At 40.8% G+C, this 72,089-nt stretch overlaps 1 protein-coding gene across 3 annotated transcripts; it reads right to left on the bottom strand.

Annotated features, from left to right (window-relative positions):
• Positions 1-39,866: 39,866 nt before the first annotated feature.
• Positions 39,867-69,503, bottom strand: GPAM (glycerol-3-phosphate acyltransferase, mitochondrial). 3 transcript variants are annotated; one of them, XM_063163196.1, is made up of 21 exons: positions 69,391-69,503; positions 67,875-68,005; positions 65,808-65,930; positions 62,757-62,830; positions 59,762-59,875; positions 58,387-58,536; positions 57,648-57,744; positions 56,496-56,632; positions 55,085-55,184; positions 54,219-54,431; positions 53,730-53,843; positions 51,654-51,739; positions 50,602-50,717; positions 49,761-49,831; positions 48,377-48,641; positions 47,731-47,873; positions 46,320-46,397; positions 45,432-45,572; positions 44,520-44,709; positions 44,352-44,410; positions 39,867-43,172 (listed from the first exon to the last, which is right to left on the bottom strand). In XM_063163196.1, exons 2-21 carry the CDS (start codon positions 67,974-67,976, stop codon positions 43,056-43,058), a joined length of 2,490 nt encoding a protein of 829 aa, XP_063019266.1. In that variant the 5' UTR covers positions 67,977-68,005; positions 69,391-69,503; the 3' UTR covers positions 39,867-43,055. The 3 variants fall into 3 exon arrangements, with proteins under 3 accessions (XP_063019266.1, XP_063019268.1, XP_063019267.1); XM_063163198.1 differs by having other exon boundaries at positions 67,898-68,005; positions 69,391-69,501; XM_063163197.1 differs by having other exon boundaries at positions 45,432-45,569; positions 69,391-69,500.
• Between the last annotated feature and the right edge of the window lie 2,586 nt (positions 69,504-72,089).

Below are 72,089 nucleotides of genomic sequence, written 5' to 3'. Positions count from 1 at the left end.
ACCCAGCTAAAGCCACAATACATTTTTCTAGAAATAAGTTTGCTCTGTACTCACTTTTAAACATACCAAAAGATTGAAGGAGCTCTGAGCAAAGTGGTAATTTTAGTACAGCCACTCAAGACCACTACAATTAAATTAAATGCCCTTGACATAAATTTTTCTTTCATCCACATGAAAGCAGCAACTTATGTCTATGTTACTACCATTAATTTCATATCACCTCCTGTTGCTGGTCACAATTTCTACTTAGCAGCAAGGCCACAGTGTTAGTACAAGAAAAATGGGGCACCAGGAGGCACAGCAAGTCCTCAGTAAACATCTTCTGGTGAGGCACATCTGCCCTGGGGTTTTGCATCAGTATGCTCCTCACAAGGGCAACTCCAGAACTTGCTTTTCTGTGAGTTGTACAAGCTGTTTGCTGTCAGAACTGTCCCCTAATAAAACACAACAAACATTCCAGTGGTTAGACCAAATCTCAGCACAAGCCTCAGGAGCAACCACTTGCTAACATCTTCATCCCAATCCCCAAATCAGAGATGCAAAGACACTTGAATCCTTTCAGGGGCATACTTGCCAGAGAAGGAAGCACTTGCAGGTATATAAAGATTTTTATGTGGTTTTTTTATGCCTCTGCACCTCACAAGGCAACAGCACCAAGTAGGAAGATTCACATTCATAGACCATGAGTGAAATATGTGATCAAATGCTCAGAAAAACTGACTTGCAGCAGTCAGTAATTCTGACTCACATTTTCAGCTCTTTCAATTCAATTTACTTTATAAAAAACTTCACCAAAACTACTGCATTTAGAAGCTGAAATTCTGATTAGGCCATATGCTAGAAGCCAAAAGCAAAAATCCATCCTGGAATCAATGACCCTTCTCAATGTCCTTGCCACCATAGCTTAAATTCCAAAAGCATTTTGTTTCTAAGGACACTGGTGTGTATTGTTAAGGATTTCCACAGGAAAATCTGTATTCTTCATCTGTGCAGTCACAAAATCTCACCTTTTAGATATTTTAATCTTCCTAGAAAGTTGTTTGAATCATTACTGCAAAAAAAAATCATGCCTTATTCTCAAGTCTGATAAATAAGTGATCTGTAAAGTGTAAGCTAAAGGCACAGTGTTGGCAAACAAGACAGGCTGTTAATTTTCACCTTTTCTTTTTCACACACTAAATGATGCCACTTCAGAGAGGAAACACTGAGCAGAAATATTACTAGGTTGGAACTTTTTAACATAAGAGTTCACTTCAAATGGAGACCAGCACAAGTGTGGCTGCTGCTTTCAGCTGAAGGAGCACTAGAATATGTCCTGGCTGTTTTCAGTAGATATAGAGGAAATCAGCATTAAGCTATGAGAATGCAAACTGCTGATAAAATGGATTAACTTGTAAAAGGCTCATTTCTGCAAAATCCTGTTGCTTGTCACTGAACTCCTCCTGTGTCTGCAAGTCTAGTCTCACCTTCAGAACCAACACTTCAGGCTTTTCCTCCCTGCAGCAAACAAAGTTTTGGCCTTATGTTATTCACTTCTTGCATCTATTGCTGTGCCAACTACAGATGTATTCCTTGTCTTTTTACTGCAGTCTCAAAGCACACCACAGCTACTGAGAATGCACCATTTCACCAAAACAACCACAGAACTGACTGCATGGTTATAAGTTGCAGGAACTAGAAACTGAATCCAGATACCCTAGATTTTGCTTCTAATAATACCTCTGTTTTCTTCTACATCTGAGGTTTTTTTTTTTTCTCACCATGACTAGTACTGCAGTCTTTCCACCTTCTCTTTACAGCTGCCATATGTGAGAGAGGAGGTTCCAGGACCAGGAATATCCTTTAACAGTCCAGGGAGGCCTGCAAATATTCTTTTCAGCCACCTCAGGGCACAGGTTAGAGGTTAGAGTCCAGAAGAGCAATAGAGTTGAGGCAACACAAACATTTTGGAATAAAGTCTCGACAGCTCAACATCTTAAAGCTGCTGTACAGTGGTTGCTGCATCCCACATCAACCAAGAAATGCAGCATGGGCTGACAGCTTCAAGTAAGAGGATGGAACACTAAACACTTCATCTGCTTCCCTAAAAGGCTGCAGTAGGACTTTAACTTGAAATTCTCCAGCTTCAAAAATATCCTTCAAGGCCCATACATCACATGCCTTCTGGGGACTACTGCTAGAATTAAGAGCTTGAGCTCACGGTCAAAGGCACAAAATGTTCCAGATCTAGAGAGGCTGAACAAAGTCCATAAGGCCTGAGCATATTCCACTTCAGAGCTCCAACATCAGCACAGAAAGTGAAGTCGGTGATCCTGATGCCACCTGCTTTTGTCAGTTTTGAGACCTTTGATGTTCTGCAAGTTAACCAGTTTTGTTCAAAAATCTGACTTTTTTCTGCTGCTACAATGCCTAAAAAGAATGTTCCCCTGAAACACTTCTGATAGAACAGACATTTCACAATTGTTTCCAGTTTGGGGGTAAAACTGATTGAAGAGATCCATTGCCATTTTCTTCCTGCAAAAACTGATGGGAAATGACTCATTCAGTGTTGCTCTGCCCCTATTCCAGATCACACTCCTGTGACCCATATCTGGCACATCAAGTAGTGATGCTTTCTATAGTTGTGAACATTTGAACTGAGTGTGGACGTGTGTGGCCAAAGTGAGGGGAAAAAAACGAACCCCAAGGGTGCCATAACCTTTAGCTCATTATTATTAGAACACCATGAAAATGAGTAGTGGAAGACCCACAAGAGAGGTGGAGCTTCCAAATAAAGATTCACTGATGCAGGGAAGCCAAGGCTGACTCCAGCTGACCTGGACCCAGCATGGGAAGCAGCAGGCAGCCCTGCAGCCTGTCACCAGCACATGGACATCCTCTCACCACTGCCAGAGAAGCAATTTGGCAGGCTACCCTCACCACGCATTTGTTATCATCTGCCACCTGCAGATCATCCCTCCCTTCCATTTATGACACGCTGATGCTCACTAAAAGTTTTCCTAATCCTGAACAAAGCAGCTGCTAGCAGGGGTTTGAGCTAAATTATCTCTTTGCTCTATTCATCCTTCACTGAGAGTCCTACCAGCTGTGGTGATGGTAGTTGCTCCAAGACCACTGGTAGGGATGAGTTAAGTTTGAATTATTGAGGAAAAAATCTCCCTTACATGCTGCAGAATAAGGAAGTTGCAGAGCTTTGAGTAGTTAGCAATCATTTATTCTGTTTTTAATATCACAACTCATATCTCCTCTTCTAATACACCCAATTAATTTGGCTTCCAATGAAACACAATTCTCTTAAGGGTCCTCATTGCACCTCCTGGCTTTATTAGACTTAATCCTTATATGAAAATCATGAGCCTTTCTGATAAAACTTTTCCAAAGGGTGGTGATTTTGAGTGCCAAGCTCCAGCTAACTCAAATTATTCATTTGTACATCACAGGCTAAACATTAAAAATCCTACCAAATCCTCTCCAGTAGGCTTACTACTGTCAATAAAATGAGAGTAGTGGGACCCATGATTCAAAACTGCATAGTAAAAAGGTTCAGAAAGAAAGCTAGATCAAAACAAAGCTTACCATCCATACAAACCTTGTAGGAAATGAACGAGCAGTCAACTAAACTGTGCTAGAGCAAAATTCCAATAGTAAGTATGAAAGCTCTATGACAGAGAGGTCTCAGCTGCAGGAAAACAGCTTTGATAGGTTATTCCCTGCTTTTATCACAGTCATCTTCAGGAGGGCTGGCAGCTCTGCTCTTCATCCACTTGCACAGTGGTTTAAACTTTCGCCCACCTCAAAGATTCTACAGGAAGGTTGGGCGCCTTTTGTGTTAAGCTTGGACTTCATACAGCCTCCAACTAGACTGGAAACTTTTTAATATAGCCAGTATTCTTTTGGCAGCTGTAACATATGGATACATAGAAGCCGTTTGCATTTTACATTGAGGAAGTTCATACGAGCCACTTGGGCAGAAAGAAGAAAGAAGGTAACATTGGTTAAAGCCACCACCCTGCTTCCCAGCTCCATCACAGCTCTCAAATTAATTTCTTCCACTCATCCCCTCACCACTTCCTTAAGTCTTAGAGGACATTTTGTCCCCCCTGGTCACTACCATTTATTTGCACTGGGGTTCAAGCATGTCTTTAAACCCTCACAAACCAATCTTTAAAGAGCCTTGAAGACAGAATCACCTTTTCTTCAGCCTCTCTCTGCCCAGCTGTGAGGAGCATCATGTATTTTGAATCCTGAAGGCGCAAATCCCACCCCTGGAAGAGGGGACAACATAACAGTGTGAAACAGGCACTGAAATCCTGATTTCCTCTTACTGCCCACTTTTACCTTATGGTGAAGTCATACAAGAAACAAACTTCTTCACTTGGGTGCCAGAGCCTTCCCAAATAGTAGATCAAAGGTTTAGATCAAAGCTAGATTCATGGTTTTCCATAAACAGCAAGATGACACATTCTAGGAAGCAATCTGTGGTAAATACAAGCCTTTGGAAAGCCAGGGATTTCAAATCATAAGATGAGATTTTGTTCAGTGAGAACATTGTCACTGTCCTCTGAGGAATGATTCCATTTCTAGGTCACCTGTGAGAAGCAGCTGTGAACACGAGAAAAAAGTTCTCTCAAAGCACTTTTGGGTTCTCTTTATCCATTGGTTCCAAGAGAGTGGTCACAGTCATCTTCCTGACATGTTCTTATAGCACAACTTTTCTACAATTGTGGCTTCCCAGGCACATTTCAAATATCACGAAGACAACAAAACTAGAATACCCCCGTGTCTACAACAGAGACTCTCAATTATCTATAAACATTCATGGCACAATTCTGGTAATTAGTTTGAAAAAGTTACAACATAGCAGTAGATGTTCCAGGAAGAGATGTAGGGAGCCAGAACTGCCAGATGGATTATTTTCTACAAGTTATTTATTCAGCATACCATCGCAGAAAATGCAGATAGAATGTAACACAATAGGACAGTGTAACAGTTATTCTAAATCTCTGTGTAGTTTAGAAGGAATTACTTCCCTTTTGTAGCTCTACTGAGCCACCAGCATGCTCCTATAACTGAAATATGGTTAAATTTACTTGTTACTTCTGTAGCAAATTCTATCAGACAGTTCTTTTCAGAACAAAGTAGAAAAAAAGTTTCAGAACTTTAAGGCTTATTCAGTCCTCAGATTTTATTTAAGGAGCTAGAAAGAAAGACACATTATGTTTTCATTCTATGTACAAATTTAAAAAAACCAAACAAACTGGCCTTTACCTACTAAGCAAATGAGATGGAAAAGAGGTTTTACAGCCACATGATACATCCAAATCTATGAGTGAAAATTACATCAAATTCATCAGTTCCCAAAATGAATAGACATTTTTAATCCAGTGTAGTGCCTTGTACCTCCAGACAGAAGTCCTGGAGCAAATTTTCCACTTCAAAGAGAGAAAAGCAGTACTAGACACCAATGCCTTTCAAGAATCATAGTCCTAACATAAAGGAAACTTCCTGTAAGGGAGGCAGATCAAAAGAATTTGGTCACATAAGTAATTCCTTTGGTCATTCATACATTGAGCACATACAGAGGGTCAGCATAAGCAAGTGAAGTCCTACCCTGCAGTTGGAGTGGTCTAACATTGCACATTATCAGTAACAATCTCATGCTCCAATCATCACAAATGCAGTGTTGTGTGCCATGTAAATGGCCAGAGTGCAGTGGTACCCTCAGCTTCATCAGCTATCCAAGGGCACTGCTGGACCAGGGGGTAGGGACACCACATCCCTCCTGTAGTTATACCTCTCACACTGTTAACAGGAGTCCTTTTTGAAAAAAAAAATAAGATTTTATAGTCTATGTCCAGCCTGCAATACCTGAAATTACGTTGATATCAAAACTCAGGCCAATCACCAGTTTCCAGCAGCATGGCAATGCAGGGTGGTGTCATTCAAGGCACCAAACATTTGCAAAAAATATAATGCAAAATCATTATTAATTTTAAGTAAAAATTATCATTATTCCCCCCATCCCCACAAAGTTACAATACATTTTTAAGGGTCTAGGAAAAAAAATGAAGTTTTTGAAAAAAGCCAAGTGCAAACTTAAAGTACTGTATGGTGGATTAGGTGATATACCTTGGGGTGACAGTAAAAGATTACATCAGTGACTCCTTTTAGTGTGGTTTATGTCTAGTATTTTACAGGGTGCCAACAGTCAATCTCCTACCTTGACTTGCCCTTAGATAAAAGGACAGAATTGCCTTATTTGTGTTGAACAGATCTGTAGTTACAAATTTCAGAGGGAATTCCACCATAACAGAGCTGAATCCCAGACTGCTTCCACTGGAAGCTCCCGTAACCCAAATCCAAGCATGCTGACTCTTACAGCAGCAGGAACAGCTGGAAAGGCTACAAAGCCCTTCAGGATTCAATTCCTCTTCCTATGTTAATTTGTTATCTAAATTAAATAATCGAGATTCTTTCCATAATCTATGGAAATAGAAAACACATTTTGAGAGATTTGTTCCACTCCAAGTCTGTCTGGAGGTGTCACTTGGCCTCCATTGACTACAGAGGGAGCTTGGGCACTATGTCCAAATAAAGTCAACCTCAACATTCGAAGTTTCTTGGTATTTCATTAGTGATGCAAACACTAAAGTTAATTTTATCATCCAGTATGAAAGTAGTTTGCTTGGCATACACAGGTAATTTGTATAAAAATGATTTTATTCATATGACTGTTAGTAGGTATATTAATAATAGATATCCAAAGAGGGGGGAAAATATCCCACCTCTATAAAAAAAAAATAAAGTGTTATTACACTCTAAAAATCATCTATTCCATGTCTCTGAAGGTTGACATTAGATTGCTTCCTTACAGTTTTCCTGTTTGCATCCTGCTAATGAGAAATCACACAACATTTCTTTTGCTGGGCTTCTAATGAACCTGATTTGTTTCAGTCTGCAGCCTCAATACCATTTTATCCCAAACATTGAATGTCAAGTGCCACTCCCATCCCTCACCTGTGTTCCTAAGAACCTAGTCAACTCATCCTCTGGGAGAAAGGAAAATGCTAACAACTAAAATTACAAATACTTCATTGTCTTATTACAATATGCTTATTTACATAAATGCCCTCTATTCATCTTATTGGATCAGCCTGACAAAAACAGAATTTGCATTTAAATAGTATGACTATAATTGACATCAAGTACCTGCAATTATTTTCACACTCTTATATCCACATATAAGAGGCAGGGAAAAGCTTTTTCTACTCAGAGAACAAAAGATGAGGATGAGATAATAAGCAGAGCAATTTCTCAAATTGTATTTTTTAAATTCTCCATGGACCCTGCACTCTCCCCCTCTATAAATTGTGATAGCGGAAGAAGCAGCAGAGAAAAATCAGACTCGATCTAGTCAAGGAGAAATTGAATCAGCTTGGATGATCTAACAAAGAAGAGTCACTTCTAGATAGCATCTCTGGGTAGAAAGATCCCAGGCAAAAGGTATAGCAAATGGAGAACACCAGCCACTGCTTGTGTTTGTGGGGCTTGCATTTCTTTCTAATCAGGACAACTATCAATTCATACACTGGAAAGCAGAAGAAGTCAAAGTAAAAATGCTTTATTATATTTATTTAGTGTGGAAGGAAAGATTGTCACTTTGGAACTCAAAAGGAAAGCTGCAGAAAGTCCTTGGGAATTGTTTTGGTAGCACTCTGCTGCAGGAAGGGCACCTGAGAGACAAGGTGGAAAAGTGGTGGTCCTGTTCTCCACAGAGGACATGGAGAGCAGGAAAAGTCTAAATGCCACCAGCTGCAAGAACTGGGGCAGGATCATAGAGCAGGTTGTCACCTTCAGGCAGTAATGCCCCCTCTGAGCAGCACCTGAAACCATGCCATAGACACACACAGCAATTAGAAACTGCTTTCTCATCCCCAAAAACCAGAATGAATTATTGAAAGCTTCATTTCCTGATGTTCTGGAATAAAACACAATCATTGCTGGGATGAAGGAGTACAGTAATTATGGGACACTGATTATGGTTTTATTGGGAGTTGTTGACACTGTGGTTCTCTTCTCAACTGCATTTCTCCTCCATAAAGCCACAGAGGTGTCTCATTGCCACATGACAAAGCTCCTAAATGAAACATTTAAATGAGGTGATTTGTTCAATCCAAGAAAGGGGGAAAAATTGTAGCAACAGTCAGAGGATAAAAGCTTGCAGTAGGGTTATAGGAACTGAGCTGAACTGCTCCAGCTAGAGCAGCATTCCCAAGGCAAGGGCCAGACAGCAACAGAAAGCTCACACAGGACATCCCACTTCAGGCAGACTCTTTTCCCCTAAAGATGTGATTTTCCAGCGACGGGCTGCAAAAGTTTCACAAGACAGGGAAAGGTTAGTTACTCCTAACTGCCCCTATTGTGCCTCTAAATAGATTTTAAACATTTCCCAGGTCTTTGGGGTAGAAAAGCAGTCTCAGAGTAGAGAGAGTTCACAGGGGCTGACACAGATAGACTGATGCTTATGGCCTTTACAAACCCTCCTTTGTGTCAGCCTCAGTGCCACATCAGCACAGGTTTGTTGAGCTGAGTTAGTGTGATTTATTTGCTCAAATATTTTGTGGCTCAAGGACAGAAAGAGTCTCTGTGACATTTAAATAGATGCAGCTCACTCCTTGCAATATCAGCAGCATGTATTTTTGTTTGATTCCTCCATTTTTAAAATCCCAATAATTAAGAGAAAGAACATTTTTGGAAAAGAACAGCAAGAAAAATATACACAACTAAACCACAGGCAGAAAAAACTATTTCCAAATATCCTCCAAAGCTAATAATTCTATTTTTTTTTGCAAGGCATTTTTAAATTAAACAAATTCAGACAAATAAAATACTTGCAAGACTTGGCCCTCAAATTAACATCTTTCAGCTGCTTTGTCAAGCCAAACAGCATCCTTTTCCCCCAGCATATCTGCAGCATTTGTCTAGAGCACTCTGAAACTTATATCAGTATCTCCCAAAAACCTCAGGCATTCCCAAATTTCACCTGACCATGACCAAAGATGTACAAATACCAATTAGTTAACTCTATTTTCAGATTCTTGACTCTAGAATCTGACATACAGGCATTATCCCGAGTATTTCAACAAAGGCATGGTTTGCTACACCAACCAATTTAATGAGTCCTTCTCAATGCTACTGGTAATTAATCTTATACCTCATGAGAAGAAGAAATAGCACCCAAAACTCCAGTAAGAGTGTCTCAGACTGAAAGTGCAGTATTAAAAAGTTAGTGGCAGAACACAATTAACTGAAATTTAAAGTCTAGTAAAATTGCCAACATTTCCTTTTTCTTATGCATGGCTAGCATCTATTGCAATCATCCCAAGACTTTTCCAAGAACTTAAGACAAAAAATCACCTTGGTTCAAAAAAACCTTCAGTAAATGCTTCAGGTCTTTTATCAATACTCTGATTTGTCAGGCACTTTGTCTTAAAGGTATCTAGTCACTTAAATTCATGAAAATTCTGCCAGAGTCAAAATGGCATTTTCCATTGCCTAAAAACTGAAGTCAGTCCAATGACCTACTAAAAATTATGACCAAAGAAAAAATTCTCCTTTCCTGTACATGATTTGAGTTTTCACTTCTTTTACAAAGCTTTTGTATAATCCAGCTGAGCTATTGATGGGATCTGGAAAAAATTTTGCCTTGTTCCCTACATTTTTGCAGAAAAACATACTTGTCAGCTCTGACAGAAGAGATTTGGGGGTTTTTCTGCCAAAATATGTCATCCAGTTACAAGATGAACTGTTACGTTTTTTCAGATTAATTCTTCATGTTCAGAGTAGTCAGAATAAAGTGATCCACTCAACTATTTGAGATTACAGGTAGCAGAGTGTTCTATAAATGAACCTTTCAGGAGTCAAAAGTCAACGCAAGTATTCTAACAAGTTAAAGTTTTTCACCACTTCCAGCAGAGAACTCATGTTCTCTACAGACAGATTATTCCGTGCACTTGAGGACCCCTACATGGCATCCTATTCTAGGCAGCAATCTGGTGCCCAAGCCACATTTCTGTGATCCCTTTTTATCCCTGCACGTCCTGATCTGCTTGTAAGGTGGGTCCTCACTCTTCTTCATTCTGGAAATGTCCCAAGAACTTTCAGGCAAGTGTGACTGCCTATCTCCACCCCAGGGATATCAGGACACAGTTCTGCTCATCTCTTCTACAAAACACATCAGTTTCAACCTGATGAAGGTCAAACCCCAACTTCCACTTGTTAATGCCACAAAAGTGAATAGCTTTGACCTCCTAAAGTAAGGCAATTGAGGTATATCTAAATTTCATAGAGAAACACTTCCTGGTCTTTATGACCCCATGACTTTTGAATATGTATAACTACAAATTAAACCATTTTATCGCAGTATCTTATAGCACTTAACTCACTCTTTTCTCAGTCTCCTTCCTTCTGCTTTCTTTTTGCATCCTTAATGTCTAAAAGCCATATTTAGTTCCCAGGGAGTAGCAGATTCTTAATGTTACTTTTATTGCATTTGCAAATCATCTTGTTCTTTTTCCCCCTTCACCTTGTGTATCATCATCAATTTTCTTTTTTCTTGATCACCATCAATCACCATCAAGTATCTTTTTTCTTGTATTCAACTAAGAAATTTCTGTTCTTTGGTACCCTTCCAGTCCTCTTTTTTCACTCTCCCACCCACTACTTGTGGGTTTTGTTATCCCAGCATCTGTTTCTTCCTGATGTTGTTTCGCTGCAGTCTCACACATCAATCACTTATTTTAGAACATTATTTTTATTTGGCTCTGTCATCACTGCAATATCCCAGGAGGTTCTCACTAGGCACCCAGAAGTGCTGCTTAATTACTTGCCTTCAGCACTGCAAGCTGCTCACATGATCAGAGGCAGGAGCTCCAGAAGTCACAGGAAGAAGCAATTTTCTGACATTTTGGTTGAAATTTAAAGAACAATAACATGTAGGACAGCTACAGAAGTGAGCTGTGCTGACTAACTCAGAGGCCATTTCACAAGCTCAGGAGGGTTTGCAGGATAAGGGTGATAATTATGTTTTGTACAGTTTCTCCTAATTTCTACTCCAGATATTTTTAACCTCTATGCCAATTTCTGCGGCTGTATGTGCATACAGGAACAGCAGGCTAGAAGATACCACAGGGTCCTCTCTGCAAGCAAGAGACTGCTTGGTTATTTTCCTCCTTCCCCTTTAATTTAAAGGGTCAGAAAGCAAAAGAATCCTCCCAGCAGGCCTGGAGAAGCAGTCCCAGCTAAGCCAAGAGGAATGGAATTGGTACAGATAGAATTGGTACATTGGCCAGTCTGCAAAGCCATTCTCCACTTTAGAATGTCTAGAGAAGCCAGAACTATGGGGCAACATGGCAAAGCCCTACAAAGATTATTGAGGAGACTCACACCAGTTTGCAATTACATATTTTCTGTCTAAGGGGCAGAACTGCATCCCTCAGCAAGGCAGCAAGAGGAGCAGTGCTGCAGCTCAGGCTGCCTCAGTCACTCTTTTTTACTGTTCAGGTTGTCCCTGCCTGTGCCCAGCTGTCTGATTTGGGCAGCTGTTTGTCAACCCACTCACCCGGGCCCTCATTCAGCCCAATACCAAATTGCACAATTCCTGCTATTTTAGGGCCAAGCACAATGCCCATGATGGACTGCATCTGTACCTAGCATCAGAAATGCTTTAGATTAAATCAGGCAAACACACAATGCTGATCAAACATCTGCACACACTCAGGCTTCTCTGTTCCCTAAACATCAAATTCACCAGGACCAATCAATTTTTCTCCCAGTACAGCCCAGTCCCTGAGCCCACATTGCTCCTGACACTCCCAGCCTGCAGCACATTCTAAAGGCATTAGTCTCTGCCTGTTGTCCTCCCTGCTGCCACTAACACCAGGGAAGAAATTAACTTTAGCAGACAGAGCAGCCAGGACAATTATTGTTTCAGTCAGGGAAAGCACAGTATTATGTTTTCCAACCCTATTATGAAGGAACTCTAAAGCCTTAGAAAAGTCATTATTGATGGACCTGAATAAGTTTGTAAATCTGTTATACTGCATATCACCTAGACAACTTGTTTTCTCAGATTCTGACTTGCATAATCAGTGAAAAACTGGGGCAGGGTGAGGGGATCTGGAGGGAGAAAAAGCCTTTTCTGCCTACTAATTAAATCATAAATAATAGCAGAGAACACAAGTTATCCATTTCTGTATAGAATCAAATCCCCAGGGGCTGACTGCCTCCCTCACTAACCCATCAAACTTCACACAGGCAGAGCAGAGTTTCTCATTAACTGTTTTGGGTTTTTTGATGAAAGAAAATCTTTGAAAACAATATATTTAAATGAAGCAGCATTAAGATTACTTGTTTTGATAATGTTTGACTAATAAAATTGTTTTAAAATATTTATTTCAAGCTTCATGATTAATTTGCCCACAAAGAGAAATGACAGTGTTTCAAATTCAGTGATTTAATTATTCCATCTTACAAACTAAAGATTTTTTTAATAACACTGCCTTATTCCACCTCATGATGGATATGGCAATTCAGGAGAGGTACATTTTACACACACACAAATAATAATAGTAATAATAATAAATCTGAATTTTCCCCCCATGAGCATGGCTGTGACTAGAACTCAGTCCAGGGTTTGAGTGGCAGATAATGACTTTTCCTCCCCACATTTTGTTGGGAAAAAGTGACAGCTACTGAGCCTCACAAATCTCTCTTGGACAGGGCAGTGCATTATCCCATAAGACAATAGCAATTCTCCACAAAGCTCAGACAGAGACTGATGCACTGCTGGTTTATCTTATTCCTTAATTTTTCTGTCTTTTCCTTTATTTGAGAAACTGATATAATACCACTTAATATGGATTCTACATCAACTTTTACTGAGTCTCCCTGCTAAGGCATTTCCTCCTCACTCATCGCAAACTCAAACATCTCTCCACAAACAATTCTATTTTCAGGGGACCAAGAGATGGGAGGGAGGGAGGGAGGGAGGGAAAAAGAGGAGACAGGAGGAAGAGATGCTTGCAGTCATCTCCAAAATCAATTTGAGCAGCCCTTCATCTGCCCTCCATTCCCACTGTGCTGCATCCCAAGCATCTCACTTAAACTGTAACTAATGAGCAAACCCAAGGAGTGAGCCGTGAGGCAGCACCTGCAGCAGAGCCCCTGCTGTGCTACCAGGTGGCAGAGTGCAGCAGTCCCCATGGCCATCCCCACAGCTCCACAAGAAACCTCAACCTCCCTTTCCAATTTATTTCCTGCCAGTCAAAGCCTAAGGCCTGCATTAAAATGCTGCACTCCAGATTTCCACACACAGGAAATCCCATCAGCTCCAGAGGCAGCTGCTTCACTTCAAGTTGAGTGAAAAGAAGCATGGCAGCAGCTGACAAATGATTAGTCCATTCTCAGCTGGAAGGAAAAGGCCTCTGACTAAATCAAGCTACACAAAACACAGAGGCAGGTCAGCTAAGTGAAAAAAGTGGGTTTGATGGGAAAAACTCAACTGATTCTGTCACTAAGAGACAGGGAATTTTCCTGATGACAAAGTACTGCCAAAGGGATCACCAGAGCTTGGTTCAAATCCTGGGTGCATCTTCTCAACATAAGGGCATCTCCAAATCCTCATCATGGAAGCTTCATCACAATGTACACAACTTTTCTTAGCCTGGCTCAGATCTTGGTGGATCTGAGAGTCTGGAGGAAACTCCAAAGCAGAGCAGGAAATATTGCCCTAGTACAGAAACAGCCCAAAGTTACACTATGTTACAACTAAAGCAACATGGAAACCAATAGGCTTCAATATTTATTTATAAATAGAAAATATGTTGACCAAGTTCATGTTTATTTTCACATTATTAGAGCACTAAATGTACATCAAGACACTCTTACAAGCATAATGCATGCAGCCACATCTCCTGTTTTTACCAACAAGTTTCCTGCTTGGAACCCATAGAACTCAGTCCAAAAGCCCACAAGAAAGCATTTTGTAAGAGTGCTAGATAATAAGCAAAGTGTAAGAATCACCTAAGCCTTCCTTGGAATGAGAACACTTCAGAGTAGTTAAAAGTAAACCAGATTAGAAAAATCAATCCCTGTGCTGGGCCTAGAAAAATGTAGTATTTAAGAGAAAAAAAATATCCCTGAATATTTATGCCTCCAAGATAGAGGATGAAAGGAAAAAGCTCCCCAGTTATTTTCTCTGCTTTGATTTAGAAAGTCTTAGACAATCAGGCTCCACCTGAAGTGGTCTGTTACTTGTCATTTCCATCAGGTTACACATGTCGTCAACCCAGTGCTTCTGATGACAATTCTGCTCTTCCACTCAGAAGAAAAGCCAAAGCACCAAAACAACCAGACATTCTATTACTGTCAAAAAGTGCTGCAGCTCAGGAAGAAAGCAAATATTCAAACGTGGTCCTCAATCCTCCGCCCCAATAACAATTTTACTGAGGATGGAGAAAAAAAGAAATATTTTTTCCTATTAAATAGGAAAACAAGTAATAGAAATAACTTCTTAAAAGCACACTTTTACATTTCTTCAACTTTTTAGCTTTGCTCAGAATCCCACCAGTAGTTCAAGGAAAGACCTGTGTGTTCCTACAGTGAGCCACAGTGCTGAGTGAGACCAAAACAGACCCGAAGAGCTCTGCAGCACTAACCCAAGCACATTCTGCTCATTCCCCCTGGAGGAGGGAGGTGTCCTTGCCTACCTTGTGGGTGATACTGAACAACTGTGCAGATTCCTGCAGTGAGCTGATACTTGCACAGAAGAGAAAAAGAGCGGAGGGACAGCTCAGTGGCCCAGGAGACTCCTGTGGCTCTGTCTGGGCTGTTCAGGAGCCCAGCAGCCTCCTGAGAGCAGCCTGGGCGAACAAGAGGAGCAAAACAAGGGAGCAGATGGAGCCTTGGAAGCTGGAAAACAAGCACACAAAACGTGCAAAGTAGAAACCACTGGGCTGCAGGACGCAGGAACAACGCTGCATCAGCAGAGCCAAGCGCAGGTCCCTCAGTGTGCTGAGAGAGCAGTGCCACCCATCACAGCAACAGGCACATGCTAAGGAGCAAGATTCAGATGTCTGCAGGGGTGTTCTGGCACTGCACAGCACTGCCTTGACACCAGAACTTTGTATCAGCTCACACAGCAAGATTGACTTCTTGCTCTTATTTTAAGAGAGTCTGCTGTACCACACCCAACTCAATTTTTCCCCAGACAGTTTCTTTACCTTCAAAACCGACATGTCTTAATCAAGAAACACCTTGCATCAGTATCACTTTTGGTTTTTCCAGTGCTCTCTGTGCAAACATGTGTCAGTCCCTGTGTCTCCTGCCTGGGGAAGGGGGATGTGCTCTCCCAGACCTGGCCCAAGGCCTGGCCACAACCTTCCTTATCTGTGTCTGACAGCTCCAGTTCAATAGGAGTTTTATGTCAGGAAAATGGAAAGAACCTGGGAAGACACTCAGCCTCTATGACCTCTGCTCTACAGACTCCCAGAATATTCCACCATGAAAAGAAATACTCTTCTACCATGATTTTACTCAATAGCCACAACAGCAGGTTACCTTTGCAGAAATAGGGGCCTCAGGACTTGGATGATCTGTTTATCTTTCAACTCTGTAGTTTTTGTTGCAACAGGATAAGGATTTAAAAAAATTGTATTTAATAAACAAATTAATTTGACCTAACAAGCTAAGAGCTGTTCAGGTTTAGGGTGCAAGATATTCCTTCTTGGAAAAAATATGCTGAAGTTACCAAGTGTCCCTAGAAATTATGTCAAGAGGATTTTACTGATTAATATAGAAAGAAATCATTCCCAGCTCAGGAAATTCTCTGGGCTGAAAAACAGAGGAGAGGGGGACACCCAAGGCAATTCATTCCTCTTCCCTAAGCATTCAGTCAGCCCTTTGCCAGAGTCAGGATGCAGTGCTAGAGGGACCCTTAAAATGCCATTATTGATCAGGGCCTGGCATGACAGATCCAATGCAGCTCAGAGAAGTTAACTTCAGTTTTTCTACTTGAAAAGTCCTGTAACATGGACAAAAATAAATGCCACCTTAGAAGCTGACATTAGAGATGAGCTTCCAGAAAGAAGACTACTTTCCCATGAAAAGCTAAGGGGCCTCATGTTCAGGGGATTTCAGTGAAGCCAAAAAAGCCACTGTCCTTTCTCTCCACTGGTCACTGCAGAGTCCTACTGCTCAGACAGCTCAAAGTGAGGGATCCCCATGGAGTGGAATTTTAATGCAGACACCACCTATCCTGCCCTCCCTTCCATACAGCAGCTCCTTTGGAACCCAGGCTGGGATCAGAAACTGCCTGGTAGCATCAGGGAGAGCCAGAGCACACCAAGAAGCCCAAAGTTATTTTCCAGACAAAGGAAATTCAGCAGCCCAGTGATCCCATTAGAAACCCACGAGGATGAGCCAAGCAACTCTCCCCAGGAATTCCTGCAAACTGAAGGGAGTTCTTGCCTCAAGAAGGGTAGGAGACTCAAGAGTGCATCTTGGGGTTGTAAAAAACTTGCTATGGAGCATTCAGGTGTGAACAACTCCAAAATCTACCCAGAGCGAAGAGGATACAAGCAACTTATTAGATATCAGAGAGCCATAGAAAAGAACCCCAGGCTGCTCTGGGATCAGCAGAGCTTACCTTAGGCTCTATCAGTCAGAAAATTCTAGCAGAAAAATATAGTCTGAAATTTTGCCTGGAAAGTAGTCAAATTGGAGAGAGCAAATAAAAGCATCAAGTGCCACAGCCTGACCTAAAACACTGAGGGCATGAAAATATTTGTTTTGTAGAAGAACTACTGTACACTTTAATCAAGGTTTTCAGTGTTATTTACCCCAAATCCCTTCTTTACATGTACTCAATAACTAAATCTCAGTACTGTGTGGAAAAATGCAGGTGCCGTACAATTTTATGTGTGCATTATTACAATTATTTCTAGACCAAAATGGCAGCTGTGAATATGAATGCAATGTTTCAGCACTAAGTTTAATATCAGCAGGCAGGAGAGTAATTAGTTAATGGGCATGCAGTGTTTTGCTAAAAGGATGAAAGCATTAATTATTATTTCTTATATTTTAAATTGCTCTAATAGGCAGAGTCCTCCCAGAGTACATCTAAAGATTTATTTCTATTCAGGTATTGTTTTATACACTGAAATGCAGGCTTGAAATTAGATGTTGCCCAGGGAATTGGCAATTACTATTACTCCTATTTTTTTTCTTGAGAAGTAAATCCCGTACCCTAAAGAAGTAACTCACAAAAGGCATTAATGATTCTGCACTACAGTTGTCAACAAATGCACAAATTTGCCTAATTCAGCAGTGATTTCCAAAGTAAGTTTTTATTAAAATGCCCCTGACCACCACATAAGTATAAACATTGTGCTTATTGCAAACAACAGGAATTTTCTTTTGGTGCCAGCAATTTACAGGGCTGACAAAATTCAGAGGAAGGTTACTCCAAAACTTAGTTTCATGCAGGGACAGAGCACAGAGATTGGGAGCACAGTTTCAGAGTGACAACAAGGGAGTTGTATGCTTTTCAATGTCAGAAGACATTTTCTGTTTGGGACGCTTTCATCAACACCACACAGGGAGCAGAAATTAAATAGTGACAATCCAAGGCCAGCAGGAAATGGTTTTTCCCCGAGAAACAAAGCAGGAAACTCTCCCATGAGGCTTGATGGCTTCACATCACTTCAGGTGAAAGCAGAGCTGCTGGTGTTCAGGTTTTGGGGTTATTCTAAACGTCCTCATGTAAGGATGGGCCCAAATGCTGAGCCTCAGGGGCATTTGTCAGGAGCAGGTCTGTCCTTCTCATCCAGCGTCACCTTGCAGCTCACAGCAGAGCTCACCCAAGCTCTGGAGCCTCCAGGCTGAGCCCAGCACTCCACAGGGGCTCTGCTGCTCACACAGCAAGGGTTGGAGCCAGAGCCAAAGCTCTGCCCTCACCAGAGCCTCTGCTCCCACAAGGCATTCCCAGAGAGGAGCCCGAGATCCGCCACCCCTGCCAAGCACAGAGATTTTCTGGGAACAGCCCAGGTGACCCTGCCAGGAAATTCAAGCTCCCCCTCTGGCCCCAGGTGACCTTCTACCAGAAAACAATGCTGATCTCCAGAACCACAGCTGCCCTTGGAGAACAAACTGTTTTCCATGGATAGCTGCAGCATCCAAAGGGGGAAGGTACAGCAGTTATGCTCACTATCCAGCTGCCAGAAAGAAGTATTCCCACCAGCAGAGCAAGAAAGGAGTTGTTCAAGACAAGGTGCTACATCCATTATTTTACATTTTGCATCACCACCAGGCTTATTAGTACATATATACAAACTGAAGGGCTTTTTTATCCTCTTTCAGAGGTTATTAAATATTCCCTATGCTATTTCCCATGTGATCCTAGTAAGGTATATAAACAGATACTGATTCATTCTTGATGAAGACTTCACCATTGTTACCTAATTTTTGTTTGTACTAATTAAAATACTGAATGCAGATAATGTCAACACTAAATGACAGCAGATTGAAAGCATCTAAGCAATTCATCATGTCACTAAAATATGCAGGCATGTTTCTCAGCACTAGAACATCTCCTTTCTAATTTAGAGGTGAATTAGGCACTGCTGCAAGTTTGTGACTCAAAGATAATTGCAAGACACTTTTCCTGGCTTCTTCAAACTATTCAATTTGTGATTACTGCAAGAAGTTTAATAACAGCTGTAATTCTCTGCGCTGCCCCAGAAGTCCCCAGGGGGCAGGCCACAATGCCAGTTTCTGAGAAGTAACCCATTACACTTGCTTGCTAAAGATCAGAATGTAAAATAAATTTGAAATAGAATGTAATTAAGAACTCCTTTGCCAAGAACCATTTCCCTTCAGGACATTATTCAGAAAGTCTGAGTGTTTTGATGAAAACAAGTAAAGACCAATCCCCTGGCCAAGCAGCAAGGGCTACCTCTCATGACAATTGTTTTCTTAAAAATTAAGAAGCCCCATCAGTTTTCTACTCACTGTAGGCTAGGCTGAAACACAATGTTTTCTAAGTTGCTTAATGTTGAGTCACATTGCTTAGCTCACAAGAGACAAGTACCTAAATTCCTCATGAGGCAGGTTAAAATGAGCAAAGACAAATAGGCTTTTCAGAACATAGTCCATTGGCCAATTTCTCATACTGAAGGGTAGAAAATAAAATGAAGGAGTTTGCCTTTTTTTTTCCCCAAGTTCTACCTATAGTGGTAAATAGACTTGAGCAGGTGCTTCCAGTCACTTCAGGAGGCAGAAGGGAAAAAAAGTCCTCTCTTCAGTGATATGATAGAGACCAGTCAGAGAACAGCAGAAACAAGACTGCAAACAAGATACTGGTGCTGTGTTGTTGAACATCTGTCACAAACCCATACAACCAGGGTCAAAACCAAGGCAGTCAGCATGAGAAAATTCTACCAGAACTCCCTCAGCCCAGACTCAGAAGTTCTTATTACAACTTCTTACTGAACACCCAGACCATGAGCTTTAATGCCATTTAAATGTGGGGAGCACACCCACACAACCCCTGAACATGCCCCACACTGAATCCCCTCAGCTTTTTAGCAAGCCAACACAAAAAGTGTTGAAGTACCTGGGAAGGGATCTGTCCCCCTGCCTGCACACCCTACTGAGACTTGGGCAGGAGCCAGGGCTGACCCAGACACATCCAGACTGTTGCAGAGGCAATCACCTCTCCTCAGACACAGAGCTGCATTGTCAGGAGTAGTCAAAGCACTTTAAACATCATCCCTGACCTTCACAGCAAAATCCCATGTGCTCAATGCTGCCTGGTATTAGGACAGAATTCCTGATCCCCTTCCAAAAAGTGCTTCAGTGACCCTTCATCTTATTCCTTCCCACAGAGGCACCAGACCAGCCTGAAGTTCTTTAACTTCTTTAAAGTGCATAACTCCCCTAAACACACAGTAAGGTTTTGTCATACATTAAAAACCACATGCCCCAGGGCCCTGCCTTCAGAGTGTCTCAATAACAGTGGATCACTTGTGAATCAGATGAAAGAGACTAAAAAATGAACAAGCAAAAGCTGCTCTCAAAGTCAAGCAAACACATTTTTAGGGCATGAAAACAACAAAAGGGAGGACAGAGTCTCCAGCAGAGGGCTACAACAGAATTTGTATCAAACACCCCATCAGTGCAGGCAGATCACAAACCTCACTGCCAGCATCACACTCTGCCTCAGCTCCAATCAAAGCCCCTGAAGCACACTTGTGTTCAAGCAGATTTTGTATCTCCTCAAAACACAATCAACTGCAAGAAATCTTAAGGGTCCCAAAGACACACAAATCTGAACTGTAAATCTGAAGCTTGGTGTTGCATAAGAGAAATTCCAGATGAGAAACAGAATAGCGCAGACTCAAAAAAACAAGGAAAGGAAATTAATAGGGTAGGCTGATTTGAAATAAAATAAAAAACATCACAGAGCACAATGATTTATTTTCACATTTCTTCATCCCAGCAGGTCAGAGCAGAGCTCTCATGAGTCACTTCATGGGCTTTGTGTGACAGGGTACATGATGCCTCCTTAACACAGTACCTTTTACAAAGGGAAAGAAATCCATAATAGTTCTCTTGCAAAGGGCTCCAACAGCTTGCAGGCAACTGTCACATCTGCTTTCAGTATAGGCATCTCCCACAATGAAAATGACTGCTCAAGATAAAAATAATCCTATAGAGCAATGCTGCACTTTGGAATTCAAAAAGAACAGAGAGAACAGATATTTCTTACCACCAAAGCCATAAAGCCAACTTGGGTGTTTGTATTGTCCCAGTCAGACTTTCAAGGCATCACTTGCCTTTGGAATGGCCTGATTGCCTACAGGAATACATAGCACCCTAAGGAGAAATTTTTTTGTGAGCACTGAGGACAGTTTTTAAACACTGGTGTTTAACAACGGATATCTGGACATGCCTGAGCAGAATTGGTGCCCAGAATTCCACAGCCACTTTGGGGGCGCTCATTTGAGCCTGCAGTCTCAAGAAGCACGCGCAGGGTGGATACCAGTAAGTCACCATTGTGTTGGAGCTTGAGCTGTCTAAATGCATTGGAACAGAGACTCACATTTGAACCAAGAGCCAACACTACATTTGGAGATACTTTTACAGATTGTGTCTTCTCCTGTTCAGCCAGGCTTTGTGGGTCACCACCAGTAAGTTTTTCATATGCCAGTTGGTGCCTTACACTCCTTAGAAAAGGATCATTAAAATAGTTCAAAATGCTTTAGCCTGTATTTTAAAAGTAAAATATGGAGTATTCCACTGGAAAGGAAAAAAAACTTCCATTCTTCCCTCTTTGTGAAAGAGCATGAAGATTATCAGATGGAAGCAGCTACACAGATTCCATGTAGATAAACCAGAATACAGACCCACAGTGTGAGATGTTGTCAACTTATTTCAAAAGTTCCATACCTTCTCAGCGATTTCTCATGTGCAGCTCCTCATAGCACTGACTCCAGCATCTTCACAGCACAGCCAACAAACTCCAACTCCCTTCACAGCACAGCCAACCCACTCTTTTGTAGCACTCATCCTTATTGGACACAGCTGTGGCCCATTAAGGGCAGGTCTGTTCCTAATCTTTGGTGATCAGCACAGCTGCAACTCCTCAGGTGTGAGATTACCTTCTGCATTATCTTCTTACATTCTATCCCTCCACAGTGGGCAGGACTGTGTGCAGATAGAATGTAAGAAAATAAAGTTAGTGCAGAAGTTGCAGTGAGAGCCTTTACAGAGATCTGGGAGGAAGTGTCCCCCAGCAGCTCTGCAAGCCCCCTCTATTCACATGTGAATATCTGCCAAGCTTCCTGTGCAGGTCCAACAGCCACCCACATTGACTTCTCCCTGCAGCACACTTGTTTATAGGCATTGCTGAGCATTTACCAGTTTGCTCAACTTCTCAAAGCTGGGTTGCTGAATAAGGTCTTCATCCAGTGAAAGACCATTATTCACACAGCAGTGTTTGTTAGAAACCAAAACAATATATTACTCATACAGTTATTCCATTCAGTCAACCTCACCCTTCCAACACCTCATTTTTCCTACTTAGTCTAGCACAGCATTTTCCTGAAATTGGGCATAAGGCTGAGATTTTTGATTTATTTTTTGAGGCCGCTTGCTGTGTACTAGACTAAAAGCAGCATTACCACATAGACACACAAAAAAGCCTTATTTCCCCTCCACTCTCACTGCGTCATCCTTCAACTCTTTGAGGAAGACCCACTCCCTGCTGAGTAATACACTCCATTTATCACCACCTGCAGAGAACACTGCATCAGGCTCTGTGCTGCAGCAACCCACTGTCTGCTCTGAAGGTTACAGAGGAGTGAAAAATGCATGTATTGTACCCACTATTTAACATATCACCTTTCATCTGTAAATTGTCTGAAAATTCAAATTGGGCCAATATGAAAGATGTCTATTACAGCTCCCTAAACTAAAACTTGGGTACAAGTCTTGGTTCCTCATACTTCAGTTGAACAAAAACCTCTGGCTGCTACTATAACCAGCATGCCAGTAAAACAGATGTTTAAGTTGGTTATGAATTCTTGATTCAGAAACACCTCGACAAGAAAGCAAAGTGTCATTTAACATATAAGAGAAACACAATTAACAGCACAAAATACAAAATCTGTACCTGTAGCACACTACAGACTTCCAATCACTGAATAGTCCATCAGTTATTAAGCAGTCTTCACTAAATGAATTCCACCTTCTTGAAAAGAAGTTTGATATATTCTTTGCTCATGTCCTATAAAGCTTAACTTGGTTTGTTTTACAGCCCTTACTCTGAAACCAGAATCAGTTTCAGCCTGCCAAGTTCAGCATGTGACAAGGAACTGTGTTAATCTCCAGGTCAGAATTCACCCTACATCTTCCAGCATCTTTTGTCTTCCAAGCAAACATTTCAATCACAATTGAAGTACAAATCCAGCAGTTGCACCAAGGTATAGAGAAAGTGAGGCTTACACCTCTGGATAGAATTTCTGCAGCTCCTATCACAAACCTCAGGCACAAAGAAAAGGATATGGGAGAGCAAGAATTTCCTATGACATTCCTGCCATGTGCTTTGCAGATAAATAATTTTCTTCATTACTCTTATTAAAAATCCAACATTTCTTTCCAGAAGCCCTGATACACCCTCCTAAAAGGAGGACTCAAACATCTAATCCTGGATGACAGCCTGCACAGTTTTGGGTAAAGCACATGATCTCCTCCACAGTTTCACTTTACTAAAAGACTCAGAACTACTTCAGAGAATCTTAGTATAAACATTCTTACTAGAATTAGTTGGGTTTTTTCCCAGAGAAAAGCCTTGAGTCACTGCAGGTTTTAATCATTATTTGGAACAGTGCAGGGAAGCAGGCAGTAATGTAACAAGAAAATGCTTGCATTAAATAGACCATGAAGAGCACCTGGAGACAAATAGATTTTAGTTACAGAATCTCTTCCACATTAAGAAACAAACAAAAAGCAATGCTCCAAGTCTCTGCCACATTTGCCTAGAGCCCTGTTACAGGCATCAACACCTCCTGCAAGAGGATTAGCCTCCACTAAATAATGTGATCTAAAGCAATACCACACCTTCTGCAGAAGTTACTGTTTTAAGGAAAGAAGTGAATAGATCTCCTCTATTCAGCAGGGTAGGAAGCCTACACCCATATCTGGAGTTCTGCTGATTACTATTTTGACACAGAATATAAAGAACTCCCAAACCAGCCCTTTAAAGGGATCCCATAGTAAGAGCTTGTACCCAATTTTCCTCAAGGCTAATGATGAATTAGCCGTAGTTCACTACTATCACCTAATCAAGGCACAATACTTTTATATATGTACACATATGTGCCATTCAACCAAACAGCTTCAACATTTTCAGAAAGCAGCAGATGCTAAGAGTAATCTGACACATACCTGATCTTCAGACACATGACAACTTCAGCCAACTTCAGATTTCTCTTCTCTTGCCCCAGCAGGCCCCTGAAAATACCTTTAACAATCTCATCAAGAGGACACCTTCTTCCCAAAGACAGACCAGAACCACTCTCAACTTACCCTCTTCCTTCAGGTTTTATCTTCTTCAGGGAACTGGCTAATTCAGCCAGCAACCAGCTTCACCTGCAGCAAATGGAGAAGGTCTCATATTGCAGGTGTGAGGAATGAACCACACAAATTGTGTAACATTGGTAAAACATGAGCCTTTTTACAGTACTGAGGACAAAAATGCATTGGAAGGAGATCTTAGTAGAAAAGGACTGGGTCAGCCATTGTTAATATCTGCAGCACTTCAGATGCATGAGTTAGGAATGGATGTGCCCTTCCTAAGAGGTATTGGATTAACTGAATTTTACTAAAGGGAAAGAAGTTCCCAGAGCAGCTGATCACTCAAAAAATGGCACAAGAAATCTTTGTATGTTTTTTTCTCTGCAGGAAAGATGTTCTTTTGGTGCAGTTAGCAGCTAAATCAGAGCAATGTGACAAAACTGGCTGATCAGATGGAATTTACAAGCTCAATAAGAAGAGCTGGATGACAGAGCTCAGGTTAGGTGCTCTGATGACATTTTTGACATTAAGGCCCAGGCATAAAAGACAGGAGACAGGCAGTGGGTTGGCTGTGATTCACTCCTGTAAATCATTATTCTCCAGGTTCATTTCCAACAGCTGGCTATTCACAGTTAATTGCATGCTTTCTTTTTATATGCCATGAACAGGTTGTGTAAGAAGAAATATTTTGGGTGTCCTTCTGAAAGAGAAAACACAAGCATTTTCACAGACTTCACTGGACCTTAGTCCAGAATAAACCAGGAGGATTTCTGAGCTCTCTTTAACTCTCCTTGAAACCTTTTGATCTCCAAGTATTAAGCACAGAAGATCTCACCATAGCAATAGAACCGTAAAGTCCCCACTCTCCCCAAACTATAGTTACCAATTTTGCTCCTCTAGACTCAGCCCACACACTTCTCTTTTTCAGCTAACTTCAACTTTAAATTTTCCCTGTGCTTCCCCCTACTTTCACTCAGCTTCATGTGTCTTTTGGTTGAGGTTATCTAATGGGGTAGTTAAATGTTTCATCTTTGTTCCTTAGCCAGAATTACCTCTGTTCCACACAGAGCCTTTTCTTTGGTTAATTAAAAGGCAGGAGGAAGCTATACAGTAATTTTATTGCTGTTTGTGTTCTGGATATTATCTGACAAATGAGCAGAACCAAAAAACAGAATTGATAATAAATATAAACCTGTTAGTATTGCTGCAATACTAACACCAGTGTTATCTAATAGGAAAGTCATGACACACAATGTATCACCCAAGGAATTTGGCTTTTATTTTTGTTTTGTTGTTACTGCTGTTGAATTAAAACAGGATGCACTGTTTTGACCACATAACAGTAATACCTCACACACATGTTCCTCTAAGTATCATGGACAAACCTTCAGTCACAATTCCTGTCCACACTATTTTCTAATGGCCACTAAAAAAATTGGTTTTTTATTTTTCCAGTAAAGTGCAAAATTGTTTTCAAAACTAATTAGCACATTGTGCAACACGTAAGAATTAGTGCAGCAATTGTCATCACAAAACCCCTACAAGTCCACAAGAGAATGGATTTTGAAACAAATCACCAAAATCTTCATAAGGTCTTGAGCCTGAAGAGGCAGAGAAAATTACCACAGAGATTTAGTGTGAGCTCCCATTAAAGCATTGTGGGAATATACTGTAATTAAATAAAAAGTAAACAGGATCTTTCTTTGCTTTGCAATGATAATAAATAGCCTGTGGTCACAAAGCTGCAGAGTCTAAATCTCCTGCACCTGTAGTTTTCTCCTTAGAAAATAAGAGGAAGCTCAGAGATGTTTCCAACAGCTGCAGGCAAACAAAAAAACATTTTATTTCTCCACCCTGCCAATACAGATGTTATCATTTGGGATTGGACCAAAGTGAAGCTCTCCAACTTCCCAGAAAATCCATGGAAGCAACCGTGCAAGGAGATGCATTGTTAGACACGCTTGGGCATTAAATCTGCCATAGAGGAAAAAACTGTATTTTTGATATGCAATCTTTCACTAAAAATTAAATTGAGTTTTAGTGTGAAAAACAAGCAAATAAACAAAAACCCCAAATATATTTCCCTTCCTCTGTCTTTTGTCCAGTTTTGGAGGGGGATTTTGGGTTTGGTTTTTTTTTGTTGTTGTTGTTGTTGTTTTGGGTGGGTTTTGTTGTTGTTGTTTTGGGGTGGTTTTTTTGTTTGGGGTTTTTTGGTGTAGAACTCTTTAACTAGCTTGCTACTCCTCTGGTTCGTCACTAAAATGCTTGTTTGATTATTTCCTTTTCTTTCCCTAAGATACTTTGTTCTTCCCAGGTACTGTAGGTGTCTCCAGTAAAGAAGCATTTGCCTGACTTTCCAGTCCCTGTAATTGAAGAGTTCTCCACTGGCCCAAAGGAGCTTCCCAGAGCCCAGCTGGAAATTCAAACACTGCCAAACATTTGGTGAGATCCCACACAGAAGCAGTTTCATCAAAGCACCCACATTTCACCCCACACAAGAACAGGAGAACACAAATTACTTGGTCAGAGCAAGTAATGCTGTGGGGTGTCAGGATTTCCCCTGAGGGGTGCAGGAGGTGGCCAGGTGGGTTCTTCTTTGGCTAAGAATGTTCAGCAACTGATTTATTTCCCCAGAGTTTGTAAACTTTGAGAATATCCTTTTTCTTTAATCCTGATTCTCAGCTGATTCACTGTTTCCCATTCCATAACAAACCAGCAGGTTTGTGGTCTGAGTGTTGGTTGCTGCCTTTCCTTGCACAGAACTCAGGAGCATTTGCTCCACAGCATCGTAGCCCAAAAAGTGAAGAATGGGCAGAAGCAGTCAACCATCCAAGAAAACACTGGAGAAACTGTTTAGTGGGTGACTTCTACATCTGGGATATGACAGCAAAGGGCATTTCAGAGACTGGACTGGAGATAAAGCTATGAGATGTGTCCAAGGGATTAACCTGGGGCCAGAGCTGCTCACAGAGCAGGTCCAGGGTCAGTCACAGCCCTGCTGGGCTGGTGTGGCTCTCCTGGACCAGCTGGGCAGGGACACACAGGGCCATAAACACCCTCCAGGGCTGACCCATCCTGCATAGGAAGGATTACATTTGCAAATGTTAACTCCAGCATAAAAACCGAGAAAAAATAAAACTTGCATTTTATGATCTCAGCAGCTTTCTGGGCTCTCCTACAACTACATGAACACTTGCTGGGATTAAACTCTTTTTTCAGTTTGTTTTTTTCAAAGATGTTGCTTGGCAATTATCTTCAGTAGCAGATTAGGTGATCCAGCTAACAACTCTCAAATGCTGGAATTCTTCCTTGCTCATCATTAGCACTCAGTCCACCAGCTGACTGAATTATTGCCTGTAAGTACTTTTGGATGAGTTATATCTTGTGCAGTATTTTGAGCTGTTTGAATCATTGTACATCAATTTCTTGATCTTAAATCATAAAACATCAGAGAGTTGGATCTACAGAAATGCTTTATTCAACCCTATTTTATACAATTTGCATAATTTACATGGCTTCTTACAACCCTGAGCTCGACTGAAATGCATATTCCAAATTAACTGTGTCCCATCACACAGGTAAATAAGGCACAATTAGATCCCTGACACCTTTAAAGTTTTCTCTCAGAACTGGAAGGTCAAGCCAAACTATGCTGATTTTCTTTTTCCTTTTCCTACATCAGGGTTCTTAGCCAAAAACTTCTTTAAGATTCACAAATATTTCCTGAGAGTTGGCAGAGCTGTATGAGCCAGGGGTTAGAAGATGGATTTCATTCTTTGCCTCTGACTTTCCAGGCTTCCTCAGGCCTCTCTAGCATCTCTCAAACCCCTGACTTCATTTGCCAGTCCCATGGGGTGCCATCTGCCACTCACCTTCATTTCCCATCACTTGGGAAAAAGATATTTATCAACATTTTGCAAGGACGTGACAATCCTATAGAACATATTTCAAACCTAACATGAGGTACACAAATGAAAGGGGAATATTATTATTCAGTTCTAATGTCCTTTTCCACTGCAGATCACAAAGTTGTCAGCTGGAGGAATGATTTTGTACAGTTCATCACAGTCTGTTTTTTTCAAATTGTTCATCAGTGTTTGGATGGAGAAAATTTCTGGCTATCACTGTGGGATTAATACGGTAAGATTTCCTAAAAGAGAGCAGCACCAAAGAAAATTCTCTGTGGTATGAGCAGATAAATTTCATGCAAACTCACTTTTTTAGACCTCCTGTTTTGAGACTGCCATTGGTGGCATGATCTGTCCCAGGACTATTGAATTTTTCTGCTCCTGGATTTCTGGAAGTAGAAAATCTTTATATTTTAGAACTAGCAAAAAGAAACAATTCTATTTTAAAACCCTCAAATGACAGAAGATCAATATGAAATCTGCAGAAGTACATTCTTTCACAATTTTAAAACAAGCCTTTTTTTAAGAAGGAGTTCAAAGTGCACTTCCCAAAGCAGATATTAAAACAAACACACTTCAGCTTGGAGATTAAAGTCCATGATTTTTGCCAAATTTTCCCAGGATTGATTCTGCAGTTTGCATTGTGCAAGGAGCGATCCTGGGCATCACATTTCTCGTTGCAGCAGCCCCCAGCAGTGGGAACCAGACAAGACACAATCTGTTCAGTCACATCTTAAACCTGCAACATTCCCACCTCACATGGAACCAGCTGGAGCATTTATATTGACCATTGTTGTGGGCACGTAAGTAAATTTCACAAGAGCTACAAGAGAGTTGCCAACGGGTGCCTAAATACCCTCAATGTGAGTTCTCATTCCGAGGCTTACCTGAAACGTGACCCCAATAATTGCCCCACAGCTTGCTATGGCAGAGGTGCCCTCTGATCCCCCAGCTGGGGCCAGACCTGGCAGGTCACAGTCATTACCACAAACTCCACTTTTTGCCCAGGGCAGACACAGCCAGCAATGCAGACCAGGTGGTCTCGGGCTGAAGGAGGCCTCTGAGCTCTGCTAAAGTGGGAAATAAAATGTTTGATCCCTGAATAAAGTCACATAGCAGCCAGCCAAAGGGACATGTGTAGCCCAGAGCAGCAGAGAAGAGTTATTAAAAGATAATTGCCCAATTAATTAATTGAAGACTTCTGGAACATATGAAGACATGAAATGGAAGACTTGAAGGTGCCCACTGAAGATCTGTAGGCACTGTGGCTTTGCAGCTGTGAGAGCAGAGCAGTTCATACCCACATGGAGGAGCACATCCTCCTCCTTTGTGGCTGCAGGAATCCTCTGCTCCCGGGAGGCCCTGACAGTTCCCACCCCTGGGAGCTCGTGATGAGCTCTGGCAGCTCCAATATCAGCCAAGCAGGATGTTCAAAGCCACATAAGGCATTTACAGGCCCAAATTCCATTAATTGTAGAAGGAACTGAATGCTCCAAAACCTTAGGGACCATCAAGCGTTTTACCCTCGTTTTCATGCCTAAGCTTTCCTTTAAAGGAAAGCTTTTGGTAAGGGATTCCATGGGGAAAGCTCTCATTTGCAGCTCTTGCTGAACTGATTACAACAAGCAATGAGTTAATGAGTTTTCTTTGTGATTTCTTAGTCCTGATTGCAGGAGTGATTTTTTTTTTTTATCATTTCTGAGCTCTCTGCTGGAGGTGACAGCTGCAAGGTGGAGTGAAGAAAGACGATCTGTGCAAAATGTGCTGGCAGAAGCTAACACATAAAAGTTTTAAATCACCTGCTCATGACAAGCAGAAGGACTCTGTGGCTAAGGTTTACTGACTCTCTGACACAGCAGTTCATCACTCCTGGCCATTCAAGACTCTCTGCTTGCTTCTACCAGGTAAAGTGCTACTAGAAATTAAACAAATGACAGCACAAGCTCACACTCATATTTTATTACTGATGGACCCAAGGCACTACCACAGCCTTCAGATGTTTATCCTGATGAGTCAACGAACACAAACATTCAAGCCTCAGATTTTATTTCAGCTTGTTCTAAAGATGGGGATTAGCCAGGTAAGCATCATTTGCTGGAAAGGCAAGACATTGGTGTTTATTAGATGTTATTTATGCAGCATTTCTTTAAAAAGTAATTTTTTTTAAACCAAAATACCAGAAAAGACATACAGATTCTATAGAGGAAGAAGACAAAGAAATCTACCTTATAATTAACTTTATTTTGATTTACTTAGGTTTTGTTAGTTTTCCTTCACAAATATTATGTGTAGGCAGTAGGAAAACAACTACTGTAAAATGAAATTACACATTAAAGTGGTGTCAATCCTCTTGTTTCACAGAGACAATCATGATTGGGTTATCATGCTGAGAAGACAAAATTGATTGAACTGGGACCATTTAAATAAAAAAAAATCACTTTCACCACCTTCCTCCTGCATCACCCTTCATGTATTGTGCTTTGCCTGACTAATGCCAGATTCATTTCAGCCATGCTGTAACTGATTGCTGTAACTTTGCATATTTCCCTGATGTGTATGAAGAAGCAGCACTGAGGCTTTCAGGATTAACAGATCTATGCCTTGAATTACTTCTCATTTCCATTCAAAGTCCATGCAATTCTTTACAAGGGCTCTTCAAAAGAAGTTCTGCAGGAAACAAAGCTAGAAAATTCACAGTAGATTAAAACTCAGCAGGGGTGAATTCATATGTGGTGAAGAAATGAAATACAATAAGAAAAGTGATTTCACTTTTACATTTTTAAAAACGCAGAGAAATCACGACCTTACAGTGATCATAATTCTCACAGCAACACAAAATTAAGTGTATCAAAGGCTGCCTGTGTCTCTTAATTTGTACAAGGATGGCCTGGAGATTCTAAAACAGAGGTTCCAGCTCCCAACAGGAGCAAAACAATGGAACCATTAAGGGTGAGAGATGGTTCAGCATCCCCCACCTGCCTTGACAGAGGGACAGCTTGGGACAGGCTGCTCAACCTTGTCCAATCTGGTGTTTGAGCCCTTCACAGGCAGAGATTCTCTTGTGGCCTTGCAGCAGCATTTCACTGCCCTCGCTGGGGATGTTTTCCCTGCTGTCCCAAAGGAATTTCCCTTGTTGCAGCTCATGTCTGTTGCCTCTGTACTCACTGAAATTTTAGAACTTTTCAAGATTGCCTTGGTGTATCTGGTATACTAAAAAAAAAAAGAAAAAGATTTTCCAATACAATATTTTACTCTGTTCTTCACTTTTATCCTGGTCTGTTGTTGTCTTCTTAGAAACCATTTATCCAGAGTAGCTTTGGGGGACAAGGCCGGAGATGTCCAGCTAAGGAAACAATCCAATACCTTTCTCAGGCATTTAAGAAAACAAGAATACTTACAGTAGGATATAAGAAAGTTGAGAAGAATCTGATGCCTCTCTGAATTCATTAAAGGCCAGTCTGTACCATGAGTTAAGTGTTTTAATTACCCAGAGTTCAAGCCCAAGTTCTTCAGCCGGCTGTGGTAATGATTGATCTAACACATGGAATGTGATTGGCCTGCAGTTTGCTCTTAGCTCACCTCTGTGATTCTGAGGAATAACCTTGAAACTCCTTCCCAAAGGAGCACGCTGATATCAGGACTGGCTGCCCTTTAAACCCCTCTGTTCTGCTCTCTGAGAGGTTCACACATCAAGCCTGGCCTCACCATCCTGCTCCAGCTCCTCACTGCTCCATGGAGTTCCCTCAACTCCTGCACTGCCCAGCACCTCCACCCTGCTGGAGCAGCCAGCCCTCAGTAGCATCCAGGAGAGAGAGGAGGGATGAAGATTTTATGAGCATTTTCCCTTTGGGTTCTTTTCTGAAACCCTACCCTTAGATGGAGCTTACCCAGGGAGGCAAGGTTTTCCACAAAGCAAGGGGAGAGAGGAAGAGAAGAGAAGAGAAGAGAAGAGAAGAGAAGAGAAGAGAAGAGAAGAGAAGAGAAGAGAAGAGAAGAGAAGAGAAGAGAAGAGAAGAGAAGAGAAGAGAAGAGAAGAGAAGAGAAGAGAAGAGAAGAGAAGAGAAGAGAAGAGAAGAGAAGAGAAGAGAAGAGAAGAGAAAAGCTCTTCATGCTCCAACACTCCAACACACTTTTGCAAGAGTGGAAGGATATAGTCCACTTGCCTCACATTTTCTCCTACCCAGAAGTTTCAAGTGGGTGTTAGGTTCTTATTCACTGAACTGGTGTCATTTAATGGTGTCTCAAATTGTTAAGCAGTTTCTGAATCCTCTCTTCTGATGGATGAGGCAATTCTGTCTTTACGTAATTCAGAGGAGCCACATGAGACTTAATTAATATTTATAAAGCATTCAGGATGCTCAGTTGAAAAGGGTGATGATATAAAAGCTCTATAAAAACACTCACAATTTTTCAAATTCTCTGATGTTGCAGGTCAAATTAAAGACTCGTTTTTCCCTTTCATTTTCCAGCAGCAATTGTGTCCCCTATGGGTTGTGTGGAAACAGGCAATGCCCAGAAGCCAGTAACACAGGGAGTTTTAAAAAGTGGATAACCTATTTATACTTGTAAAGCATGGCAGCGCACAAACAGCACAACCAATGAAATGTTGTTTCTGTGAATCCATGTTCTGTCTCCTCTAACCACCCCACCAGACATGTTCCCCCAGCCCTTTGCCATCGTGCCACAGGGTGCTTCAGGCAGGAGCTGATCCAAGGGCACTGGGGGGATGCTCAGGGTGGGCAGTTCTCTGCCTGCTGCATCCAGAGAGGGCTGAACTGCACTGTGGTGGCAGCAGAGCTCCTCAGAACACCTGCAAGCACCCAGTTGGTTGGAAATTGTCTGGAAAAGAAGACAGACATCCCAGCTGTCTGAAGAACCTCATTCCTTAAAATTGCCACAAGCAGACCAGACCAGACTGAGGCTCTTGAGGCCTCTCAGTGATGCCAGGCTTCTACCTCTGCCTCACTTGCTCCTGGTGCCAGCAGAGAAATAAAGCACTGTTTAAGTGAGGAGCAGAGTGGAAACAGTCCCACCCTGCTGCAGGGCACCACCAGAGAGATGCAGTGGGGGTCTCAGCAAAGGCACCAGACTGGAAGAGATGTGCTACAGCTGGCAAACACAAGCACCAGCCAGAGAAACATCACAGCCCACAGGGAAACGTGTTTATTTTTCAGGTCACATCCACCATGCAGAGGAAAATTATAGAGAGTGAATTGTGTGTGTGTTTGTATCTCCACTCAGCTGCGATGGAAAAGGGAAATCATCAAGCCCGTGGATTTGTCTGATGTGGGATAATTCAATGTGGCATAATTCAGCAAGTAACCTGGGGCTTTCTGCCCCCATAGGCAGAGCTGACATCCTCCAGCCCCTCAGGAAAGGCTTCCTGAGCTCCTCAGGCTCCTTGGGATGTGGCTGCCTGTCCCCACAGCCTCCTGCTCTTGTGTGATCCCAGTGCTGCTCCCACCCCTAGTGAGGAGATGAGGGGTGCATGAGCTGCTTCTAAGATGGAAAGGTGGAATTTGGTTTATTTCTTACATACAGTGCCCTCAGCTGCAGACATTTGAATGATCTTGTCCCTGCTCTGTATCAAGTAAGGGATCAGTGGTCCAAGCTCCCAAACCACAGTGCCTTGGCAGCACACTCTGATTGAAGTGTGGGACACATGTGGGCCCATCTTGCCTTCACCTTCCTCCCCTGGTGCCAGCTCCATGTTTCTGGTCCAGAAACATGCTGACAGTGACCAGAGGTGCTGTGCAGGGAGCTGAGCTGGGACCTTGATGTGCCTGAAAAATAATCCATAAGAAAAAGGGATGGAGAGGGTGAAGGTGCAGAATTTCATCCAGCTGTGCTCCCAGTGAAGCCTCAAGCCAGCTGCCAGGAACAGGGGACACAGCACTGGGGGGAACCAAGGAGGGAGAGGGAAGGATCAGGATTTGTTTGGATCAGCGGTCTTGCCAAGATATGCACGTGAGTGACATCTCCTGAGATGCACAAAGCCACCTGGACACTGGGACAAAGATGCTCAGCAGGGCCTCAGCCATCTCCCTGTCCAGCCCCACATCTGAGAGCTGTGCAGCACTGTCCCCCTACCTGGAGGATTTCTTAAACTCAGTGGACTCTGTTTTTATTGAGGGCAGGTTCAAATCTGCTTGCACTAGAGGGGCCATCAGGAGGTTTTTAAGGTAAAACACCTCTGTGTGCTGATGAATTACCATGCTCACTGGGGTTTTAATGACTTCTTTCTGGGATGCTTGAGATCAAGAAGGTTATCTTCACAAGGAAAAGCCTGCAGAATACTTTAAAATTGAATTAGGGCTTGTAATGCTTTGCAGAATAATTATGAAGATGCTGAGATACTGTGATAACACCTTGTACCCATGCTCGGACAAAGTCTTGGAGCTGCCCTGCAGCATCAGAGGAAGGTTTATATTTGAAAGGGGATAAGCTGAGCTGGCAGCCCTGCCAGGCCCTCTCCTTTCCCCCTGCCTTGCAGAAGATCCAGTTCTCTGCCTCCCACAGCTGTAAGGAGCATTGCAAGGGGAGGGGGTCTGATAGAGGTCTTCAACCCAGAACTCTGCTCTTGCACTTGGGATAGTTCCAAACCTGAGCCATGCTCAGCTCTGGTCTTGGAGTGATAGTTTCATTCCTTTAAAATGTCTGTCTGCACCAGAGAGTGCAGAAGATGGGTGAAGAGCTTCTCTCCTAATGCACATTTTCACTTGAAGACAAGTAAACTCCACATGGTCTTTCAAGGTGGTGTTTGTGCCAGGCGTCAAACACAGCCCAACTCCTGAGACCATAAAAAATCAACCACAGCCACAGACAAAACCAGCTCCTAATGAAGTGCTTCCTATGTCCAGCAAACACTGCAGCTGGCTGCCAGGGAAATGATGTTTTGTTTCCAAGGGACAGCCCGGGGACCGAGGTTTGGGAATGTGGTGCTCGGTCCCTCCGAGGGAAGCGCAGCTGTAGATGAAGCTCCACCACCATCTGCTGGACACTCCGGGGATGGAGCTGGGCTCATCCGTGCTTTGCCATGAGCAAAATGACAATACTTCTCTAAAGAAAAAAGTTTAAAATGCCAAGTCCTTAATCCTGTTTTACAGCCATCAGTGATTTTTTTCTACTCATGGACATAAGAGGCAACCACGTATCTCCTTTGGAAAGCCTGGTTTTATTTAATTTTATGGTAGCTGTTCTAGATCTGAGACACAGTTTGTAAAAGTACATCCTGAATGTTAAAGCAGGCAAACAGCAGGGAAAGAGTGGTTTTTAGAAAATTTAAAGAGAACCCCCTTATGTTGTTTACACAGCAGTGAGCAGCCAGACTCTGGGTTAACCCCTTGTGTGAGAATGAGCTGGGAGAAAGAAATCAGTGTACCAGGGGGAACAGAGGACATTGCTGCAGTCACACAGGAGCAACAGGGAGGACTGAAGAAAGAGAGTGACTGCATTGAAGAAGAAAATCATCCTGAGCTAGTTGGACCAGGAGTCTCACTGTGCCACAGTTACCTCCAGGAGGTACTGCACACCCAAAATTTCCTGCACAAACCCTCCTTAAGCTTAGCTGAATCTGCAGCCCAGCTCAACACACCAGGCAATTCCAGCAGCAACATCTTGGGCCTGCTGCATCATTTAGATCTGATTCTTTAATAGATGAAGAATTGGGGCTTTAATAAGAGATAAGGGAGCTCTGGACTGCTGTGTTCAGACTAATCTTTTAGTTGAAAGAGATAGAAAAGCTGGTCCAGTTTCTTATCTAGCATTTTCCTTTGAATTATTAATAACCAATTTGTACTTAATTTACTTAGTTCAGAAAATTAACTACATGTGTCACTGATTCCAACATTTTTCATTTTTAATGCCATCTGCATTGACAAAGAGATACCTTCTTATAAACCAGCTAAAAGACAAAGACACGCACACAACCTCCTGCCCTGGTTTGCTCTCCCAGCTCTCTGGAGTACACCCAGAAATACCAGCTTCTAATATTTTCATGCTTCTTTGCTTCAGACTTCTGTAAACTACAACCTGGGTTAATGATTACAGCTGGTAAAGGGATGGAATTCTCCTAATATCTAAACCAGTTTTCCTAAACTCTTGGACAAGAAGAAACATTTTGGGGTAAAAGGGACAGAATCTGCAGGTTTGAGGAAAGAAAGCAGGAGTTCTAAAGCCCGGTACCAAAATTAATTCACATTACATCTAACGACTACAAAAATGTAAACACAAAACATGTTTAAACTTCCTCATCTCCTAGGAAAGGGAACATTCATTTCATTACACACAATGATTTATTTTGGGGGATTATTAAACATTTTTTCAAGGATACACTAAGGAAACTGGAGGCTATTAATGGCCAGCCAGCAAGCAAGACAAAGTGAGAGATTTGCAGGCAAAGGTGGTGAACTATGGTAATTTAGTTAAATGAAGGGGAAATACAAACACAGATAAAGGCTTTTACTGCCTACTGACAGGTAGTAGCTTAATTGGCCTTCTCCATCCTGCAGAGACAAGAGGAAGTCTGATTTTTAAAAAGCTGAACACTGTGGTTAAAATTAGAGTTTAGCTAAATCTAAAAAAACCTGCACAATTACAGAGCTGTAAGGTGAGCCCCTGAAATCATCCACAGATACACAAAATGTTTAACTGGGAACAAAACCTCAGCCCTTCCTCAGCCTCATCTGAAGAGGGACACCAAATCAAAGGTGTGACACTGGTTTTAGAGACCTGCTACAGTGAGCAGCCAACAAACCATCCCAGGTACCAGTCACACAGCACAGGGCTCTGAAAGAGGCTGCTTCAGTACTTTTGGGGGATCCTGGGAACTCTTCCAGTGAAAATGCATTAAAAGAGTGCCACTGTCAATTCTGTGGCATTTATAAATGTTGTTTTCTTTGTGTAGATACAATCACCAGAGCCTGAACTCCTGAGATAATGCAATAGTCAAGCCAGCAGTAAGCCCAAAGCTCAGGAAATATCACTTGGCTTTCAGTGTTTCCAAAGCAGTGCCAGAGTTAAACTGTAAACTGTTAACAGATTACAGGGTTAATTTGTAATTAATTATTGTTATCTGCCAGGAACACTCTAGAAGATGAAATGCCAGGGGCAGGATTCCTCACCCCTTTTCCAGTCACCAGGGATTTCAGTGCTGGCTGAGGCAGGAGACTCCTACAGTAAGACAATGTGATGTCTGATTTCTTCCCCAGTCCTTGCCTGCTCCCTGCTGGCACTCCATCTCTTTTTTGACCAGCAAAAACATTAAGAAAACATTTTTACAGAACAACCTTAATAAACCCCTCATATATCTCACTCCTCAAAGATTACAGGGACAAGAGGTATAATTCATATTACAGCTGCTCCTGATCTCAAACACAAAGAATCAGCCAGAGCACCAGCCAAAGCAGCCAGACCAAACTGCTTCTGTACAAATCCATTTCTACTTTGCCCAGGAAAGATGCCAGACCAGGAAGACATTTGTCTCAGCACTTCTCTTTGCTCACAGTAAAAAATTTTTAAATTTTCTATCTTGGTTCTTTTCAGTGCAACTGGAGACTAAATTCACTACTTTTATCCAATAGCCAGGGTGTAATTCAGATTCTTTTTTTCTCTGTATAGGGGGCTGAAAGGGAAAACCTTTATCTCCCCTTCCATCTTGCCTGTAGCATCCTTCAAACAGAACTCCTCAAGCAGAACATGGTATCCCAGCTGAGACCTTATGGCCTGCCAAGTTTTGCCTTGTGTTTGTCATTCATGTGCAGGAGTAAGGGTATCATGAAATGACACCTGCCCTTTCCATGGCAGCAGGACCCTTCTAAGTCACTTTCTGTTTGTGGTCTGCCAGTAAATTGGAGTTTTCTCCAAAGAATTGCTACACAGCTGGTTTATTTCCTCTCGTGTACATCAGCTGGTCCTCTCTCAGATGCAATGCACTGTACTTCCCTGGCTGGAATGGCTTTCTTCTTTTTGCCTTCAGATCTTTCCAAAACATATCATTACCCCTGGGATCATGATGTTCTCCACTGGAATACCTGGCTCTCCCAGATGTTATTGCCTACAAATGTAAAGAGCAAATTCTCCTCCATTCCCAAGGTCATTAATGAAGATACTGAACAGACAAGAACAGATCAAAAATCGTGTCCACTCCTAATAGTAATCCTTCAATTCCAAAATTCTTTCATTCTGGCTGTGACTTGTACTTCAAGGAGAGGAAAAAATCTACTTCATACCTGTACCTCAAATTACTTCCTAATGAAAATAGAAAACCACATCAGAAGTGACATGTCTGAGGCCATGCATGGGTTCAGTGAATATTTGAGCCTAATTTACATCCTCTGATCTCCATATCTGGGTTTCCTCACATCCTAGGGACTGTCACTCTGGAAAACATTTAAGACCAAGGCATGGCAAATACTATCAGCTTAACAACCAACATAATTACTGTGCTGGAGAACAACCTTTTCATGCAAATTACACACAGCAACTATGCTATGTGTCTTTTACTGTAATTTTGCACTGCATAATTACATGCACATATATTTATATAGCTAATAGTTACTAGGCAATGAATTAAATAGCTTTTGTTTCTCTAACTGCCAATGCTTTATGACAGATGAAAGCTGAAAATCTTTTTGGGGTTTATGGTCTCTCAGGCCTGAACTCTGGCACAACACACAGTGATGAACATTTTCTACGTGTTTCTTTAGAAAAGACAGAAAGTCCTTTATTCTAAAGAAAGCATCAACTATGATAATACCTTCTGGATAATTACATTAACAGGTTGGCCGACTTACAGGAGAATAAATAAGGACAATAATTCTTGCCCAGCAGTGCAAAACACAAGGAACATCTATAAATAAAGACTGAAAAGAAAATCTTTCAAGCAGCAGCTCAGATCAATGTGGATCTTACTTTGAAAACACAGGGCTACTCAAAACACAATGTACCATAAGAGAACAAAGCAGAGAGCTCAAAGCAATGATCCTTCTAAATAAGCCTGACAAGCTTTTATTATATAAAAACTGAATTAAACAAAAACTAAAGATAAGTGCTTTATCTGACATTTGGGATTTCAAAAGACTGAGAAATAGGAAGACATTTACAGAAATAACATATAAGGTCATCACCACCAAGAATTGGGTTTAATTCAAGATACTAACAATAATTGAATTCTAAGTTTCCTGCTTCAGTCTAGAGTTGTCAATTAATTGAGCCTTGCTTGCATGTGAACATTGCTAGAGGCCTCTTACAGAATCAGCTGATTAGAACTTTTTTTTTATGAAGAGTGAAGCAGCATCCCTCCTTCTCAATTTAGGTAATGATCATCTATGCAGGTTTTATTCTATTAAAGCCCCCCATTTCAATTAATTCGCATTTGCCTGATGCTGTCACAATTGCTGACAGGTGTTTATTACACTCCAGGTCAGCTTGAAATCGCCATAAAAAGGGAAGTCTGCAGCATCAGAGCCATCCCAGGCTGCTGAATGACACACAAACACCCCCATGAGGAGAAAGGAACTGCACAAGAACTCCATGTGCAACAACCTTGCGGGGATGGGGGAACAGAGAGGCAAAATGGCACCTCCACTTTGCAACAAAACAGTGGCTCAGTAGTTGGGATGTCACTTCAACCTGCTTTTTAAGTGTCTCTGCAGCAGCTCATACACTGGTAGAGATACATCTACACTGAGGGATTTTAATGGTTTAATTTCAGAAACTACCTGCACTGTAACAAAGTCATTGAATGAATTATCTCAGCAAGTTTTTTAAAAAAACCACAACAAAAAATAAATCAAAAAAAACACTAGAGGAGCTTGTTAAATGTCATATTAGCAAACAGTTTAATTTATTAAAATGACTCCAGTACACCTCTGTGCTTCTACAACAAACACGCATTACACATAACAGGTAAAACACAGTAATAACATTCTCCAGTCAGCAGTTCCCGGCTCTCAGCACAGAAACACAAAATCCACAGTATCTTACATCACCTCCCAGCTCAACCTTCTGCCACGTGGTGCTTGGGGCACTTCTCTGAGGAGCAGGCAGGCAGCTGAATGCAAGTGTGTGTCTATGTTTCCTGATCAGAGGTGGTGAGTGCAGCCCTGTGCTGCCCAGAGCGCAGAGCCAAGGCCCTGCCCAGGCCACAGGCAGTGAACCCGTGGAACACAGGGAGTGCCATCCCACAGTTCCATCTCTCTGGAAATGGGACAGCTACAGGATGGGCGTGGAGAGGTTAAATTTCTCATAGCATGAAAACACACTGGCCCAAAAAGGTTTGCACACCTGAGTATTATGCTCATAAGAATTACAAGATTCGTGTAAGTCTTTATAAAGTCTTAAAATACAGCTGTGGTAATTCAGGGCCAGTCCTTTCTCTTTTACTGGTTAACTTTACTGAAATCAACTCGACCTGGAATTTGAACAGCAAAGCAAACATGAAAAGTTAATAAAATCAGAAGACACTGAGGGTGTAAATACAGTGCAAGTGTTGGTTTTAGTCTTTTTGACTGTTACAGCCTGATAATGTTACATTCTGTGCTTTAATTTTAGGGAAAAGCATAGATGTTGTGTCAGAACATACATACTAGCATATATACATGTATACATCATACACACTTGCTGCAGAATGCAAGGGCTTCCAGTGGCATATGATTCATAGTACCAATCTATCACATGCAGGTTTTTTTCCATACAAAACCAAAACAGTTTTAGAGGTGGCCCTCCCCCTGCATATATAAGTATCCATTAATGTGTATTCACATGCATTATTACCAACTCATTGATTTATGTTAACCAGATTTATTTAATTTTTTTAATGTAAGCTATAAATTATTTTGTTTGCAACACCTAGCCAGAATACTCCAGTGACCACAGTACTCCTGGGTTTTATGGTAACTAATACCTCCGTTGGCAAAACATTCTTAATAAAATGACTCAAGTTTTGTTTGCTTCATATTGCTTCATTTTTTAAAAAAAATTTTATGTACAAACATTGCTGTTAGTACACTTCAGATCTGCTGAAGTGCAGTAAACTATGAGAGCTCGTTATTCAGAAGCACCTAGACTCTTTTTGATATTAAATGGAAGCCATCAGCAACAAACATTGTATGGAGAATTCATCAGGTGGATGAACAGTGCACATCAGTGAGTATGAGATGAAACTGTTTTCTAAACACCTGGTAGCCTTCACAAAACAAATTATGAGTGATGTAGTCAGTCCTGCTGAGACAGCAGAAGGACATAAGAACACAAGTGACTCAAGGGTCAGCGTTTATCCATATTAATGTAGCTTTGGTTCAGAAATTCTTTAAGTGTTGTAGAGCACCTGGTTTAGTGACAAAACACATGCATCTCACAGTGCTAACAGTATAATGCTAATAAACTATAAACTGCAGCTTTCAAATATTAATAGCATTTAATAAAAAAATTTACAGAAATATTCTTGTTGACAAATGTGCAGTACAAATGCAAGCTCCTTGGCCACAAACTCTAATTGTGTGCATCAGTTTTGTGCTGGCATAACAGTGCAGGTGCTGGGATTCAAGTATGATTTTCCATGTTTATGTTAAGCAACAGAGATTACATGATGAAGTTCGGGGGATTTTCTGCTCACAAGGCCAGGATATGAGAATCAAGCAAAGCAATGCAGCAAAGGAAATGTTTAATTTCCCTCATCTAGAAGGCATAAAGGAGGGAAAACACATTTCACAAGCAAACCAGCTTCACATACCACCAAGTTATTGCTTCAGTTAAATCAGCCGTACTAAAATACAGGACTACAAGCTGCAATCTAATCTGCTCTCACATGAAGGGAAGATGAAATCTACAGTGCAAGTCCTCCATGAAAAAGGATCAAATTGCAACACCAGAGTCCTGTTCCATAGGACAGAATTTATTCATCATTCAGTTTTGCCTGTGAATTAATTTTATTTGTAAGTCAGTTAGATCACAGTCTAAAGTACATTTTTTATATTTCTGTGTTTCTAGAGGTACTACTTCATACCAATTTAGGTCTGCTCAACAACAGAATATAATATGAACACTTGTTTCCAAAGAATTGACAAAATTATTGCTGAAATTTTTAGGGTCAAAATTAAAACTTATTTCACCAAATCAAGACTTTACTCCACTTAAAAAAAATCTGACATCCTAATAATTAAAAAAAACCAAAACAAAACAAAAAAATAAACCCTGAACTTATTAGGTGTTTTTTTTTTTATTAAATAATAATCTAAGATTTCACAAGATATTCACATTCAGGCAACTGTCTCCTGACTCATCTGACTGAATGACAGATGCCATAATAAAAGCAAGAACACTACTCACATTCTTCCTGACAGCAGTGATTAGTGCAATTTACCACTGCACTACACAGTTTTAATAGTGCAAGGTGTGCCTGCTGACATTTCTCACAATCACCTGCTACATGATCATTATTCTCAGATGTCTGTACCTGTAATTTTCATTAGAAAGTTGGCATTTATGTTAACACTTATGAAAAACTATGGCTTTATCCATGAAGTATATAGCTTGCCTCAGCAAAATTTTTGAGCCATTTATTAAAACAATAAAACTGAATTGGAATGAGAGTTACTTGGTTAAGCCATAAGCTGTGTTGCCACTAAACTCAAGATCTCAGGGTTAGCTACTGAACACCAATATGTGTACTTGTGCATCTGTTACAGTCTTGAAAAGTTTATTTAAAATGTAACACTGATAATTTTTTTTTTTTACATCTAAGTCTAATAATTTATCTTATTTTTTGCAACATGTTAAATTGCTTGTATCGAAAGTGTCATCTGAGTATCGCTGTATTACAACAGGACTGGGACTGTAAGAAACCCATAAATGCACACGTAAGAAGGCACTTGTCTTCCAGTAGTTCAAGTCAGAGAAGGCCTTACCCAGACAGTGGCACCTTACAGTTTGAAGGATTAGCAAATGTCCCCAGGCTTTGCCACAGTCTCAAAACGTGTCCTCGTGTCCCTGGATGAAGGTGCTGTGTGTGGTCTATAACACCATGAAGCTCATGACAAATTCCAGCAGTTTCTGCCTGTTGCTCTGAGGTAGGAACGTAGTGCCAAGTTCCAAAATGGTGTCTTTCCTCTGCTGAGTCTGCTTGAAAACCTGAAGCACAGCAGGAACACATGTAAGCATCACCCTGTTAAAGGAACCTTTTTTCTGAGATTAAAATGTTATGGTCTATACTAAGATTTCCCTCATTTACAAGACTTCTTTCTTTTCATTTCTTGAAGGCTTAGATGGCAATGCCTTGAGGTATTATTAGAATTCACTCAAGGTTGAAGCCCTTCAGGGGTTATGGAAGAAAAGAAATTGAGAAATAAGTACAGTGTGTGATAAACAGCCAAATCTCAACAGTGAGGGACAAAACAACCAATCAAAGGCATTCAATTGAAAGTGCAAGCACTGTAAAAAAAAGAATTCAGATGCTATGTTATAAAAGATGCTCAGCAAACATTATCTAGTTCCATTTTTCATTCTAGTTTATCCTGCTGTTGGAAAATGATGGATTCACTATGTGCTTCCCCCACAGCTATTTAGTCTACAGAAAGACAGCTTTACTTGGCCAACTATTGTGGATTATTCAATACCTTAGAATTTAAAGGCAAAAATTTCAAAACCCATACCCAGCAACATTTTGCCTAAATGTCAATACTTTCCAAATTATAATGCTGTATCTTATGTGGCATGCAGGAATCCATGCCAGTCTGATGAAAGAAAAACACTTCACTTGCAAAATCTAGATGGGTGATTTATTATTTGAAATACTAGTGGTAAAGTACAATACTGAATATGTATCTTAAAGAAGACCTGTATCCTCATGGAGAACACTGAAGGTGTATAAGGATGGTTCTGGAGCATCCATCACTGCTAAGCCAAAATTCAATAACTAATGCTTTTTTAAAGATTTAAGTAGACTTCAAAATTAAATTTAGCTGTTATTGAGCACAGAACATGCTCTCAGCCTTTCAATATTATTCAATAGGGACACAGAGTAGAACAGAGGAACTTCATTTGCTGTGAATAAAAATGTCTAGTCACCCATCCATCCATCCAGAGGATTCTTGCCTTCCCAGAGGCAAGAAATGCCCTGTTCTGCAGCTTGTGGTCTCTGTTACAGCCCTCAGCCTAAAGGAAACCAAAATGCTCCAAACCCAAATACATTTCCACAGATATAATCACTGATTTTAAAATGACACTGAACAGATTCCATGAAATGTCCAAATTGTGCTCATTATTGAAATGAAACTCAACAGTCCCCAGCTCTGAGCACCAAACACTTACTCCAATTTCCTTGAAGACTTTCACTGCATTTTTCACATGACTGTAGGTTGCACTCTCAGCTGCAAGAGAGAAAACCCAGAGGTAAACAAACTGAAATTTAATTTGGGCTACCTTGTGGTAGAAAGAACAGAATGAATCAAAGCCAGTTCCAAAACCAGTTTAACATACCATACACAGCAACATTCCTCTCTGTCCTGCTTATTAAGTGCCTGTGTAGCTTCTGAATGTATTCAGACTCTAAAACAGGACCACTAAAATTGTGCACAAAGATGACAGCAGAGCTGTATGCCTCCAGTAATGGTCCCAGTAACCTCTGCAGGAAAGTGATGTACTGCTGGTGCTCCTGAGACTGGCTCACCTAAGGAAAGGCAACAAAAGGTTCAGTGACAGAGAGCAGTGGAAACCAGAAATGACCTGCAAGGCATAACATGTTGAAACAGCAACCAAAATAAAAACAAAAGCACAAAAACTTGTAAAAAAACAAGTGTGAGGGCACAGCACAAAATGGGAGCATAGCAGAAAAAAGGGACAAAACAGGCACTGAACATCACAGACCAAGGCTATTTTTTCCTCCTCCAGGGTATTACTATTTTCCCAAGATAAAATTAAAGACATCATGCTGTTCTGCAGCCAGCAGAGGGGCTGCCCTACATTCATAGAGACAGACAGGAGTTTTCATGTGTTAACAAAATATCCTGAAGTGTTTGTGTCAGCTCTGAGAAAACTAGTAATATATCTAAAATCAACATAAGCAATCTATGAAGTGAAACATAGGCTGAATATAAACACCAGCTGGATGTGCCCCTTGTAGACTGCATGTGAAGAATAAAGCCAAGGTACTTGAGTCTTTATCAGTTTTCAGGACTCTAACCCATTTCTCCTCCACCTCCCTGTAAAAACTGTTTATGTTTCTTTAGCTATTTTCCTTATGTGAAGGAGACAAATGGGACTGTACAAAAATACTAACATTGAAAACCAACAAAAACCCCCCACCAAAAAAAAGTATCAGTACCGGTCCTGAATAAGCAAAGTAATTTATAACTCTCACAAGAAGGTTCAACATTACAAGGAAAATATTACCTTCAGGTAGCAATCTCTCTGCTCCTCTCCAAAATCACTGTCTTCATCTTCCTCATCACTTCTCCAAGATAATGGCTCAGGGAGTTTTTTATTCCACTGCTGCTCTGTAAGACTGGGGCTAACATCCTCCTGATCATCCTGCTTAAATTTCAAAAACAAGGTGGTAAAACAATAAGTAAAACTCCAAATCCAGGCAATCAATAGGTTTCTTTTATAATCTCATCTGACTTAATGCATTTATTAACCACCATTTAATGGATGCAGGTGAGACTCAATTATAGGCAGCACTGAGAAAAGGAGAGAGAAGAGACATTTGGTGAAAAAGACTAGGTTTTTTTCTTGCTTCCTCCTGGGTGCCAAGGTTTGTTTACTGTGCACAAAAAGAAGTTTATGAAGCAAATATATGCTGAATCAGCTGCCTCCACTCCTCAGGTTTTCTTTGCACTGTGCACCTCTGGCAAACTGCACCCTACGGCCCTGGAACTGCAAGCTGAGGAGGTTTACAGTAATTCTGAGATCAATACAAAGGAATTAAAGAATGACAAAAGGTCTGGACTCCTGACTCGTGTACAGTACAAAGTAAAAAAATCCATGTAGCTATGCTACATTTGAAAGGGCTCCAATAATAAAATAAATCCCAAGTTTCAAGACCGTACAAAAATAGGTGTCTTCCTTAATAGCCTTACTGGTAAAATGAAATTACACAGAGTCATGAAGCATCACAGGCTGACTGTACCCAACTCTCTGACACTTAGGAACAGAGAGTGAAGCAGTCTCAGTCCTGGGCACGTTGTACAAGCTTTCAGTAACAACATATAGTCAGAACAAGTCTCACAACTAAGGAGCATAAACCACCCATAGTAGAGTACAGCATCTCTGCCACTTTACCTCAGCCACCAGGAGAATGCCATACTGGATCAGCCTTTCCACAGACTCGTGGCAAACTTGATAGATCACCTGGCAAGGCTGCACAACATAAAAGGAATGCAGTGAAAAAGTCACACTCATTACACCCATTATAGCAATATCATTCTCTGTTCAGTATGAATATTTTAGATATAGCAGTATTATTTATTTCACACAAGCTTTTAAACTTTTATCAGCATAATCCTACTGCACCACTCTTGTGTTTATCCTGGAGACATTAAAAAAATTAAAGTGAAATAGCATATTTAAAATATGTCCAAGATTTTTCCAAAATGCATTACCACTGGTAGAAAGCCACATTAAATATTCTCCCTTTTTAACAGCCTCTAACCAAATCTTAGTTTGTTAACAGTTCTGGAATAAAATCATCATAATATTAAAATTATTGAAACTCATAGCAGTGATCTATTTGGAATTTAAAGGAAACTACACTTCCAAGAAATTCTCTCATGCGTTTTGAAACGGAATAAAAAAATCCAACTTCTTTTACATTATTCATAATAATTTAGGAAATATTTTCTTAGTTAAAAAAATAATAATCAATTATTAACTCTGAAAGCAGAAGGATAATATTACTAAAGAACTCTAGCATATGAGCTAACATTACTACCCAGACAAAAATACTAAATTTGGCTTATGCTTCTGTAAAAATGCACAAGTCAAATATGAGTACAAATGTAAGAGCTAATTGAAGAATCTCTAGAATTTTAAGTAACTTCTACACATAAGAAAAAATAACATCTAGCACCTCAAATTGGAAGTATACAGTGTCTGAAAAGTGAGATAATATCAACTCTCGTCAGTGTTTTGTAACAACAAAAACTGAAGTCAGGCCATGTTTAAAATTTCCACTAAGTACCAGGTGTGGCACAACACGAGAACTGCACTCCTATGCAAATAAGGGATATCTTTAGAATACGGAGCCTTACTTCCCAACACAATTTCAACCACCTGTGCAAACTCACAGGAGCTGGGTACTCACAAAGACTTTTGTTTCTTTCAGTAAAAAAATAAATGAATGAATATTTTTGGCAGAATGCAAATACAGCTGTGATGAGCTAATGACAGGAACGATACAAAATAAGTTAGAGATGCTCTCTCAGCTTCCCGCAACTCGAGGTGGGCTTCTCAATGCTGCCTTGCTCAGGAAAGGCCTAAAGCACAGCAGAAATGTCCCAGGCCCAGCCCAGCATCACCCACTTCAGCACTGGCAGGAGCAGCAGGTGGCACTCAGTGTGACAGTCACTGATACCCATCACCATCACACTGCACTGACAGTGAACAGATCAGAGCTGTGACACTCGTAGAAAGCATCATGTAATTTAAAAGTAGCAATCAGAACAAAAACTGGAAACTTAATGCAATTACTTACCAAAGACACAGAGAATTCATTGGAAAGCAAGTAGCACAAGCTGGCAGCTTTTCTGACCAGGTGCTCTTGACTGATTAAACTGGGAGAAGCACCACTGGTACCATTTCTGTACCTCCTGCTCTGAATCGCATGAAGACTGCAGGCTGGAGGAGAAAGAAACACAGGCAAAGTTTAATTTTCCAAAGAGCTTTATGGCAAAGCAAACATCAAACTTCTGTTTCATTCACTTCTGAGGCTAAAAGCAGTCAAATATTACACATGCCATTCAGGAATAAAGACAGACTTAACCACTCTGTTTCGTCCAGTAACGTCAGATCAAAACAAAATCTCATTAAAATACTGCTCACCAAAACAGAGGTTTTGCCATGTTGGCTCAGCACTCTGATAGTGCCTTGTCTATAGCAGTGACCCATACACAAATACTTCCAAGAAAGATAAAGGATGAGGGGAAAAAAGAATGGGAACGTTCCTCAAACAAAATACAAGTTTGCTTTAAAACTGTTTGTTAAGGTAAACATGACTTGAAACAGGAAGTGAAAATTTGTATTAAAGGAAATAACACGAGGAACTGATGGGGATTTTTGTGCAGATTCTCTGACTTCAAGGGTTACACGAAAGTCTTTCCCTGAAAAACCCCAAAACGTACCAATAACAGCCTCTTTAATGAATACATGAAGTATTCCATTGCTGTAGAAGTTGAGCTCAAAGACAGCAGGTATTGTGATGCTGGGAGTGACGAAGAACTCATTGTTTCTGCTCGTGTTTGTGATATTTACACAGTTCCCCAACAAGTGGATGGCATGCATGACAACATCATCTGAGTTCCCTGAAAATCCCAAGTCAAAGTCACGGGCTAGGACCTCCTCCTTCATAGAGAAGAAGTCTTCTACCAGTCTGGAAAGATCAGTTCCCTACAAATAAACACAGAATCAGAGAGTTAAACGATATTTCTGCACAGGAATCTATCAGTAAACCACATAATCAGGTATGTATCAAACACAATACACTAACTAATAATCCAAAGCACAACAGTCATATCAGAAAAACTGATTTTCAGTGAGGTTTTGATGAAGTAGTTCGACATATTTTGAATTACATGCAATTATATTTTACAGCCATGGAACTATTTGGGAATACAAGGTTTTTCTTTGCTTCTTGGTTTATTTCACAGCCTGCAGAGACCTGAATACCTCAAGATACCTCAAGACCATGTCAGAAGTACCATGATTCCATTACCTATGCTTTTAAGTGAATGATCAGTTAGCTGGGAATATTGCACTTAACAGAATGGAACAACTGATGTGGAACATGAGGAAAAATCTTTCCTCAGGCACCTCCTTTTCTTGTTTTCTCCCAAGATGGAGTCAGATCACATTATAAAACACTTATTCGATTCCACTATTTTAGGAAATTGGAAAGACTGGACTGATGAGAATGGTAACACTTCCTCCACAAGCAGGATTAAACAAGTGACCAATATTTTTCCATTTGTTCTCAGTTTATGTACAATAAAAGCTTCAGATTTGAAGGACTTTTAGAAAAAATACGAAACAAACTTGTAGGACAAAAAAAAATTCATCCAACTGTCATGCACAAGACTTCAGGTAAACATTAGTATCATTCTGCCATTGTGATATAGTATTTTAGTACTGAGGAACAGTAAAATCAATTTGGAAATTAATGGAACAGTTTCTAGAATATTCAGTAGTGAGTGTGTTTTGAGATCTAAAAAACAACCCTAATACAATAAATGAAAGCCATGTAATCTTTAAAAAATTGATAACATTTTGAATTACAAAGATATATTTCCACATGAGCATTTATTATCATCCCATCAACACTGGCTTGTGTTCAAGCACCCACTGCTAACTAAAATATCAGCACTCAGACTACCTGAAATCCACTTAAATTTAAATGCATCTTTCCTTTTTAATCAGTATCATGTAATAGTAAAATCCATACTTTTTTTTTCTAATAAGTTAACAAGGCCAAAGCCATGTTTGGCTATTTAAGCAACACAGAAGCCTTACCTGCCTGTGTCTGTACAGCAACAAACAGGCAACAATGTGGGTAGACATCACAGCACAGGACTTGTCAGCAGCTAGAGGTGAACAAGATAAACTTGCTGAGCATCTGAGACATTCCAAACACCATTACACAGTACCCACTATTTAAAAAATAGTCACATTGATGTAGGCACAGAACTGTACCCACTGAATAAAACACAAAGTGTATTATGTACGTCTAGAAACAACTTTAAAATAATCAAAGTAACTGGGACTAAGATGGCCAAATAAAGCTTAAATATTTACTAAGGTAAGTACTGCTTCCTGTGTACCTCTGGTACCACAAACCACAGACCTACTGGCTGAAGCATTCATCACATAATCTACAAAACCTGGCAACACTGGTCCATGCAGCTAGATGAGGTCATGTATGATCTTAAATAATGCCATTAAGATACTCCAATAGCTTTTTATAGGAAGAGACAAGCAATGAGTGCATCAATATGACAATCAAGCACTTCAAAGTACAGAAAGGTTAGTCTACTAGTCCAACAAAATGAATAAAAATCTTCTATTTGATCAGAAAAAGAGTTTATTGAACTTTGAAGAGAATGGAGGGAGACAAAGGATGGACAACTGTCAAGATTATGTAAGTCATGAAATGATCACCTGGATGGAGACAATAAGGAAGTGTGACTACCACACAAAATTCATGCTCTCAGCAAAACCAAACAAGCAGCTGACAGCAACCTGCTCCAGTGGAAGGTGTCACTGCCCATGGCAGGGGGGGTTGAAATGAGATGATCTTTAAGGCTCCTCCCTATCCTCATCACCCTATGATTCTGTGATCCTCTTCAACACTTACTGAAGAGAATGTGCTCAGCCAAGTTGGATATCAGCTCTCTTCTGAAGGGTTCACTGGTGATATCCCTGGAGTTGGGCAGCGAGGCTTCTGCCCCTTCATCCACAGTATCATTAGGTCTGGATATGCAATAAAAATTAACATGATGACATTTTACATCAAAATGTAAAACAATATAAACCAATTTTTTTAATGTACGCTTAGCATTAACTACAGCACAAAATACCACTACAGTCTGGTGAGGGCAGAAAATGTTATCAGCAAAAAGCTCTACCAGCTTTTCCTGATTATTTCTTTGCACTGAACAACAATCCATGATAAGACTACCAGAAGAAAAGTTGCAAGCTTTTTCTATGACTACTCATGACTTTGCTGTAACACCAATTGCTCTTTTTCCTTCAACAAATATGGAGAACAGTAGAAAAAACAAATTTGCCTGAAAGACAGAGCCCAGCTTCTCTACAAACTAGAAACGGTCCTTTGTATGGACTTACAACTTTTTAAAGGTACAGAACTGACTTTGCACCCACCAGGACCACACAGGCTTGTATAACTCCTGAAGAAAAACAGCTAAAATGTCTATCTAACAAATGCAGAACTAACCCCTGAGCAGTGCTGCAGTTCTGAGAGTTACCTCCTTGAAAACAAGGAGCACTCACTCATAGGTCCTATTTGCTTTGGAATTATTCCAAAACCTTGTGAAATGTTTGTGAGGTTAAAAAACAAATCCTTTATTTTTCCCTAAGCATGGCATTTTCCCCTCTAAATGATTCCATAAAATTTATAAACAAATCAACAGAGGTTACTAAAAAAAAACAAAAAAAGGGAAAAAGTCTACCTGAATTTATTTGAACAGAGCTCATCAGGAAGAATGTAACTCTTATAATAAATTGCATTCAGAATTGCCTAAGTTTTGCACTTTTCTATAAACAATTAGATTATCCATGGGGAGTTCAAGCACAGCTTGGAATGTAATGCAGAACACTAAAAAGATAAACAAACAAACAAATACCAATCTGTCCTCCCTTTCAACAACACCCCAAACAAATCTCTACCTTGATGGAAGTATAGCTGGTAACAAAGCTTGTTCCAAAGAAAAAGGAGCAGGCACAGGTTTTTGGCTTTGGCTGTTTACATATTCCTGTTAAAAAAAGGCTCATTATTTTTTGTACTTTTTCCACCTTATTCATGCATTCAACTGATACTGCTATTACAGGAAAAAGGCAATTATTCAAAAATGCAACTGATTAAAAATAGCTCACACTAAGAAAGCAGTAATAAGGTCAGGGATATTAGAAGTTTTCAACAGCTTATTCACTTTTTACTTTATTTTATGCAAAAAGTAGATTTACAGCAAGGAATCTGTACTTCATAAAAAAACTTGCAATGAAAACAACACATAACCTCTGTCAGCACCCTGCTGTGAACAACTCCTTTGAGATGAGTTCCACGATTAAATTAATGAGAACTGCCTCATTAACATGAATGAGAACAAAACCTAGCACCCATTTAGAACCAGCATGGAGACTGTAATTATTGCTTACTCCTGCCTTCCTCACACACCATGAGAGAGAACTTCTAAGGAGAAACACTGCTGTACAAAACTCCAGTTGCAAGACACAAACTAAAGCCCCCAGGAAGCAGGCAGGGTACTGCATGCTTGGAATTCCTGAATTCCAAATTTCTCAAAAGCCAAACGCCTCTCCTTATAGGTTAAAATTTACACTATTCTGTTTTCAGGACACTGTGTTCCCTCAGTTTCTGTAAAGAATGGGAAACTAAAGAGCCACTTAACCTGCTGGTCAGGAAAACAGTTCTCTCCCAGGAAAGCTGCTTAAAAGACTTCCACAGCCTCTTTCACACACTCTTCTGCTTCCAAGCCTGTGCTCATAGAACTGCAGATGCCCAAAATTAACCCCCAAAGCTCAAGTGCTTTAGAAAAACCTGCAGTGACACAACTACAGTTACACTACTGCAAATGTGAGCTAAGGCACACTTTAAGGATTTATGTCATTTATCACCATTCTACAGCACAATAAGGAACACAGGTACAAATGAGACCTGACAGAGGCTGCTGGGAAGGTACAGAGTGATTAGCATTTCACTAGATTAAGAGGGCAGATAACCCTCTTTTCCTTACACTGATCCAAGAAGAGTTGTTAACTCCCTACCAAGAATAGCCCAAGCCTTCTCCTTTGGAAGTGAATTAGTATCTTTCCCTACTACACTAATTATAATGCAGTGCAGCCGGCCACAATAATTTCATGCTGTGGTAACTGAACCCTCCAAAGCTCTCCAACCCTACTGCTTTTTCTGAGAGAAGTAGGGCAGAAAGAAGAACACCTAATTAATTTGAATAATGTTCTAGTAAGTTGCTGTTGCAGTGCTTAATCTTATTAAAGTCACACTAAAAATAAGGTATACTGTGGCAGAATGCAGATTAGTGAAATAGAGATTAGTACCAGCAGATTCTGCAAAGAGATCTGAGAAAATTTAGAGTAAAGGCAGATACTGCCACAATACCCCATTACCTGAGAAACTACAGAACAGCTACAGTGAAGTGCTGTACATAACAGTTGTGAAGTAATAATGATTGATGACTTTCAAAGAATATACATATTTTCGTGATATATTACCCATGACACTTTTATAGCTACTAATTTGCTTAGCAGTTATTACTAATATATTACTAATTTGCTTAGCAGTTTTAAAACTCCAGTGAGATAAATGCCCTTCCTCAACCACTGCAGATGTCATTAAAGTACACTGGAAAACAGTATTCAGCTTCCTTCAACTCCAAATGTTGGTCAACTCCAGATGTGAAGAATTACTAGATAGTACAAGGAACATTTTACAGATCACTTGTTAAGCAAACAAATAACCCCACCAGTAAGAATACTTAGACTGTTTCAAAACTAATATATCAACACTGAGACTATTTCAGCTTAATACAGATGCATTAAGTCCAAACACTCATCAAAACCGGGATACTTTTGTCCTGCCAGAAGGGACTGCAGCAGATAATACTAGTGATGATAACTCACAATGAGGAAATCAAAATAAATGTGTCCCACTATTGAAATACCAAAAATGTCAAATATTCAAGAAGAACTTCAAGATATCAAACTTACTCTTAAGGAAAATGGTTGTGCAAAATCTACTCTGACACATCCATAATTCTTCCGCAGCATTCTGAAGACTCCTCTAGCTATACTCCAAAGACTTTCATTCTTCTTAGGCTTGCCCTAGAAAACATAGGTGGTTGTTTTGCTTTTCTTCCACTTTGCAATTAAAAGGTCATGTTTAAAATTAAAATGCATGCAACAGCAGACAAAGCAAGCCCAAAGCTTTTGACACACCTTATAACTTCAAGTACATCTAGAGAACTATTTTTCTCTGCAGATATCCCCTTGAACGTATTACTTGTCATGTCATGAATTTGCCTGTCATCACCTGTACCTCAGCACTCCCTGTCAGAGCCATTTTGTGATTCATGGCTGAACACAAACCCTGAGTCCATGAACAGAGGACTAGCACACTACACTTAAACTATGTAACACGTTTTCCTGCACATAAGCAGAAAATCCCCCAGGCAAAGCAAGTTGTTTGATTGCTCTTACCAGCTGCTCACTGTTATAGTGACCCTCAATGATGCGATCATAGGAGATTCCCACAGGTATAATGAGGACATCAGGGGTAGCATTTGAGAAGAGAGCATCCACCACCACCGACAGCAGCCCTGCTCTAGCTCCAGATGTCTTGCCACTTCGAGACCGCGTCCCTTCCAAGAATATTTCTAGAAACTGCTGCTGTCTCAACAGTTCTTCTATGTGCTGAACACAAAAAGATTGGAAAAGAGAAAAAATAGGTATCATATCCAATATGATATTGGTATACATATATATAATAACATGTGGAAAAAAACCCCAGTAATTTATGCCTTACACAAGCCCAGACCTATGTGCAACTGAATTTGCATGAATATACAAGCAGTATAATGACATTTGTTCAAACAGCATTTCTAGCAATGGCTGATGCAGTTGATTCACATTCATCTTTCCTTCTGGTTCCCCAGCACATCCCATCTTCCAAGATGCAAATACAGCTACTACACTGAATGGCACAAAGGATTACATCAGCCCATCACGAACAGACTTCCATTGTGCTATGTGAATCAGTGTAGAGATGCTTCACAACAAAAGACATCAGTGAAACAAGCATAAGTTAACTCAGAGAGCATTAATTCCACATTCTTTAATAAGGATTATGCAAGGTGGATATCTGCTCATCCTCAAAAGAGCTGAGCATGCAGTTTTCTTTATTCTATAAATTCAAACCTTCATACAAAAATGAATCCCCTTTTACAGCATAAAACTTAAGACAAATTTAAAGCAATAAATACATCTCCAGAGTGATGGAACCCACTTTTCCCACTTGCTACCCAAGTGAAATGCTACCTACAGAAAAAAAGACAAGAAATACACACCACATAGAGCAAAGCTCTGTACAGGAAATCCTTACGACCGTCAGGGTTCTGATCCAACTTCCGACGAATGAAAAATCCTCCCAGCTTGCGGATCAATGTGCTGCACACCAAAGAAGGATTACACTCATTGATTTCAGCTTGCAGGAAACTACTACATCTCCAACAAACAACTTCTTGCACACAACAGGGATTCAAATAACTAAAAGTCTTAAAGACTAAAGTGTACCGCACTACTTGCACATGATGGGACTACACAAATATTTCTCTATTTTACTTATGAACTGGCTTCTTTGCACTGTCTTGCTTCACTGCCCTGACAGGTCACTGACCAGGAGATTCTTGCACACTGAGATGTTGGTGACCCATGTAAGAGTTCACCTGAGCTGGCCCCAGTCCACGCTGCGCTGCACAGACTGCACAGCCTGCATGCCTGTGGTGTAACACACACTACCCTCAGCTGCAGAATCAGCAGAATCAGCTCAGCCAGCTGATTTTAACAGAGCAATCTGCAGGCAGCTCCCACTTGGCACCAGCAATTACACCACGTGCATGGTCCTGCATTTATCTCACAGTGTAGCAAGAAGTCCCCATGAGGACATCCCTTCTGCTTGACAGAAGCAATGATGAATAAGGCTGTTTTCTTGAAAAAAAATCCTGTACTGGCTCAAAAGACCAAAGAGGAGTAGTACACCTTTCTGCAGACAGGATGCTATGTGTGGATCATGGGCCTGCTGAATGCTGCAGAACTCAGGGTGCCCAGTGCCTAAAGTAATGTTAGATTATCTATGCTAACCTTTCTTTATTCTGTTGGCACTAAGAACTAGCATTTCAATTGCTCATTTATATGAATACCTTTTTCACTGGGATTATTACAGACCAGCACCTACAGGGTCTAAAACACTCTTGAAGTCAAGGAATTACCTTTCTTTCCTCATAATTTCCTATAATATCCAGTCATTCTTTAGATACCAAATATGCCCAAATTCTGTCTCAGTGGCAAAATATTGCCTAAAATACCTCAGGCTTTTGAGCCACCAGAAATATAATTTAGACTCAAGTGGAATAATTTTCCACAAAGTATTATTCAACTAGTACTGTTGCTGCTTGTTAGCCAGCTCACTAAACTGCATCAAGAGCTGTCCATTCACAACTCCTTCTTCCATATCATCTTTCCTTTGTCATCTAACCACTTTAAAACTCCAAAAAAGGAATATCCTTTCTCCTTACCCTAAGGTTGTAACAGAGCTTCTCAGAAGGATGCTGTGATGCTCCCTCTCTGAACATGTCATAGGAACCAAAGAAGTTCTACATGATGGCCCAATAAGTCAGATAATTTTACACTTAAGACATTTTGTGCAATAGATCAGATCCCACCACCTCAGTCTTATTTCAAACAAGGAGAGGTTATTACCTGAAGATGGGGATGTTGAGATTGTTTCCTGCAGCAATGTAGGGTGCTTTGATGTTATGGCAGAAAAGAATGAATGTAAGCAGCAGATAGTCAATGTGGGATTTGTGAACAGGCAAAAAGATGAGAGGCAAATTCATCTATGGTGGGGAGAGGAAACAGTAAACAAATCAGTTGGTAAGAAACATGGAATATTACTCCTGTTCTTAAATCCACTGTTGAGATTGCTAGCATCATCTTACCTAAACTGATGTTATTTTCCAGTTACCATAATAGAGTTTGCATACTTCTGGTTTTCCTTCAGCTGGGACAATGAGAACATTTTAGTCAACTTGTCTTTAGTATTAGTTTTCATGGACTGTAGTTTTCAACTGTATCCATTACATTAACAATGTAATCATTGTTAATATAATGGATACAAATACTCCAGTTTCTTCAGACTCACAGTGCTGAGACACTAATCAAACAAAGTGATGTGGAAAATCCTCACTGACACCAAAGTACTGGTATTTCTATTAGATATTAGCAAAGATTTATGAATAGTGGGTTTCCCAAACACAATATTAAAAAAAAAAAAAAAAAAAACAGAAAAGAACAGGAACTTTTTTATTTGTTTTATTTATCTAATCAATATTGCTAAGGTAAATCCTGCAAGACAAGTTAACTCATTTGAGTATAAAGAAAATGGTAGCATTCAGGAGGTTGGTTGACCAATTTCAATAACTACTGAGAAACTGGAAACAGATTGCTAGTAAGAAATGGGAAAAGATTTTTCTTAAAAGTTTTTATTCCAAATCAAAAGTAAAAGTAAAAAATTCTGACTAGATCCACTAATTTATTGCAGGCTGCCTCAGCTCAAAAAGTGGAAATGATGTTGGATGCAAGGTCATCTGAGCTAATCATTCAGCCTAATAGTTAAAATTTGATCCTGAATCAAAGGTAAACTCAGAGTTCACATAGTATTTTAGGTTACACAACTCTAGGAGCATATATTTAATCAAGAACACTATTTCACAGTGCTCTTATTGTACTTCAGATACAATACAGTTCTACCTGCAATTTCACTTAGCAGAACTCTCACAAAAAGAGAAGTGCTGTAAATATTAGAAACTACTTCAGAAATCTACCTTACTGGATTTTCCCACCCTCCCTTACCTCTGTTGCTGCTTTGACCATTTCTATTTGACCTCTGTGGATCTGGATATTCCAGAAGAAGCTGTTAAACAACTTCAGTAACACCCAGCCAGTCAACCTAAGGGAAAACAAACACAACTCAAAAAACTTCATTTATTTCTGCCTCTGTTTTATATTGCTTCTGTATGACTAAAGGCAAAGCAGTTAATCTGATAACTTATATTCAAACAAAATTACTATAAAATCCAATTGCTAAACAAGGTTTTGCCTATGGTTAGTAGCCACATTTCAGCCTCCTGCAGTTATGACACAAATCTTGTATCAACCCCAGTGAAGGCTGTGAACTAGGAACATGACAGAGACAAAATCATCCTTAGTAGTAAATGTAGACACCACAGCAGAAGATTTTATCTAATATAAGACTCTCCCTTGGATATTTATATCTACAAATTATAGCATTGAATAGGCTAATGGAAAAATTATCTTTTGGTCTGTGATGCTGCAGATAGCTGTTCTTGCCCATATGAGCCTGAAATAACAAATGATGCCAATACTGGTCCAAGCCCTAGCACCAAAACTAGGTTTCTGAGAAAAGGAAAAGTTTGTATTTAATCTTAGCATAAAATATATTCCTTGTAAAGGCAGGGGACTTCTGCTGCATTTGAAAATGAAGAACAACTACTATTTTGGCTGGTATTATGCAGAAAGAGCTTGTCCATTCTTCCACTCACTGATAATACTGATGAGACATTTTTCTTACCTGATTAAAGCAGGTGACACGTTTGCTACCATCTCCTGGAGAATTTTCCTAGCTTTTTTCTTCACTTTGTTGATAGCTTTAGGATCTGCCTGAACAAAAGTGCCTGGAGTACTTGGCTCAGAAGCTTCATCTACAATGGCCTTCTGGACTCTAACATTAAAAAGTAAAGATTATAAGACAGTCCCACAACAGAAGAGTCCAAAACACAGACAACGACAGCTAGGAATGAGCTACATATTATTACAAGAGTAACTTGCAAACATAAAAAGCATCCACACTAAACTATTGTGTACTCCAAATGCATTAAACTTGATTCAGTTTTATAAGCTCTAATTTAAGAGGCAGGTGATGATTGAATGGGCTCAAAGGTGACTACATGAAACAGTACATACACAATTCACAGGTACTAATATTAAAACATTAAGTGACTGATAATTTTCTGAAATGCTTAATAAAGATAAAAATTCAGGGGGAACAGGTGCAGTCTCGTTTTTGTTAATGCCTTCTTTTTCCTGCCACAGCAATTTCACATACCTCATTAGACAGATTTATGCAGTTGCTATTTTGAACTTCTAGATTATTTTTGCCCTTGAATTCTCAGTTTTACCAAGTCTAACAAAATTTTATAAGGGCTATTTTCCCCCTTTAAAATATACCCAAGAGACACTAAGTGGCTTTAACACACCCGGACTGTAGCACAACATAGTCTGCTTTACTTTTCAAAAGCAACACTATCATCTTCAGATGTGACTCAAGCTTTAAAAATTCAGGAGAATTAGGAATGTTAATGTAGGCAGTGTGTGCCCTCTGACAAAAGTGGCCTGAAGGGGCAAGCAGGTGGTTGAATTTCTTTGTGTCCAAAGAAAACTGACACCTGAACAGCTGATCAGGGGCTCAAGATGCCATTTAAAGTGAGGTATATGAAACAGAAAACAAGCTCCACAAAACTAAGACTGGGTACTCCATTTTACAGCCTTTTTCCATTTTTTGCTGCACTCTCCAGGTGTACACTCAGCAAACTCCAAAATGCTGCTTTCCTATTATCTGAAATACTGACAATTTCTGATGACTGCAGTATGACTTCAGTGGTAATGACTTGCATGAATTAGATAAACAGAAGTTTGAAGAGCTCTCTTGTATCAATTTATTTTTCTGTGTACTGTCTGCTGTTCCCCCACCACACACCATTCATTTAGAGATTGTAAACCTTAAACTCCCCTCTTTTACTATTCCAACAGAAATTGAAAGCTGTGCTAAAGATACTCCATCTACTAGTATTTTAATTAGTCTGATTTTCAAAATTTTCAGTTTTTAAATTAAGGCATATTTTAATGTAGTAGAAATTTTTAAAATAATTAATTTTGTGTTATCTTACCTGCTGCTATTCAGCACATTTTCTGTCAGATTCTTGGCAAACATACCCTTATGAACATCCCTCTCTTGCACAAAAAGCACGTAGCAAAAGCGTCTCGCAAGCCACCCTCTGTACCTACAAAAATATGAATGGTATTTCAGTGTGATCCTCAAAATATTTTGCTTCCACAAACAACAGCATTAAAAACAACTAAAAATACAATTAAGAAGCAAAAGTAAGTAAAATTTTATAAATGGCTCTCTAAAAGCTTCTGTATCATCCAGTAAATTGCCAATATCTTCATGTTATAGACAAAACAACTGATGAATAGCACAAAACATCAGAGCCAACATCTGCACCCCTTCAACTCAGGGTGACACTGGCCTTGAAACACCCACAGAATCACAGGAGTACAGTGATCAAACCAGCATATACATTTTGTCTGTCCCCTGGAACCAACTCGCCAGCTCAGAGAGGCCAAAAGAAGCGATAGTGTGAATTTCCAATTTTGTGCCCCTTTCCACCAAGGAAAGTAAATGCCCAGCTAAGAGGTTTGTCAACTTCTTCAAGGAACACCAAGTCCTCTTGGGAAAGCTGCTCACGTAAGCACAGGGTAAACTCTCACAAACACTTTTGAAAATATGTTTGCATTAGCCATCAAAACTAAATCCACTTTTTTAGTTAGCTTTTCTTCCTTTACAGCGTCTCCAAACACCCAGTCCTATGTGTCTTCTCCATTCCTTCTTCTAGTAAAGTTTTAGCAAGTGTATAACCACAAAATTATTAGTAAATCTCACTACAAATTCAAGTGTTTAAGGTAACTTATGGAGACAGTCCCATTTTTTTAATTAACCCTGTCCTCTACTCTCTCAATCATACAAGCAGAAATCACCTGAGAAAATGTTATTTGGAATTCAAACATCACAGAAGATGCCTGTGACACGGGAATGGCTTACACCCTTTCCTCCACAGGGGATATTCATCACTATTTCTCTCCTCACCTCCCTCATTTACCAGGCCAGCAGTGGACAAGCCACCACTTACACAAACCCAACACCTGGGACCCCCAAACAGCAGAGCTGATGTGATGGGGCAGAATTAACAGCTGGATGAAAAATTAAATTCTGGCAATTTCCAAGCCCAGAGCAGTATGCATTATGCAAAACTCCTGTCCTGAGGTCTGCTGGTGCAATGCCTGGCTGCTGCTGCAGGGAGTGTCCCAGGCTGAACCGTGGGTGACAAAGCTCATGGTGGTTTCCATGCTGGAGCCCCGCCAGTGTCTCACCCGCTGTCATCACTCGAGTTACTGATCTTGGCTGTTAAACCTCCCTACCACACTTCAGTAAATTTATATATGTGTTCAAAACAGCAAGGAAAGATGAGACAGAACTTTTACACTGCAAAAGGCCAAAGCCCTAGAGTGAACTGTAATTAAGATGGGTGCTCATGCATGAGCCATGGGCACAGAGTGGCATGGAATGATCACACAAATTTTTAGACCAGCTATTCGTGCTGTCACAGAAGAAGACTGGTGACCCTTTTTTAGTTGCTTTTTTCTTTTATCCCTCTTCTCTTTAAAGTTTGAGAGCCTTACTGAATTTTCTAGAAAGCAAAGGATATGCTTTCTGACAACAATATTTTTTGGTAACTATGAACATATCAGAACAGCACACAGCTATTGCAGGGACCTGTCAAGGTACGAAAGCTTCTACATTCATTTTACAGCTTAGACATAATGCAGTTTAATTGGAAAAATCTGGGTTCTGATCATGTAGCAATAAGAAAAGACAAAAATGACATAGAATGGACCAGTCAAGAGACATTTAAAACTGGCAGTTGTACCTCAGATAAAGGCTGTCAGTACAGTTACAGCATGCTGGCAGTTAAAGAGAACCCCTCTTGCTTTCTAAAGCCAGGGAACTGTGACTGTGTGGCCCCATGAGACATCAGAAGTTCATTAAAATTGTACATTTTCACACTATAATGACACTATGTTTCTCACTATTCTGAGCTAGATGTGTTTATTTCAGAATAATTCATTAATCCATATTTTTTTCTTCTAATATTTCTAATTCAAGTAACTTTGACCATTCAAAACCATTCAAGCCTTAGACTTTCGAAAACGATTTTTAAAAAGTTAAACAGTATTTCTGTTATTTTTCTGCATTCTAAACTACAAGCTGAACTCTTAAAAAACCCATAATTAATACAAATTTAATAAAGAACAGCTTCTAACATTAGCTTTCTCCCTCTCAAGCACACACAATGCTGCTTTTCTTTCCCTCAGACACTTTGGCTCATTTCTTTCAGGCTGCTGGCCTCTCTTTGTTTGCTCTGACTCTACAACAAACACTGCAGGACCTACTTATGCTAATGATTGCTGTAAGAAAAACTTAGCAAGCATTATTAACTTTCCAAAGAACAGAATATTTTTGTGCAATTTCCAGTATCTTCATCCCAGAACACAACATATGATTCCAACAGCACAAAGACCCATCTTCATTTTTTAGACTTTTTTCATTTATACCACACTTTTCAGAAGCTGCACTCTGCCACTGAGACAGAGAAGAGACAGATTCATAAGACATAATCAGGTTAATTGCCATAACTGCTAATAGTCAACACCTAACTTGTGAGCCAGATCTGCTCAGTAAATTAAAGGGCAGCCTGAAGTCATTCTGCATAAGGGAATAAAACAGGTGCCCTCAATATTATGCTACAGATGCTGTTGCCACTTGCATGAAAGGAGGAAGAATCTGTTTTGTGAAAAAATTCTGGGTTTTTTGTGAAACAGGTTTGACCCCTACATTCCTTGTCTATAACCCCAAAGGACTTTGCCCAGTTCCCAAATACACACAGCCAGATTTAACAAGCATGTTACTGAAGTCAGCACCAAATCTCTGCATTTCAGGACCACAATACATATCAACTCAGTCCAGATCATAATAAACATTTCCCTGTCATAAATTCAGAACACACTGAACTTTAAAAGTAAAAGAAACACTTGTTACAGTACCTGGTATGTGTTTCATTGATATATATGACATTACGTAGACCCAAAGAAGGAATACTAGAATTGAAGAAGTTATCCTGTAAAACCAAGAAAAAAAAAAAGATTGATGGACTATTTCATATAAATAGCTTTGTCTGTTACATTCATCATAACATTTAAGCCAATGCAATGCTTTTCATTTGCACTAAGCCAAGCCAAAGCCAGAGAAGTGTTGGACCTGCCTATACAGTACAAAAACTCCTAAAATGAAAATGGAATTCTAATCACTATTCCCAAGTCCAATACTTTCAAAGCATTCTCAAGGCTTTACTGTGTGGTTGCACTGGTTACACTCTTCAAGCCACAATATTTCAGAGGATTCTGATGTAATATAAACCAGGACTTGTCATAATACAGAACTCATCTTTGAGACAGAACTTTATTGAGCCACATTGGGCATTACTGTAACCACGAGCATTTGATGCTCAGTCTGTAGCATCCAGTTTGCCAGCAGAACAACAGCCCAAGGATCAGGATATCCATCCAAGGTTAGGTGGCAAAACTCCACATTCCTGCTCTGCCTGAACAACAAACTCAGTCCAGCCTTGCAGAACCTTGTTACAGACTCCACATATTAAATGGGATGAGTTTAGAAGATGGGATGAGTTTAGAAGCATTTCCACAACAAATATTCCTCAGCAGGAAGACCTAAATTCTACTCTTCCATAGTCCAAGTGAATACCTTAGCCAACAGGCTGATTTCTTTCTACCCAAATGATATATAATGATAAAACTGGTACCTTGCCAGCAGTGAACTACAGCTAAAACTACTGGAATTGTACGTGCCAAAGAAAAAAAAAAAAAAAAAAAAAGGACAGCAAAGAGAAAGATGGTCACCAGCAACAGCAGAGCTGCAAAAGCTGCAAAACAGCCTCACCACCAATTCTGCAATGGAAGTCAGGTAAGAGTCATTTGTTTGTATTTTGTTTAGGACACACCATTTACCACAAAATTAAAATATATGACTGTCCTATGTCATTTGCAAATCAGGGAGAAGTTATGAGCTACAGTGAGAGCAGAGTCTTCTGCTCCCTGCTAAAGTACAAGTATGCTGTACAATCAAACAATTGTTGCTCTGAGGCCTTAAGAGGAAACTTCCATGATATGCTAATTTCTTTGACTACACACTGGTGACTTTTTGTGGATGTGATAAGCTGTGTTCTGGCAAAGAGAAGATGACTTGTTCTAGGTGTCCCAAACAATCACAACAAAGTACAGTACCACTGAATGCCAGTCTATACCTGTCCATAGCAGTGCTCCAAGTGTCAGGTTAAACCTCACTGTGAAACTCATCCTCCAGCAGTACTGTTACACTTAAACTTTTCCTTATTTAACTCCTCTCCAGTGCTGTGTCAGGCAGAGCACGTGGTTCTGTGAAACCAACTGAGCCAATGCAGGATGTCCCTGCTGGCACAAAGAAGAAGCCCAGCTCCCACCACCACATCCTGGCCTTTCCTGCTGATCTCTACGTCTCACCTCCTAACTTAGAGCACCTCTAGCATTCATTACACCCTTTAACATCCCAACTACATGCAGACAAGACAAAAAACTAAGATAGACAGTCTAAATTAATAAAGCAGGTAGTTTTCTGCTTGGTTAGTGAACTTGATCAGCCCGCAGGAGAGGAGGAAGGAAAATGAGAGGGAGAAGCAAGACTTTCCACTCTCAGCATTAGCAAGTTGTTAGTATGGACAGCACACTTAAGGAAATTTGCTTCATTAATTTATTTTCCTTAAGAAAAATAATGAAAAAGACAGTTCCAAAAAAAGTATGTGGAATCTAATGAGATGATTATCTTTGTTACTGTCTGTGCAAGGATGGTATTTTTTCCCTTACAGCAGAAAGCAACAAAGGGCTTAACGGGTCATGCTCCTTTCTTAAGTGGGATCTCAGGACAGTTAATTAGTCCCTTATTAAGTGGACAAAATACAGAACAAGATTTTTATTTTTAAAGCATAATTCCCAGTTTGAGAGGAACAGGCTAATTACTAAATGCATAAAGCCCTAAGCTGAGGATTCACACACACCTTTTTCTAAGTCAAAACACTTGTCTTTTTGAAGTAGCCTCAGTTTATCTAATTGTTTGTCTTTTTGGCCATATCATACACAGCCTTCAAAGTACATTTGGATTTCTATACCACATTTATATGTCATTGCTGCAATTTTCTGTTCTGGCAGAGGAACAGAGTGAAATAACTTGTCTTTGGTCAAAGAGGGAAGCAAATTTTCCCTCCAGCCTAGCCAATGAAGGTGTAACTGAGTGCAATCTAAAGCTCAGGGTGTACATACAGTCAAATTACATGATGAACTGGTTGCAAACTGTATTGTGCCATTTATCAGCATTTTGCATCTTGAGCTTACAGAAAGCCTGCCCAATGCCGTTCAATAAAGTTGGCATTTTAAATCAGCTTGCACAACCTCTCCAGAGCCACCATCCTGACACTGTTCCCAGGAGACAAATATCCCCATTATCACAACTGGCAGTCCTTGTTTCCAGGCTGGGCAAAGAGACAGGTGCAGAAAATCAGCCAGGTGTAGAAAATTAACTTGTTCTCTCAAGTGCAGGACTAAGCAAGTTGGAAAGGAAGCATACTGCTTAGCTTCCAAACTGTACTTATTCTGTGGATAGAGAATTAAAGTGCCCTAAAAGCAAACCTTCACACTTTTATTTGGTCCAAATTCCCATTATTAATCTAACACACCAGATAATTTTGCTATCCCATTTCCTAGTAGTAATTCTGAGAAGCTGGAGAGTTTTATGCAAGGAGTAAGTCTGCACTGAGAGGTGGGAGATTAAGCATCAAACCAGGCGTGTGCCATCCTTTAATTCCATGACATGTTACAGATGAAATGTAACCACAGTGAAAAGATTGAGAACAACGGTGAAAAACTATAGCACTTCATGAAGTAGAAAACATTGTGACCTTAATTCTGAAAGTAAGGAAACTACTGCAACTTCATTTCGCTGCAACTATGCATTATTGTCAAACATAATCCATCCCATAATCTCCTTACCCGGCTCTGGGGAGTGCATACATAGCAACATCGTCCCACAAACGGCCTTTTCCTGCTCAGCAGGGCCTCCTTCCATCTTAAAGTGGCAGATCGGAACAGAGTGGGACGAGAGTTACACTCTCCCTGCAGAACAAAGACCACTGTGTAAACACGCAGAAATGTGTGTTCTGCTGTGTATGGGAAAGATTTGAGGGAGAGGAGCTGCCAGACACACACACAAAAATTACCCCTCAATTATGTAAAGTATAATTTTTTTCCAACATTTCTCTAAAATTTAAAAAAATAAAAGCAAAATCTCAGTGTTGTACTTATGTAAGCACTGATGCATTGGTTGACACACAAAATTTTAAAAGGAATGATAACTGTAATTAAGAAACACCAACGAAACTGCCAGCTGAGAAAACTGAAATAAATTGACAGTACACTACATTCTCAAGAATGTAAAGGTGCTTGCAATTTGAACAATGTATTTTAAAGTTCAACTGAATATCACCCTGTAAAGCTGCAAGAAGACTCAATGTACCAAAAATATCAAGTCCATAGACTCTGTAGGCACTTGCAGCAGTTTCAAGCAGAGTGATATGAAAAAGGAGCTCCTGTGCCTTCTCCAAAGTTACACTGTCTATCTGAAGATTACAGAACAAAAAAAATCCAGAGTGACTGCATTCACAGAACTCATTCTCTATGTTAGGACATAATGCAAAAATTCTAGTTAAGTATATTTCCAAAGACTCTGGTTATTTCCATTAATGTCTACTGAATTATTGCTTGCCTGAGAATGAGAACTGGGTTGCCATTTTTAAACCACATATTTTATTGAGAAGAAAGTTACTTCCAGTATTAAAAGAGAAGTTACAGAAACAAACCAAACTAAAACGTTGTTTAAAACAGAACTTTTAACTGGCAGAGCAATAGGGTAGAACCAAGACTGAAGACACAAATGCAGATCATCACATACTCAGCCCAGTGAGAAACTCCCAGAAAGTCAAAAGCAATGCTGAAGATGCTTAAAAACTAAATTGTGCATATATCATATTTGGCAAGCAGCACAAACTGGCAAATATTCCAAGACTAACTCTTCCATCTGAAATAAACAAGTATCAAGATGCTAAGCCTGCCATAATCCCTCCTCTACCACCTCCTTTAATGCTAACTCCAAAACAAACCAACTTTCTAACAATGTCATCTTCCTCCTGCTTGTCTCCAACCCCTGACATAGCTCACCAGCATTTTCTTACAAAACCTCTTTTCTATCTCTTGTGACTTGCCTGCCCTTATTCCACTTTCTCACAGCCCTCCTGGTTACTGCAGCTTGCTGTTCCATGGAACTTAGATCTAGCTAGATAGAAATCCCAGCTGCCAAGACATCTGCCCTTTCCCTCAACCCTGACCACATTTCCAATTCTTCTTCTGTATCAAGTTCAAGCTCCTCCTCTCCAGATCCATGTCTAATCCCTCCTGACCTATGCTGCTAAACCATCTACCACCACCCCAGTCCCCATGTGGCTCTCTGGGCTCCACCCAGACCACTCTGCTGTCTCCTTTGTCCCCTCCAAATCCCAAGACTCACTCAATGGAGGACACAGACTTTTAATAGGCTCCTTATTTATATCCACCAATTTTTTCTGCCTCCTGGACTGCTCCAGCTTCAATGCTTATATGACTGTGCAACTTCAGCATCAAGCTCCATTTCACCTGCACACTTTAAATTACATTACCCAGAGGAGCAACAAGCTTCCTATTTGACTTTCTGTTTGACTTTGGCTACTCCAGAATGGGATTCTCTACATTTACTGCTATATAAAATGATTAGGAACATCACACCAGATCACTGTAAGACTACCAATAGAGTTTGACAGGATTTTTCTTTTCTAGCAACATTATTCTTTGGCACAGAATTGAACTGTTGGTTCCTCCTCATGCTTCAAGTTAAATCAAAACCAAACTTTATCATGCATGAGAGACATAATACCTTATCTTCATTCTTCCTAACAATAAGAAGTCCACCTTCAAGTTGAAGAAATAACAAGATAAAGAGGGCCAGTAACATTCCCAATTTTTACTTACCCACTCTTCAGTGGAATGCTTACATCTACTGATGCTGCAGTCTGCTGAGGTGGACAAATAGGAAACATCTATTGTTCCAAGGGACAAAGCAGTTTCATCCATGACACAGGAATTGAACTGAAGATCACAAACTGCAAAATAATAACATGTGCGTATATATATATTATTTTTATCTGTATATTCAATATTTATATGCATGCACAGAAACACACACCTAAATTTCAGTGCAATAAATTGGCAAACTGGTATTTTTTCACCCTTCAGTAAAAGTTCAGTTCTAAAGATACCTCCTTGCAGCTAGAAACTGGCATGATTTTAACATGCTAAAACCCCAGCACATTTGACTTCCAAAAACACAGCACACCAACCAGCTTCTTGCACGCTTTTCTCTCCCTGCTCCTCTTCCCATAACAGGTCACTCTAGTCCCCTTGTAATTTTCCACTGTTCTTTACTGCATGGTTTAAACCCTGCAGCCATAAGGATACGCATGTCAGACACTTTCACAAGTTTACTATTCTCTTGCACTCTGACCTTGCTCTTTCATAATTTGCTTCTCAAGGACACCTATGATCTACAAAAACTGTCATTAATGTTCTCACCTAATCCTATCCCACAGTATATTTTATGTGTCTGGTCTAGCTGTAGAAAACCAGTTTGCAAATTCCTTGGGAAGAAGGAGTGCTCAATAAAAAAGCACACCTCTAAATGTGAACATGCTGCTGCTAAGTGACATTTCAGTCTTGTGGGATTAAAGAGCAGTAAGGAAATCTCATCCTGATTAATTATTTTGAAATGGAAGCTTTGTAGCTCATATAATGAGCACAGTAAATAATACTCCCTTGACCAAAGAAAAAAGGAAAAGCAAACATACTAAAACAACTTAGTGTTATACAGTGTATTTGCAAAAGACTACAAATTAAACTGCTTTGTTTTTGAGAGCCACTGAAATAAGAATCCCAGCATTTTAAAGAGTCAAAACCTCCTCTTACATCTGTCACTGCAAGGAAACTTCAATCATGGCCAAGCTGTGGGCCATCAGGAAAGAGATTGCTCCCGCCCAGAATGCTAAGCTAACATCTGCAACAGCAAGACCTAAAACTTTAGTGCAACCTTATTGCCTTTCCGAGTGCCCTCCCCAAGTTGCCACAAACCCATCCCGTAATACGGGCACGTAATACGAGCTCCCACTACAACCTGGAGTCCGAGCCGCTATAACCACGCAGACCATGCATATCCCTTGCACAGCCCAAGTACCGAACTCATCCCTTTATCTTTGCTGGCTGTTACATTCAATCCGCCTTTTAGTTAAATTAGTCCTCAGGCAAATTACTATATAGCCCTCCCAATAAATACAAAAAAAAAAAAAAAAAGCCTGGAGACCTCAAATGCTGGAACCGAAATGCGTCCCGCTCGTGCTCAAGGTGACCTTGGCTGCACCGGTATACACAAAAGATGAACTTAAAAAAACACGCAATTAAAAGCCCGTTTGAGCAGCAGCAGCAGCCGCATACGTACCTGTGAGCCAACCCGCCCCCCGAGCGCCCGCTGCGGCGCTGGCGCTGTTCACCTGCCGGCCACCGCCATCCCCGCGGGCTCCAGCAGCGCTCCGGGCTCACCAGGGCTCCCTCAGCAGCGCTCCGGCCCCGCCGCTCACCAGACCTGCTATAAATAAAACCGCGGGCTGAGCGCGGTGGGGGTGCCGGCGCCCCGGGCACCGCCGCTGCCAAGGGGCCGCCCCGCGCCTCCCCGGCCGCCGCGAGGGGCGGGCGCCGGCCGCGGGCAGCCGCCGGCACCGGCCCCCGGAGCCCCGCGGGGACAACCGAGGCTCCCCTCGGCCACCTGGCCCCGCACCCGCCGCCCGGCCCGCGCCGCTCCTCAGCCGGACCGTGCCCTCCGCACCGGCGGCGCCGCTCCGCCGGCTGCCCCGCGCTGCCCCGGCCGCACCGCCCCTCCCGCCACGCGGCAGCCGCTGCGCTGCCCCGCCCCGCCGCCGGGGGCAGCACCGCCCGCGCGGCCCGGCCCGCACCGCCCCCGCCCGCTGCCCGGCCCGTGCGCGCCGCCCGCTCCGCTCGGTACCGCTCCGCTCGGTACCGCTTCGCACCGCCAGCCCCGGGCCGGCACTCACCGCGGGCTCCGCTGCTGCCCCAGCCCTCCCGCCGGGCCCACGGCGGCGCCGCGCCTGACGCGACTTCCTGAGCGCCGGGCCCGCAGCGCGGCCCTGCTCGGCCCCGGGCCCCGGCGCTGCCCTCCCGCCCTCACAGCGCTCGCCCCACGGCCGTGCCCAGCCCTGCCCTGGTGCAGCCCCCGCGTGGTTCAAGAGCCGCTTCCACCGCCCACCTCCCCCAGCCCAGAGAGAGCAGCGACTCACGGCTGTTTAGCTCTCAAATCTGAGCTGCTGAACAGGAAAACGCTGGGAAAGTGATGTGAAGTGGTCTTTAAATGCGTTTGCAGCGACTCAGAGTTGCCGCTGCGAGCAATCGCAGAAATTTCAGGCCAGGTATCGATCTGCCCGCCCGGCCTTGCAGCAGTGCCAGTTTGCCTTTTACTGAGTGCAAAAGTAAATGTTGATTGAGATTGCTGCATGTAACCAGACAAGGGCGAGAGTACTTTTTGGCTTTGGCATTCTTGGGCTATTTAAAGACAGTTTCTCCGTGGCTTGAGTTACAGCTCAGCAGGAAGGCTCGTGCCTACATTTCTCCTTTAATGTCCAAATCACAGCAGTGCAATACAGGAATAAAGTGACAAAATAAAAGATACTGTTTATACAAATGCAAATACTCTGCTTAAAGTAGCACAATTAAAGTGTTAATTTTCCCCTTGAGGTCTTCCTTCTAGATGTTGTTTTGAAATTATTACAAATGAGAATTGTAAGAATTACAACTGCCTTTCACACATAAAAGAAAATGGGTAAGATGTGATAGACAGAAACCTAAGTGCTGCATGCACAGGAGCACTGCCCTAGTTCCCACAGCTGAGCGCCTCTAGGGAATACCTCTGGAGTATTAGAGCTGGTAGTTTACGAAGAGCACTCTGCAGTTTGTGGGTCAGAAGGGATTTTGAGTCTGAATTTTCCTCCCTTAGCAAGGAAAAATACTTTATTTTGTTGTAACGTGGCTGTTGGAATAAAAGACACCTACTTTTCAAATTAAAAAGTACAATAAGATATGAGTGAGAAATGTACAATTATGAGCGAGAAATGTACAACTGTGAAATGTACAAACATGAAATGTACAACTCATATAGTTTGTGTTTCTGGCAATAAGCAGTTCAGTATCTGTGTCTTTGATCTGGTGATCGGCAGCAGGGCCACATCCGACACTCAGGGTTTGACCTAGGGGTGTTGGAAGCATCCAAAGGGGAAGCTCTGAATTCCAATCAGAAAAGTGAAATCCAGTGTTACATCCTGTGTTTTTGTAACTCTCTTTGTATAAGGAGCAGATCACAGAAGCAAAGTCCCAATAAAATGCTGCAGCCCACATCTCGATCACTGCTTCCAGCGTGAGTCTGTGCAGTGAGGGGAGTCAGAGCTTGAATCATCTTAGAAATCACATTGGAGGAGATGATTCAAGAGCTGGATTACATGAAAACTGAACAGTGATGGAAATTATATATCAAGTCTAAGAAAATGCAGGAAACATAAGGCCCTTAAAATTCTTACTGATGTTGAATAATTTGTTTCACTGCATTTGTGGTGTTGTTTGTGAGCTTTTTAGTAGGTAGTTTATAAAAGACCCTCAATACTGCTTACACACAACCTCCTCTAGGTGTGGAATCACATTGATTTTTTTACCCTTCCACTCATAAAAATAGGGGATCAAAGAGGGAATTTGTTTTCAGTGTACTACAGTGTAACTCACAGCAAACTCTCAACTACTGAGTGTAGAGCCAGCTTGTCTGCTTTGCTTGCCTCTATAAAAGATGAAATATAGTACATTTAAAACCTAACATGGAGCTTTTGGCTTGTTTTTTCATTCTACACTTTTACACTGGTATATTTTTTGTTTGCAAAATAGTTATTTCTGTGATATAAGTAACACCAAAATCAGAAGAAAAGCCTCAATGGCTTTGTTGTAATTTTATGCAGTCTCTAGAGTCTGATTTTAGTATACTTTATGAGAAAACTGCTTAGGCTATTCTTTAAACTGTTTTGGAAAGGATAGTAAATAAATACAATGGTTTAGTTAAACATAGTAATTCTGTGTAATAATGAATGT

Source organism: Melospiza melodia, chromosome 9, assembly GCF_035770615.1.
Source record: "Melospiza melodia melodia isolate bMelMel2 chromosome 9, bMelMel2.pri, whole genome shotgun sequence".
Classification (NCBI taxonomy): Eukaryota; Metazoa; Chordata; class Aves; order Passeriformes; family Passerellidae; genus Melospiza; species Melospiza melodia.
This window is presented reverse-complemented; position numbering and strand designations above follow the sequence as displayed.

Bases quoted from the DNA above. Each gene is read 5' to 3' on its own strand.
- GPAM (XM_063163196.1), bottom strand. From the start codon at position 67,976: ATGGATGAAACTGCTTTGTCCCTTGGAACAATAGATGTTTCCTATTTG. The intron at 48,642-49,760 runs GTAAGGCTTCTG...GTTTATTTGTAG, and splicing joins TGCTGTACAGACACAGGCAG to GGAACTGATCTTTCCAGACT. The intron at 45,573-46,319 runs GTAAAGTGGCAG...TTGAAATTTAAG, and splicing joins GCATTCTCCTGGTGGCTGAG to CAGGATGATCAGGAGGATGT.